The sequence below is a fragment of the Vicia villosa genome, unplaced genomic scaffold, assembly GCF_029867415.1.
Source record: "Vicia villosa cultivar HV-30 ecotype Madison, WI unplaced genomic scaffold, Vvil1.0 ctg.001653F_1_1, whole genome shotgun sequence".
In the NCBI taxonomy this organism is placed as follows: domain Eukaryota; kingdom Viridiplantae; phylum Streptophyta; class Magnoliopsida; order Fabales; family Fabaceae; genus Vicia; species Vicia villosa.
In genome coordinates this window covers 269565-341653 of record NW_026705686.1, presented here as the reverse complement: position 1 = coordinate 341653, position 72089 = coordinate 269565, and the positions used below count along the sequence as shown (strand labels likewise).

General features: G+C 35.8%; 1 protein-coding gene across 4 annotated transcripts; it reads left to right on the top strand.

Annotated features, from left to right (window-relative positions):
• Positions 1–12060: 12060 nt before the first annotated feature.
• On the top strand, positions 12061–19414 carry LOC131636165 (uncharacterized). Of its 4 annotated transcripts, none has more exons than XM_058906824.1 (9): positions 12061–12407; positions 12532–12586; positions 12838–12890; positions 13739–13814; positions 16017–16636; positions 16784–16910; positions 17264–17542; positions 17650–17751; positions 18671–19414. In XM_058906824.1, the coding sequence occupies exons 5-9, from the start codon at positions 16017–16019 to the stop codon at positions 19160–19162; spliced, it is 1620 nt and encodes a 539-aa protein (XP_058762807.1). In that variant the 5' UTR covers positions 12061–12407; positions 12532–12586; positions 12838–12890; positions 13739–13814; the 3' UTR covers positions 19163–19414. The 4 variants fall into 4 exon arrangements, with proteins under 4 accessions (XP_058762807.1, XP_058762808.1, XP_058762805.1 ...); XM_058906825.1 differs by having other exon boundaries at positions 12792–12890; XM_058906822.1 differs by having other exon boundaries at positions 12525–12586.
• The last annotated feature ends 52675 nt before the right edge of the window (positions 19415–72089 follow it).

Genomic DNA, 72089 nt, shown 5'->3' with positions numbered 1-72089 from the left:
TGTAGGTTACTGTCATATTTTGTATGATCTTCTTGATGTTCTTATTGGCAGCTTCCACCGTGCCATTCATCTTTGGTCGATATGGGGATGAGTTATGATGTTTAATCTTGAACTGTGTGCAGAGTTCAGTAATCATTCTGTTGTTTAAATTAGTGCCATTGTCTGTGATGATCCTTTCAGGGATGCCATACCGACAAATGAGATTGTGCTTGATAAATTGGGCCACAACATTCTTGGTGACTGAAGCAAACGAGGCTGCCTCTACCCACTTTGTGAAGTAGTCAATAGCGACTAGGATAAAACGATGTCCGTTGGAGGCAGTAGGCTTGATTTCTCCAATCATATCAATACCCCACATTGCAAAAGACCAAGGAGCCGTCAGAATGTTTAATGGGACTGGAGGTACATGTACTTTGTCGGCATATATCTGGCATTTGTGACAAGTTCTAGAGTGATGATGGCAGTCTGTCTCCATGGTAGACCAGTAATAACCTGCTCTCAGAATCTTTATAGCCATTGTATGTCCACTTGAATGAGTACCAAAGGCACCATCGTGTATGTCTTCCATAATCTGTTCTGCTTCCTTCTTGTTTACACCACGAAGCAAAGTCGAGTCATGGTTACGTTTGTACAGGATTCCATTACTTAGAAAGAATTTGACAGCAAATCTTCTTAGAAACTTTCTATCGTTAATGGATGCCCCTTCAGGGTATTCTTGGACTTCGAGATATCTTTTTACTTCATGGAACCATGGTTTTTCTTCCACTCCTTCGGTATCAATCTCATTGCAATAGGCTGGTTCATTTTGTCTGTAAATGGTGATCATTGGCGCCTCATTGTCCCATCTGACTTTGAACATAGATGACATGGTAGCTAGGGCATCATCTAGTTTATTTTCTTCGCGCGGGATGTGTTCAAAAGTGATTTCTTCAAAATAAGGAATCAAACTCAGCACATATTCTTTGTATGGAATTATATTCGGGTGCTTCGTGTCCCATTCCTCTTTGACTTGATAAATTACAAGGGCCGAGTCTCCGTAGACCTCCAGGAACTTGATTCTTAGATCGATTGCAGCTTTAAGACCCAGAATACATGCTTCATACTCGTCTATACTGTAGGAGAAATGATCACAGCTCCGATGCCATTGCCAAGTGCATTAGAGGCTCCATCAAAAACCATAGTCCATCGGGATCCTGGCCCGGGTCCTTCCTCTTGTCCTGGTTGTTTGTAGTCAGTAACTAGCATAATGTCTTCATCTGGGAAGTCAAAGTTCAACGCTTGATAATCATCCATTGCTTAATGAGCCAGATGATCAGCTACCACATTTCCTTTGATCACTTTTTGTGAAGTGTACTGGATGTCATACTCTGTTAAAATCATTTGCCATCATGCTATTCTTCCAGAGAGAGCAGGTTTTTCGAACACATACTTGATAGGATCCATTTTGGAGATCAGGAAAGTAGTATGGTTTAGCATATACTATCTTAGTCGGCGAGCCGCCCATGCTAAGGCACAACAAGTTTTCTCGAGTAGTGAGTATCTTGTTTCACAATCGGTAAACTTTTTGCTAAGATAGTAGATTGCATGCTCTTTTCGGCCAGACTCGTCATGTTGCCCCAGTACACACCCCATTGAATCTTCTAAGACTGTTAGGTACATTATCAGAGGTCTTACTTCCACTGGAGGTAACAAGATTGGTGGTTTTTGAAGATATTCTTTGATTTTATCAAAGGCTAATTGGCATTTGTCGTTCCATCTTTCCACTTGATCTTTCTTCAACAATTTGAAGATTGGCACACAAGTAGTAGTCATATGGGCAATAAATCTGGCTATGTAGTTCAGACGTCCTAAGAATCCTCTGACTTGTTTCTCGGTACGGGGTATGGGCATTTCTTGAATGGCTTTGACCTTGGCAGGATCAACTTCAATACCCTTGCTGCTGACGATGAAACCTAAGAGTTTACCGGATCTTACTCCAAAGGTACACTTGTTCGGATTCAGTCGCAACCTGTACTTCTTGAGTCTGTCAAACAGCTTCTGCAGATGACCCAGATGTTCTTCTTCGGTGTTGGACTTTGCAATCATATCATCGACATAAACCTCTATTTCCTGGTGAATCATATCATGGAACAGAGCTACCATTGCGCGCTGATATGTTGCTCCTGCATTCTTTAAACCAAAGGGCATTACTTTGTAACAAAAGGTTCCCCAGGGTGTTGTGAAGGTTGTTTTTTCCATGTCTTCGGGCGCCATCTTGATTTGATTGTACCCTGAGAATCCATCCATAAAGGAGAATACCTTGCATTGGGCAGTATTGTCAACTAGTACATCGATGTGAGGTAAAGGGAAATCATCTTTGGGGCTTGCCCGATTCAGATCTCTGTAGTCTACACACATTCTGACTTTCCCGTCTTTTTTAGGCACATGCACGATGTTAGCTATCCATGGAGGATAACTCACAACATTCAGAAAGCCAGCATTGAATTGCTTTCAACCTCGTCTTTGATTTTCTTGGACATATCGGGCCTACTTCTTCGCAGCTTCTGCTTAATTGGAGTGCTACCTTCTTTGATTGGCAGGCGATGAACCACAATATCCGTATCGAGACCAGGCATATCTTCATAGGACCAAGCAAATATCTCAACGTAGTCTTGTAACATTTGAATCAGTCTTTGCTTGACACTGTCTTCTAAATCAGCCCCTATCTTGACTTCTTTCTTTTCTTCGTCACTGCCCAGGTTGATAACCTCAATTGGCTCTTCATGCGGCTGTATAGTCTTTTCCTCTTGTTCTAATAGCCTTGCAAGTTCCCTTGGTACTTCACAATCTTCCTCACTTTCGTCCTCAGTTTGGTAGATCGGATTTTCAAAGTCATGACTGGCAATAGCAGAATCGTTATCAACAGGATCCAGAGTGAATGTGAATCTGCATTTATTATGTGGGTGTGTGTAAGAACACATAGCTATTTGAAAATGAATAAAGCAAAGAAAGAAAAAGGATCACAAAATTTTGAATATGCAAACGTCCCATGATTTTATTGAATGAACATGATCATGGTATGACAAACCCTTATAAAAAGGACCAGCGTGCTTCGGGCAAGGCACCTGGCTTTTAAGTTCATGGTTCGATAGTACAGGAACCATTTTTATCTTTGCACATATAAACAACGAAAACAGGAAATTGCATTTACTCCTGATCAAAGGAGATCACATCTTCAGCTTCCCAGTTGTTCAATCCATTGTTGTGAGTAGGGAATACCCAGCTGCTCCAGTTGCAGTTGTCTTCTTCATCTTCCACAACATTGATTTCTTTAGTGGGGAAATGAGCTGTTGATCCTTCAGGATGAGCAAGATACTCTGCTGGATATGAGAGCCCAGGCTGAGATACTTTTGTAGGCTGAGAGAGATATCCGATAAGATCGTCCCATCCAGTTGGAATGATGTCTTTGAGGGAGACTTGTGCATTCTAGGGAGCAGCGTACTGCGTCAGGAAATCATTCTCGTTATTTGGTGTTTCCCAGGCTTCTTAGGGAGTGTCAGGGCTTGTGAATGTCATATTGTCTTTGAAATGGTTGTCCCATCCAGTTGGGGTGATGTCTTCAATAGCGATCTGCGAGCTCAGGGGAGCGGAATACTTCACCATAAAGTCATACTTACCACTTGGTTCTCCTAGTGTATCCCAGACTTCTTTTGGACTAGGTGGACTTTGGTATTGCTCAATAATGGAACTTGTAAAACTTTTGCAATCTTCGAACTGATCATCCCATCCAGTTGGGACAATGTCTTCAATGGCAATAAAAGAACTCTGAGGTGCAGTGTACTTCACTAGAAAGTCGTACTTGCCGCTTGGTTCTCCCAAAGTATCCCAAACTTCCATGGAAACAGGTGGAACTTCATTTGGATATTGCTGAATAATATGGTTCAAGATCATTCCATCGGCTTCAATAGCATTCACTCCTTGGCTGATGAAATGTGACATTAATCCTCCAGAACAAGGACTTTGATCGTTCTTTTGAGTTCCATCAGCATAGCCCAGACCTAGCTTATCGAACTTGTAAGGCACATCAAGGAGTTGCCCCCACACTGTGCAACCACCTTCTTCGATCACATCTTTGGCATCTTTGAGAGAAGCCATAGTTGGAGTTACTTTTGTTCAGGAGTAGCAGAAATATGTTTGGCAGTAGAGACATCTGGAGGAACCACCTCAAAAGATTGGCAGGGAGTTTCGATGAATTCTCCATCCATCTCAACATACTTGGAGTTACTCAGATGGCTAACCACATATTCTTCTTCGCCATAAACTGTGATGACCTTGCCTTTTACCGGATACTTTAACTTCTGATGCAGGGTAGAAGTTACAGCGTTTGCCCCATGTATCCATGGGCGTCCTAGTAAGCAGGAATATGCTGGATGGATTTCCATTACATAAAAGGTAGAATCAAAGATCTGAGAGCCCACTCTGATTGGGAGCTTCACTTTTTCGTACACTGTTCTTGTTGACCCGTCGAAGGCTCTTACCACAACATCGCTTGGTTGTAACACAACTCCTTCGAAGTCAAGTTTTTCCAGTACTGCTTTTGGTAACACGTTCAAAGAGGAACCGTTGTCTACCAGCACATGAGACAGAGTAGTGTCGTTACATTCAATAGAGATGTGCAGGGCTTTATTGTGATTTTTCCCAGCAGGGGTTAAATCAGCATCAGAGAAACCAAGACCGTTATTCACTGTTAGACTGGCAACACAATTTTCAAATTGATCGACTGAAATCTCCTGTGGTACATGTGCAGCTTTCAGGAACTTCATCAGGGCCTTGGCATGAGCTTCTGAATACTTTAGCAGAGACAACATTGAGATTTTTGAAGCAGTGTGCCCCAGTTGTTCGACAATATTGTAATCACTTTTGCAGATGATTTTCAATATTTCCTCCATTTCTTGCCTCGACGGATCTTCAATAGTGACTTCCACCGGTACTTGAACTGGTTCAACTAGTGGTTCTGTCATACCCCAAAATTTGCCCACACTTTTCAAAAATTCGAAATTATTTTCAAAATTGAATGTTTGTAAAATATTGGGTTCATTTACATTGACATCCTGAATTTTATAAATATTTGATTTAAAGTCTTTTTTAAATATAATAGTTTACTCTTAAATTATTTATATTTTAAATAGCAAAATGCTGACCGATACTTCATACACTTTCAATTGGCTTTTTAGTTCGAACAAATAATATAACACAGTTGGTAAGGAGGTAAGGTTTGCAAAGTACAAAGTCTCGGGTTCAAATCCCACTTCTAACACTTTCTTCTTTTATTTATTTCTAACTAAAGTTTTAATTTTATTTTCATTTATATTAAAAAAAATCACAAAAATAATAAATATAAGTTTTTTTTAATCATTTAATTTTAATTTTCGTTTTTATTATTTATTAAAAAAAAATTCTCACTTTATTTATATTTTATTCACAAAAACGTGTCCATTTTGAGAGGTTTCTAGAAGCCAAATCAAGCTTATTCATTGGCCTTAATCACCATTAAAACTTGGTCTCATAGTTTTGGAAAGTGAGAATTTTTTTTACAAAATACACTTTTTTTTTTTAACTTTTGACTTTTACGAATTTAAACAAAAATGCATGATCTAAACAAACTAAATGATATTAAAATAAAAAACTTTAAGATCAAAATCAAAGTAGTATAGATATAAGTTAGGATATTATAAAACAAACATGAACCACATGCCCATTCTACAAACTCATAATGGCCGTTAATAAAAAAAAAATTAAGAAATAAATAAGAGAAAAAAAAAAGAAGTAAAAAAAAAAACATTTTAGAATTAGATTTTATTTTCTATTATCATTAAAAAAAAACATAAAACATGTTAATAATTAGAGTTTTATATTTTTTTTTAAAAACACAAAAATATGTTATATAATTTCAATTCTCTTTTTTTTAGAATTTACCATGCTCATTTCTAAATTTTGTTAGTTAGTTTTGAAGAATATTTGTGTGTATTCTTTACCATCTCTCATACATCATTTTATATATCTGTACTAATATTTTGGTGTTTTTGCGAGGTACTATCTTGAGCAATCATACTTTCATGTGGACATTCGCAAGTCCCATCTTGTTTCGTACCTATTAATCTTTTACTTCCTGCTTTAATTTTCATTTAGGTTTGTAATAAGTTTTATTCCCCATTTTTGATTATGTAATCCCCTCCCCGAAGCCATGTAATAGCGTAAGATCTTTACATTCCGCACTTTATTTTCTTTATATATTTAACTGCTAGATGTATGCTTAGGATTGTATGGCAAGATAATTAAACAAACGTTAGCTCGCTAATTTCAAGATTAAATATTTGAATCCAATACACTTGCACTCACTCACCTCTAGGGTACGTCCCTCTTGGTTGCCTTCGATTATAAGGTCGTGTCCCTCGAATATAGAGTTACCAATTAGCAAAGTCCCTCGATTAAAAATCATTGTAAAGATCATAAGCCCCTCGATGACCCACGATGTTGCCTACGATAATATGATCTAGTCCCTCGGATGGTTGCCTACGAAACAATGATTGTCCCTTCGAATATTGCTAAAGGTACCTCTATCTGTTGCCTTCAAAACGACCTCGATGACCCTTCGATGACCCGCACGTCCAATATAACAAGGACTACCTACTCCTATATAGTATGGATAGTCCTGGGAACTTTAAAATTTACAGAAAAAGACCAGTTAAATAGGGTAGTGCTCTTAAACTGCCTAGCTCAATAAAAATATCTTTTCAATATCATTTCAAAAAAACTAAGACTACGCATTTACGCTAAAGTCCTTATGCTCCTTTCAAAACAAACAAACAATATGAGCTAAGCAAGTTAAGAGCCCGTAGATAACTACGGATGAAAAGGGTGCTTGCACCTTCCCTTTTCATAACTTACCCACCGAGCCCGTTTTCTTTCAAAAAAGGTCTTTTTCTGTACTTTTTACCTTTCCTAACATTGGACAAAATAAAAGTCGGTGGCGACTCATGCTCACCGCAACATTGTTGCATATTAAAAATAAAAGTCAGTTCACCGAGTTACAGGTTCCTTGCCTCGAGCGTTGATATCTTGATTAGGAATTGGGACCTGAACTGGAATAGTAGCAACATTTGGAGAAATTTCTTGTGAAAAGATCCTTCCACTTCTCGTAATCTTACTAGTACCCACAATATTATCAACAGTTGGAGTAGTAAAATTCATGGCCTCTTCAGTCAAGGTGTCTTGTTTAACTCCATGGACATAAACATTAGTGTCATAACTCCACGGGACAGCTTTGTCTGAGGAGTATGGAAATGGGGCCGGACTGGTGATGATTACAGATGCCACTTTGGGTGTAGCAGAAATTTTGAAAGGAGTTTTGGTAGGGATTTTCAATGGTATGTTAGAAACCACTGAGACGTCCTTTATTCTTATCCCATTTGAAAAAACTTCGCATAAATCATCCATAGAAGGGAGCCTTTCAAACATAATGATACGGCGATCCATCCACTTTTGAATTCCTATTTTCAGATTCTCACAACCATTGTGTAGGTGTGCACAATAAAAGCAATCAGGGTCACAACCTAGAAAGAAACCAGCTCGTATTAGCTTTCTTTTGACTTCAAGGAGCGGAGTTGAAAATTCTCTCACATCATAGATGTAAACAGTGTCTATGATAGCATTAACGGTCTTGTCGTGCTTTGGCATAGGTGCAGTGATGACATTTGGAGTCTCTGGAGGATCGAATTCAATTTCCCCAGCATCTATCATGTCTTGTATTTTATTTTTCAGGGCCCAACAGTGATCTGCGTCATGTCCTGGACAGTTAGAATGGTATGCACATGTTGCATCGGGGCGATAACTCAGAGAGGAAGTGTTGACATTCTTTGGAGGGTCTTTCAATGTGATCAGATTTGCTTTTAACAAGTGCTGCAATGCTTGAGAGATTGGCATATTGATTCTGGTGAAGTTTCTTCTTGGTGCATCTGGTCGACGCGTATACTTTGGCGGTTGATCTTTTTGAGGTGCAGATGCGGAGATCAGAACAACCCCTACAGATTGGTGATGCTCACTCTTGCGACTTTTCTGACTGTGCATTGTATTGACTTCATTTCTCCCACCGATGGGCCTTTTTGTAGTACCAGAGGAGGAACCTATTTTAATTTTTCCACTTTGAATACCGCTTTCGACACGCTCTCTAGTTAATATCAGGTCAGTGAAACCTGACGACGAGCTTCCCAGCAAATGACTATAGAAAGGGCCAGTTAAAGTGCCCATGAACATGTCGACCAGCTCGCGATCAGATAAGGGTGGTTGAACCCTTCCAGCTAGACCTCTCCACTTTTGTGCATACCCTTTGAAACTTTCTTTTTGTGCCATAGACATGCCCCGTAGTTGAGTACGGGTTGGTGCAAGGTCAGTGTTGTATTGATACTGTTTGTAGAAAGCAGCAGCCAAATCTTCCCAGGTGTGAACTTTTGCACTTTCCAGTTGGTAGTACCACTCGAGTTGTGTACCCGACAGACTTTCCTGGAAGAAATGAATCCATAATTTGTTATCTGCTGTATGAGGTAGTATCTTCCTCACATAGGACCTCAGATGTAGTTTTGGGCAAGAAACTCCATCATACTTTGCAAAGACAGGAACTTTGAACTTTGGAGGAATAACAATATCTGAGACGAGTCCAAGATCTTTGAAGTCTAAACTAGGTATTTTTTGTATCTCCATAGCTTTCATGCGTTCTTCCAACTGCTGGTATTTGTCATCACCCTGTTCGTCTTCGGAATGATAATCTTCTTCGTTAGAAGAGAGGGAGGGTTTGGCAGAACCCTGGTTGCTGTGATTGTCTTCTCGATCACCTTCACCGACTATTTCAGGGATCGGCGCCTTTTTGGACCTCTTGACTGGGACTTTGACCTTCCTTGCAAGGTGACTTAAGCCTACAGATCCTTTGGGCTTCTTTTTCTTCTTGATTATCAGGGCTTTCAGTTCTTGTTGCCCCTTTGCTAGCTCCAGAATTGCTATCTGAACTTGGGCGTTCTGTGCTTCGAGATCCTTGACGCTTGTTTCGGAATCCATCTCTTCTAACTGAAATAAACAGCGAGGAGATGAGACACCTGTTATGTGAACCTGTTATGCAATGTTTATGAATGAAATGCATATGCAATGTTTTCAAGGATCTTAGAATTTAGATTTGTTTAAAAGAGAAACAAACATTTATTAGTCAAAACAATTTATTTCTTTTTTTTTCTTTTTTTTTTCTTTTTTCTTTTTTTTTCTTTGCCTCTTTCGGGCTTTACAAAATAAAATAAAGAAAATAAAGGATTCCTCAAGCCTCACATGGACGCTTTCTCTTTGCACCCAGGAATGTGTTGATCTGCTGTTCTTCCTGGAGTTGTCTGGTGAGCTCCAACACTTTCCTCTCATAATCTTGACAGTGTGCTTTGAAGGTGTCTCTTTCTTCTCTTAGTTGAACCCAAGATTTCTGCAGCTCTTCCAGGTCAATCGGCATGTCCGGATGTAGAACAACTCGAGGTTCGTCCCCTTCGACTTCTGGCTCAATAGTCACAGGTAGAATAGCGGGATATGGCATGATGAGCTTCTGAGCACGAGCCCGCACCCATTTGAGGTAAGGCTCCATGGGAATAGAGTTCCATTGTCCTAAAGTCTTGCTTTCTATTTTGTAGACACTGCCCCACGCATGTATAAACCTTCGTCAATATCTTTGGGAATTATCTTCGTAGTCGAACACAATGCCACGGATAATCATATCATGAGGACCGTTTCTTCGTGCATATCCAAATTGGCGCAAAGCTAAAGAGGGGTTGTAAGTGATGCCTCCCCTGATGCCAAGGAGTGGCACATTAGGGTACTCTCCACAATGGTCAATGATAGTGATGTCTCTTTGAAAGAAGTTGTTCCACCGGATATCTGAATGAGACAAAGACATAATCCTGCGAGACCATTGCATTCTTTGTTCGTTTCTCAACACTGATCGGGGAAGGTGTAATGTGAACCATCTAGCCAGCAGTGGTACATAGCACATAAGAGTTCCTTGTTTCTTCATGGTACGAGTGTGTAGAGAATGTAGAATGTCTCCCAGCAAGGTAGGTACCCCGGGTTGCAGGTTAAGAAAATGTTGATAATGTGTACACTTATGAACTGGTCGGGATTAGGGAATAAAACCAACCCATAAATCAAAAGAGCCACAACTTCTTCAAAAGCTAGGTAACTTCTGTTTTTTAGTAGTAATCGAGCCTTTTCCATTAAGAACTTAGCAAGCAAACCCTTGACTCTACTCTTTGTTTCCCAATTGGACTCGATTTCTGACTTTCGCAAATGTAAGGCAGCAGCAATGATTTCAGGTTTTGGAATGTTTTCTAAACCAGTGAAAGGTAATTGATCTCGAACAGGTAACCCAATCAGTTCAGAGAACTCTTCCAAAGTGGGTACTAACGGGTAATCAGGGAATGTAAAACAATGTTCGGGATCAAAGAACTGGAACAGGACCCGTATCATGTCTTCTTCAAATTTTGAGGTAACCAAATGGAGTAGGTGACCGTGCTTTTCAGTGAATTGAGCATTTCTGGGAAATTCTGATATTAAGTCCTTAAGTTCAGATGGTACTGTTGAAATGTTGATCCGGACATAATCTCTGGTAGCGGGAGCCATTACCTGTAACAATAGAATAAAGGTAAACTCTTCGATCCTTGAAATGATTAATGAGAAAATGATATGTTTATGATGCTTATGATGTCATGATGTCAAACATGTGGCACACACAAACAAATCAAACAATAGCCTTAGGTTTAAAGGCTTGCATGAGGTTGATAGGTGATACCCTCCCCACTGAAGTTAAGTTGGTTAAAACCTGTCTTAAAATAGTATTCGGGTTCTATGATCCTTGGAGACAACATCTCAATACGGCACTCGAACGGCCGATCAAAACATTCCTCGAGGATAACTAACTTCGATCAATTTCAAAGCTAGTCACTTAATAGGCCACAAGTCAAGTTCAACTAAAGGTTCTAAGACAAATTAGTGTTTAATGACATTTCGGAAGCCTAACATACTCCTTGATCGTTTTCAAGGGATATCAGTATAAACCAAAGTGTCGCACTAACGGTGACTACCAGATCAACCGTATCGGTACATGCCGTACAGTTTCCTTGGTCTATTGTCACATACTTAAGGTATCTCGAGATTCGGGTTAGAATCTTTCACACAAGCAAATACCCAAACAAACCTTTGAAAAAATAGAAAAATCAAGACAAGCAATTGAAAACATCGAAGTGATCTACACTCTAAGGTAACCCCTTTTGAAAACATTTTGTTTTTTGAATATCCCCAGCAGAGTCGCCAGTTCTGTCGCCCTCGGTTTTTTATATCTCGCGTGAGATACGAACTGACTCTTCTTTTGTTTTTGAGTTTTGAAAATCAGAGAGTCGCCACCGACTTTTATTTTATCCAATTAAGGAAAGGTTTATAGAAGAAACAGAAAAAGACCTTTAAGAGATTTTGGGTTCGGGGGTAGGTTATACAAAGGGAAGGTATTAGCACCCCTTTGTATCCATGGTTATCCATGGGCTCTTAATTGCTTAACTCACTTGTTTGAATCATTCACTACTAGAAAATGCCTTTTTAGCCACCTATTTTAGAGTCGGCCACCGACACCGACGCTAATAGTGTCGGCTTTCCCCACACTAACCGACTCTATGTTGGGATATATTTTTTAACTAATGATTTTTTTACGTAGCGTAGGCCTAGCCGACTCTAAGTAGCAAAAATATTTTTAAATAGTATATAATTTAATTTGTAGTGTGTTCAATTAAATTACTTAGAGTCAGTCCTACCGACTCTAGTATTAAAAAAAAAATTTTTTTTTTAGTGTAAGTTTTTCTGACTCTATTATATAAAATATATAGTTATTTTTAGTTTAGTTATAAATATTATTTAAATAAACAATTTAGAGTCGGCTCACTGACTCTATATATTAACATAGATTTTAATTTTAATAAAATATTCAATAAATAATTTTCATTTCACTTTCCCTCTTAGATATTTTCATTTTCCCTCTCACGTTATTTTCACTTTCCCTCTCTATTTTCTCATATACCCTCATTTCAGAATTTCTCTCAGAAACCCTAATCTTCTTCTCCTCTTCCCCTAATCCGTGAATCTAATAATCAACCAAGAATCTCTAAAATCTGAAATTCCCAAAACCATGTGATTCTCTAAAACCCGTAAACCCTTAATCGTGAAACCCTAATTCATTCATCAAATTTGTGAATCCCTGGTTCCAATTGAAGAATGTTTCGTTTAATGACTTGTTGATTTGAAGATTCCAATCGTTTATTTCGATTCCCAAAATCAGTGAAGCCCTAATCCCTAATTCAAAGGTAACGCTTCTGTTTCGAGTTCTGTGTTGAGTTTTTTTCAAGTCATTTCCATGGAGTTCTAGTTTGTTTTTATGATATAATGATAGGTTTTATGTTTTCTGAATGTCGGTTTTCAAGAACTCAGATTCGTGGATGCATGATGAAGCAGCTGTTCATTGCAAGTTGATTGTTGTTTTGAAGTAAGTTTAAAGTTCTGGTTTTTGTTGAATGAAAAGCATTTTGGTTTTCATTGAATGATACTTTAAGTGGTAGAATGAAAGTCATTAACATTTTAGAGTGAGCATTCTGGTTTTTGTTGATCGATAATGTCACTATGTTTGAAGAGCTTGATATTTGTGAGTTTTTCATGTAATTTAAGAATCTCTCTCTTTCTGTCTCTCATAGATCTGGTTTTATTCTTCTTTCTTTCAACTGATTGTTACCTAATCAGAATTTAGCTCGAGAAGCGGGATTGCAGGAGGCTTTTCCGAATTGGTTACGCAGGTAAAGATCTTTTTTCATTCATCGCCATTGTTATTTATTTATATTATTAAGTATTAGGTTCTTGTATTCTATATTTTTTTGAAGAATTAGGTTCTTGTAGTTTCCTCTATTGTAATCGTTTTTATGTTTTTTGTTTTCTCTCTAACCACTATTGTAATCGTTTTTATGTTTTATGTTCCTACTGTTGATATGATTTGTAATTTGTTTGATTTCAAGTGACTTACTGTTGATTTGGAATTTATCTTGAATGAGTGAGGGTAGCTGTTGTACAAAATAAAAAAGGATGTAGCTACGATGGATAGGTCATGGAATTCAAATAGACGAATCTACTGTTTGCTGATGAATTATTTTAGGGTGCAGCTGGGTAATCAGCTTAATTAAGCGCTTATTAGATAAACGCTTATTATATAATTGAATTTTTTTAAATAAATGCTTATTATATAAGCCTATGTGTATAAACTAATTTCATTAGTCAAAGAGGGAATGCGGTCATACTGTATTATTGTAAGTCTATCATAGAAAACATATTAGAATAAGTTGAGAATAATGTCTCTTGGACATGTCATATGTTCTAGTACTGCTGGTGTTAGTGTATAGTAGTTTTGATTACCATTTCCACCTTTTTCTTCTTTGCAAACCATAAGCTTCACTTGTCATTGCTTTCTTTAATACATACAACAACTATTGATGTGAATATGTTTCACACACAAATCATAAAACATACATACTCGATGTGAATAAATAACATAAGATTGAAAGATTTTACTGATTATAAAACAAGCTTAAACCTTAATTGTCATAAATCTTAATTGTTTACTGTTTTCTCACATATTTCACTTTGCTTTCAGGTTTCTCTCGTAATATTACTTACGTATCTTAATTCTTGGTGTTGTAGACATATATCAAAGACAACTATTTACCAAGGTTAGTCATCCCTACTCTTGACCCTAATAATACTCTGTTGTTGAATCGTTACAATTTATTTAAAGTTAGGCTGAACCGACACCGTAGTTTGGTGAATTGTTTGTTAATTTGTAACCAAACTGAAGCGTCAGTAATTGAATCGAGGGGTTGTATGTCACAGAATTTTATAACTTGACACATAATTTGATGTTATATATAATTGAACCAATGAGAATGAGTGTATTATTATAAATATATGTTAAAATACTATGTTAATATCACATCCTGTATCAGATAAACCCTACACTAGAAAGGTAGATGCATTATACAAATAAAGTGACAAAACTATTTACAAAGTGCTCAAAAAATATTTTGCAATAAAACCTCTCTGTCTATTTGATACAACTCGCAGCCGAATGAAAGAGAGAATACTATAGTAAATCTTTTAGGGTAGTTCTCACTGTAATAATATCTATTTCTTCCTGCACAAACAAAGAAATTGAAGTTAGAAATAAAATATGCAGCAAATATAATGTACAAAACTAACTAGAGGCTGCAAGTTGCAACATTGAAACTGATGACCACCTATAAGTGTGTGATATTATGTGACCCAAAAGTGTTTGATACAACAAAAAAAATAAGGAAACTTGATCTTCCAAATTCTCTAACAGGGGAGCATTTGCATAAAGGTGGCCCTATAGTATGGACAATGTAACTTGGCTATTGTACAAATGTTTTTATTATTTTAAAAGAATTAAATAAGTTAATGTTTTAAGGATTAACAATACTATAATAAACCATCAATATTTTTTTAAATATTACCTTACTGTTCACGAGCCATAAGAATCTCCCTTTTGGAACATAAATAATGGCATTAATTATGCTAGCACATACTGATTTTCAAGCATTTAAAATTAAAATTTGTTTAGTTGAATTAATCTGCCTCCGCCTGATTCAACTTCAACAACACTTAGTTGGACCAAATATAATTAGTCTAAACTTTTTGTTGTCCATGAGTTTTTAGACTTGTTTTGAAAAATAATGCTTATCCACATTGTTTCTATTGTGTTTGCTCATGTAGCATGTGTTGGTCTTCAGATTGAATCCCACACATTACCAAATATATATATCCAGCTGAGAAATGAGAACCCATCTAGTGTCATCATCTGTAAATTACAGAGTGCATGAATTGTGGCTAAGTCTATAACCCTTCAATTTGATTCCTACCTCAACAAAAATATGATTAACAAAAATCAAAAGTTTCCATTGAGTCTTTCAATAAACTAGTGAAAACTGCTGAAATAATCATTGCATGCATCAAGTTTAATAGTGTTACAGAATAACTAAAAAGTTAATTGCATCATGAGTGTGTGAGATCAGTATTCTGTTACCATCCAGAAATGTGTAGAGATATGCGTGGATGGTGTGCAGCAATCACCACAAAACCAAGGGGTCGCGTGGAGATTGAAAACAAAGAGGATGAAGATCCTTATCAATCTGATGGGATGTTACCTGTGCTACCCAATGTAGAAATTGAATCAATATCTTGTTTGCATGACAACTCACAAATAGATGAGTTCGAAGAGATTTTTGATTGTTCTCCTAGTGAAGCGGATAGAGGACATTGATGAAGAGAAGCGTTTTGCAACGTGATTAAGGGTTCAAATAGAAACAAAAAGAAGGGATCATTAATTCTATTGTAGAAATGCAATTGTTACAATCTTGCAATTGTTTTTTGTTGTTACAGTCTTGCATTGTTTTTTGTTGAGGTGTAGTAATTGTTTTTTGGGCTATTTGTTGGTGTTTCCAACTCAGTCAAAATGTAAACATTGTCTACTGTGTAGCAGTGTTCAATCTGGTTCTCTTTTGACTTAAGCTTCCTGTTGGTATTGGATTGCAAACACGACCCACACTTGGATCTTTAGGCTACCACATTGTCTATTTTTAGTTTTTTAGTATGATAAATATCCAATTTATTCAAATTAATTGTACTCTCTAATTTAATCTTTCTAACAAAATTAAGTTGCAAAAAAGAAAAAAAATTATGCACCTAAAAGTAATTAAACAAATCTGATGCAATGTGGGAAGTTGCATGGGCTATTGACTACTACAATGTTGTTGACATTTTTGTTCTTGAAAATCAAACTTCCACTCCCTTTGTGGCACCATTTACTGCTAAGTTCCTTTATTTTTTACTGATAATTTTATTTTTTATGACAACAGATGATTAAAAGAGGTGGAAAATCTAAGGTATTAGCACCAGGAAAACTTCAAGAACAAAGAAATCGCAAAATTAACAAGAAGCATACTGTTACGAAACCTGGTCATACAACAGTAGCACCACAGACAGAAGCTCAAACAACATTGTCGGCGCCCACACAAGCTCATACAACATCGTATGTGCAGACTGCATCGGCGATGCGAACACCGGCTCAAACAGCATCGTTCGTGCAAGCTGCATCGTCGACGCGAACACCAGCTCGAAAAACATCGTCCGTGCAGGTTCCATCGTCGGTGCCAACACCAGTTACCCCAACATCATTCGTGCAGAATGCATCAACTGCTCATACTGCATCAGTACCAACACCTGCACCTGTTCATGCCGCTACCTCTAAGGTATCTAGGTTTATGCCTACTCCCACTTTAAGCCATCAAACAATGGTTGGCCCTCAAAGTGTAAACCTTCAAACAACGGGTAGCCCTTCAAATTTGGTAGAGGAGGAAGATGTGGATGATGATGTGGATGATGATGAGGATGAGGCAGTGGGTCAAGAAAATGTTACCCCTCTTGTGCCAACACTAGATGAAAATGGGAAGGTTATTATAAAACCATATGGTACAGGGTAAGTCATATATATTGTAATTGGTGTTGTGTACCATTTCTTAATAATAACATGTTAATAACATGTTAATATATATTGTAATGTTATGTGCTTCAGCCATACTTATTTCTATTTATTCATGTAGTTGAATCTTTCAATATTTTGCAGGCTGGCTCCTGCCAAAGAAGTTGCTGATGCAATTAAATATGCTATACGCAAACAATTCTTTAAACCTATACATCACTGGACTGAACTCGATCGTGATACGAAAGCTGACTGGTTTAAGTGGTTTGGAGTAAGCATATTTAATTATGAGTTGTCTCTTAGTTATATGGATAAATGTTGAATTTTAAGATATAGTTTGGATCCACTTAATAGTGAAATTAGGGACTACTGGACAAAATATGTCCTTTGTGCCATATGAATAAAAAATTGTACATACTGAATATATTGAATAAAATATGTCATTTGTGCCTTATATTAATGTTCGTTGTGCCGTATGAATAAAATGTGAAGGATCCTTTCTACATTCTCATTGATTGATAGAATATGAAAATTCATAGAACATCTTGATATCATATTTGAAGGATCTATGTCCCTTCTGCCATATGAATAAAATATTAATAATGTGATGTTAATTTTTTTCAGGATAAGGTTTCGTGGGATCCTTGCGATCATGCAATTGTCTATTCCAGATTTGAAAAAAAAGGAAGAAAACGATTAAACGACATGATGGGGAAGGCGAGGGAAAAAGGGATTCAACCCCCATGGATTGGTGATGAAGCTTGGGTTGGTCTTCAAAATCATTGGAAAGAGCCTGAGTTCTTGGCTGTGTCTTCTCAAAACAAGATAAATCGAGCTTCCGCTAGAGGCGGAGCAGTCCACACCTCAGGCCGTAAGGCTCATCTTGATGTTGCACTTGAACTTGTAAGTAATAAAATCCTAAGAAATAATAATTATTGTGAAGATTTTTTATATCATGACAATTTTACTCGTATTCTATATTGATTATTTACTTATTTGATTATTTGTAGTCACATGAACTTCAAAGGGATTTGCGCCCCGATGAGTTATTTTTAAAAACGCATAAGAGGAAAAATGGTGAATGGGTTGACAATCGTGCTGCATCTACTTACGTAAGTTTTTCGTAAATGTTACTGTTTGTGCTGCAAAGTTTATATTGTGCTGCATTTTTCTTTTAAATTTTAGTCTTCCTTTTATAGTTCACTAGTCTTTCTATATGCATATTTTGTGTAATTGTGAATTGCAACCTTTCAAAAGAATTTATAATCAATGTGGTCACTTATCCATTGCAACATTGACCGCACTTTTATGATGACTTTTAACTGGACAATATTTTGTCTAATTGAGTTTGGTGATTAGGGTCATACACCAAAGTTGTATTCTGTCCTAAGTTGTGCAATATAATTTTTCTTTGAACAAATACATGTATGATACTTTCTTTAAGTAGTCATTCACATCATTTATTTTGCCGACCTTGTCTCTAACATATAAGTGATGTAAAGGTGTTTAGTGCTGTGAATTTGGTGGTTTAGTGATTGTTGTGATCTTTGGTTTGGGTTTGAGAAAATGTGAGCTAAGCTTTAGGTTTTTATGATAGAACTTGGTCACTAGAATTGGGAATTATTCATATACCTTAGGCATTGCAGGTTAGGATATGGGGGCTGCATCTTCTCCACTTGGATAAGATAGGACAACAAACAACTAATATTAAAATATCTTATTTGAGTAATCCTTGTAGTTCTGTAAATATCAAGACAGTTGCTAGGAAATTTCTACGCACTTTTTCCACTTGTAGTTCTATAAACCTTGTGGTTAAACTTGTCATGTCTGGTTTTGGACTTTTAAAGCCTGATTTGAGAACTATACTGGACTTTTACCTCGCTTTTATGCTATTTAATATATGCATACTTTGATTTTATGTAATAATATATGTATACTTTATGTAAGTTCTCGTAAATTTTTATGTTTGTAATTACAAGCTTGATGACTCTAGATTAAGCTAACATGTTAGCTACTTTTTCTATTATACAGAAAGCTTTTAGAGAGAAATATGATGCAGAACTTCAGCCAACAGAAGAAGGGAATGGAAATGATGTTCAAGTGGTAGATGGAGAGCGTGTAAATCAGCTATGGACAGAGGCAGCTGGGGGCCGTAGCCGTGGTCGGGTTTATGGCGCGGCAGATTTTGCTATTAATCTAAAACGTGGATCAAAAACTTTTACCCAACAATCTCAAACTCCTCACCACTCTATGTTCGGGGTTTCATTAGAAGCTGAAAGAGCAGCTAGAATTAGAGCTGAACAAATTGCTGAGGCTGCAACTGCCCGATTACAAGAGGCTAACGAACTTATTCGAGCTGCTACCGAGGCTGCAAAAACTGCTACCGAGACTGCACAGAGGATGGAGAGTGAGATGAATGCTTGGAAGGAACTTATGATGAAGAAAATTGACGCTAAAGTTAGCGGATCACATCGTCATCATTATGATGACGATTTGGATGATTTGTCCTTAGATGAAGCTTGATCTTTCACTCTTAGCAGAATGAATTCATCTCGGATTTCAAAACTTTTTTGTATGTTTTTTGGGACTTCATCTTAAATGTAATCTGAGTTATTAGGGGTGACTTTTGTTGTAGCTATGACTACTTTATTTTGCATTTTGAATCAACTTTGCAGTATTAGGATAATATTACATCGAATGTGCTACTTTGTATCTTTGTATCAGGAAGGTTGTATGATATTTTGAAATGACAAATGTTAGTGGTTGTTAATTCTATGAATTTTTGCTACAATTTTACAGGCTCTATCTAAACATATGTATATTATGTTTACTAAAGCAACTTGTATACAATTTTATAGGCTCTATCTAATTTATAGATGGTTAGTCAGTTGGCTATTTGCATTTGTTTTTAACATAATATTTTTACTCAGATGCAAGCAAGGTGTGGTATATAGTCTATGTTACATAAACTCCAAGCAAGGTGTGGGCTACATTATTATAGAATTTACTTTATTTTTGTTGTCTACTTTCTTCTATTTACAAGTTTCAGGTCTAACTGATTTCAGGACATGGGGTACAACTGCTTTTATGGCATTTTGTGTGAACTCTGGAACTTTCAGAATCATTGCCGATATAACAGGTTACTCAAATTTCATTCATAGTGTTCCTTTCTCTTCCAATTTTTTGTGCTTGTGATAATTAATCGATTAAAAATTGCAGAAGGTTACAGAAGGTGAGGGGAAATTGCTTAAACTGGTTGTCTCTTCTCCGGCTGATAGGTGCTAAATTGCACAACTAATTGTTCCACCAGGTAAATGGTTAACATGACGCTTCAACTTCAAAATACATTTCACTCTTTTTCTCCAAAAAGATGTTGTCATTCTTGGAACTCAGGTAATATATCTATGATGGTTTTTTTATCTTATATCATTTGTAAATTTCATAATCAATTAAGGGGTATTTATCTTACACAGGATGAATCAGAATGGCCTCAACTTCCTGTTTTCTCATCTTATGGAAGAAATAAAGATACACCTGTTGGATGGTCTAGCAGTCTCGTATTTGGAACTAATCTTACTAATGTTGTAATTACAGGTAACAACGGAACGATTGACGGACAAGGATCTTATTGGTGGAACAAGTTCCACAAGCATGAATTGAGAATCACTAGACCAAACATGATTGATATCATGTACTCTAATCAAATCCAAATATCTAATCTTATTTCGGTTAATTCCCCAACTTGGTTTGTCTATCCAATTTACAGCAGGTTTGATAATGCAACATTTTCAATTATTTCTCATCCTTAGTGCATTATTTTTCATTCTTCTGATAGTGCTTTGGTTGCATTATGAAGTGAAATGTCTGGTGGAATCTAAGATGTAAGAATTGAAGACGTAACTGCTATAAACACTGATGGCTTGTGATTCCACAGTTTGGTCTTGATGTAATTCAACAAGTATGTTCCTTTATTCAATGCTAGTTCTTGCTTCTCTTCGACAAAATCATGACTACTAGTATGTGTAATGATAACTTGTTAACATTTACTTGGTTGAGTTTTTGACAGCACGGATTTGCAAGGAATATGGATTGGACTGAAGGATGATTCCATGTATACTCTGCTCTCTTCGTGTGCTATATGAGAAAGGATCAGTGCAATCATGAATGGTGTGGCATGGTAATATCATTTTTGTGTTTTCACTTTTTTCTATTGTGATTTTCACTTTTTTCTATTGTGATTTTCATATTTGATTAATTATTTTTATGGTGCCTTATCTGCAAGGAATGTGGATTGGACTGAAGGATGATTCCATGTATATTCTGCTCTCTTCATGTGTTATATGAGAAATGATCAGTGCAATCATGAATATTAGTGTGGTATGGTAATATCATTTGTGTGTCTTCACTTTTATCTGTTGTGAATTTCATATTTGATTAATTATTTTTATGTTGCCTTGAAATTGGAATGACTATGATTTTATACTTATATTTCTGGTTGTTTAGGATGGTGTTGTAAGGTAACTTGCAACTCTAAAATGCATGTACATTTCTCTCATATTAGGTTACTTTGAAAGATGTTGGTCAATGAGAGTATAACATTATGCATTACTTTGGTATAATATTATGCACCACAGCAAGACCAATCCAATGTGTTGACTTTTCTTGATTGGCTTTGACTTTAGTGTCGGCTAGGCTGACGCTAAAAGAATGTATTGACTATCCTCGATTGACTTTAGAGTCGGTCAGGCTGATGCTAAAAGAATGCATTGACTATCCTTGATTGACTTTAGAGTCGGTCTAAACAACGCTAAACGTTTTTGTTGACTTATGTTTGTAGATTATAGTGTCGGTTGTGCCGACGCTAAATGAAAATCTGACTTTTATGAATTTACTATAACGGCGGCCGTCGGACGCTAAATTAAATTGTTGACTTTTATTAGTTGACTTTAGAGTCGGCTTGTGCAACACTAAGGATAATAGTAGACTTTTTATGTTTTTAAAAAACGCAGCGTCAGTGGTTTTAGTGTCCATTTTACCTCGGTTAGGCGGACGCTACTTAGCGTCGGCTTCTCTTAGGCCGACTCTACTGTTTAGCTTCCAATGTTTTATCCAAGGCCCGACACCGACGCTAACCCGACGCTACACACATATTAATGTCCGTTTTTTCACTGTTAGCGTCGGTAAACGGCCGACACTAATTAATGTTTTTCTAGTGGTGATTTGTCTTGCCTTGAAATGCTTGTATGTGGTTTTAAAATACCTTTGTAAATTAACTTTGTAATGATCCTTGTGCGGATGTATACAAAGTGTTTTATCTTTCGAAAAGATGTTTTGAAAAAAAGATCTTTAATTTCGTAATGATCCTTGTTTGGATATATACAAAATGTTGTCTTTTTTTGAAAGTTTTGTTTTGAAAAAACAATGATATACGAGACATTTGTTGTTTTGATTTGATTTGAGCAAGCAATTAGGAGATCTACCCTAAGTTTATAAGGTCCTTTCCTATTTCTTTTAGAAAATTCTCCTTTGACCGGATGCAAACAAAAGTTTGGATTTGCATTTGAAACAGTAGAATTCATTTTGAAAAAAGTAACAGAGGGATTACCCTAAGAGGTGCAAGTGTGATTGTGTTTTGATTCAGATATTTTTGTCGTTGAAGTTAGTGATCTAACGCTTCAGTTTTTATCTTTGACATACACGCAGTTTTATATGTACAGAATTTAAAGTGCGGGAATGTAAAATGCGAAAAGTAAATCTACGCTATTACATCGATTGTGCGGGAAATGTAAACTACGCTATTTACATGATTTTGACAACCTATACACTTTATCTAGGAATTTAAATTGCAATAAGATAAAAGGAAGTATTTTTGGATTTTTTAGATGGTTGATTTTAATTAGAATTAATGCATAATTAATTTAATTAAATAAGAAAAAAGGTAGAAATAAAATTTAAACCTAAAAATTAAGTCTAAAATATGTTCATATTGCTTGTTAATTAATTTTAAAATAAAAACTAATTTTTTTGGATTTTTTTGAAGTTGTTTTGGAAATTTATTAAGCTAATTAACATATAATTATATAAACAATTATACAAATAATTAAAACTTAAAGAGAAAAATATTCTAAATATGTACAAAGTTAGTCTATAATATATAAACTAAGTTTAATAAAAAGAACAAATTTTTTCTGATTTTTTGATAGGTTGAAATAATTAAAAAGCAATTATATAAATATATACTAATTAATTAAACAATATATTATAATTATTAAGAAAAATAAAATATTTTTGTGTCAAAAATTAATAGATTATTTTATAAACCTAAAAATATTTTTATTATATTTTTTTGATTTTTAAAACTATTTTTAAATAATTTTAGAAGTTAAATCAAATAAAAATAGAAAATATTTAAATCTGTGATCCTGTGTGGTAAAGGACTGAGTGTCCATGGTGAACCTGCATGTTTGAGAGCGTTGGATGAAGCAATAGTGTGATCTGATGGCTGTAATAAAGAGGGAGCATGATATGATGGTGGATGGTGTGCACCGAATTCAAGGAGAATTCATTATTCTGGCTGGGTCCCACGCGCGCAAGGTGGACCAATGGAAAAGCAAAGACTGGCCACGCAGGCAGTCAACTTTTCAAACTTACTGTTCATCTTCTTCTTCATATTACCTGCGGATTTTGCTGCAGATTTACCTGCGGATTTTCCTGCAGATTTTTCCTTCAAATTTTCAATCTTTTGAACGACCTACAAAATGAAAATAAAAAAGAACAAGGGCCACCCAGATCACCTAATTTGACCCTTCTAAACATGATAACGGTGTTAGTTTTATCATTTGGAGCTTGCATCATGGAGAACGAAAGCTTCACATGTTTGAAGCTCAAAAATGGTGGAGCTTCAAAACCACGTTAGAGCTTGCATGTAATCACTCAAATCTACTCTATATCATGCCATGAGTCCATTCAAATGATTAGTTTGTATTATAGTTAAGTACACATAGGAAAACGAAAGCTACATGGTTATAAGTAGGAAGATGATTATGCATGTGTTTGAGGTTGTTTCTATCACATGCTATAGCTCAAACCTTACCTATGATGTTATACAAGAGTGATAGAATGATTATTTTGTATTGATAGTGGCTGGAAATATGAAAACGAAAATTACATATATTTGATATTTTTTTGACAATTTTATGGATTTCTTTGCTATTCTCTTGGTATAATTTTGTGTGTCTTGTGTTGATGAAGTATCCTACTTCATTTATAAGCAAAGAAGTGCTGAAAATTGAAGCTAAGAAGCATTGATTGCTTGTTTGAACTTTTGATTTTTTTATATTAAAAATCTTTGTATTTTTGACCATGGCTTGATCTTCTTGGTCTCTCTTGCTCTAGGCCTGCTTTGTACCTTCATGCTGCAGAGTATTGATCAACTTTGGTGGCTTTAGCTTAAGAATGAAGCACGGTATCATTATCCTTCACCATTTCTTCTTTAATTTAACTTTAAATGTAATAAAATTAAACCAAAAAAGAAATAAAAATGTCATGGGCCTTAGGTTGGTCGTGGGAGGCCCTTAACATTGTTAGAATCATGTTTGGATCATGAAAAGTTGGCCCCTTTTGGAAAAAAAACATTTTTGATCAATGTTGGTTTCATGCATTTTCCCAAAATATAGCCAACTTCAACAAGGCATAAATCCCTCAATTTTTATCATATGAAGGAGTTCTTGTACCTTTTAGAAACCTCAAGATGTCCTCTACAAGTTACTTTGGAAACTTTTTTTCATTTGGAGAAGTTATCTTGATGTTATGGCCTTTGACAAAAAACCACTTTTTGTTGACTTTGAAAATGACCTGTAATGTCTGAGCTCATATTTTTCAAATGGTAAATCCAATGACCATGGAATCAATTGAATTTGAAAGATAATTGAATTTCCTTCAAAACAAGCTTTGGTTGGAATTTTTTGAATGAACGAGGAGAGAGTTATGGCCGGTTAAAGTTCAGTTGACTTTTTAGGAGAAAACCCTAATTTTGAAACTTAGGGTTTTGTTGATTTTTGATCTTTCCTTGATGAATTATGATCAACCAATGATCAAATGATGAATCTTTTGACAAAATATTGATGTTGACAAAAAATTTCGTTTTTTACTGTCTGTTGACTTTTCGGTCAAACTGGTCGTCTGTTGACTGTTTGAGTTGCTGACTGTGCGTCTGAGCGAATTGAAGTTTGAAAATTTGTATGGTGGTACTTTGAGATATACGGAGGTCCATGAAATCCATTTGAGGTTTCAAAAAACTTGTTCTCCTAAAAAAAACAAAAACCCTAGTTAGGGACTGTTTGTGTAGGAGACAGTTAAGCGTACCTGATTTTTGTGCAGTGCTGAGTCTCTGCTGATCATGTGATTATCAGAAGACTTATAGAACAAAAATATTGGAATTTTGAAATGTAAAAGATTGATTTGATTGATGGTACAAAACACGGAGAATCGTGCTATCAGCGGGTTTGACTGTCAACTGGCTGTTCAGGCATTAACGTAACAGTTAAAGTGAAAATTCAACAGTTAAAGTTAATTTTTTCTTTTTTTTTTGTTGAGTTAATGGTGAAAATTTATTTACATGAGTTTTTAGAAAAACACAAAACATAATAAATAAATAAAATACACTGCACGCGAACGAAATTACCGACAATAACCTTGAAAAATATTTAATGCGCAGAAAAATAAATATTTAATTAGCAGAAAACACACATAATATTATCTGGATAATTAAACTACAGTACGACAGATAGTACGACATTTAATACTGACAGTACAAATATTACATAATATAATGAACAATACGACAAATAAACGGTACATTATTTGAAAACAAAAGATACGACAAACTTTAAAAATGACGATTAAAAACCCATGCTATAAATAACAACATATAGATGATTGGGAGTGTAAACAACCCAGGTCCGCATTTTTCAGGACTATGCAGACAGAAAAAGGACATGATCACCACCAAGACGGTGATGACCATAAGAAAACACGTATCCATCCCCTTCGCCATTTTTGCCGGGGAAGAAGAGAAAATAAGTATGAGGTAGAAATTTGAGAGATGAGTTGAAATTTGATGTGAGAATTTATGGAAAAAATGAGAGGTATTTATAGAGTGAAAAGAAGGATAGAGACGTTGGGGAATGAAGTGATTCCGTACAAAAAAGGAAAATTTGAGTGGAAGTAGGATTTGAAAGAAAGTGTATGGTAGGGTTTGAAAAGAGAGATGTATAGAATAAAGTTAGGATTTGATTTTGAAAGAAAGAGATTTGAAAAGAAAGGAAAAGATTTTGAAAATAATAGAATATAGTACAAAAAATTAGTGGGAAACAAAAACTAATAATTATTTACTCGTTACCAGTACAGTCTGAATCCCCGGACTCTGCGCCTGCAAAATTTAATTTTGTACCAATTGTGTCAGTACTATTTATCTGCAAATAAATCTCAAATAAACAGCGTGTGTGAAGTGATAAACAGTAATTGGCGTTTGCGTAAGAACAAATTCAACAGCGAACCAAAGTACTGTATAAGAAAAATTCTAAAAACCGAGTATTCATAAAAATCAGGATATTTGTGAAATAAAATCCAAGATTATATGACACTCCCAATTTTTAGACAAAAATCTGTTACCTTCTTTCTAAAAAAGATGCGGGCAAATTTTGGGGTATAACAGCTGTGAAGGAGTCAATGGATGCTATATCTATGGATAAAATCACTAAACAGTTCATTGCAGTTAGTCACGAGCAGTTGGCTTGTGCAGGGTTACTAGATTGATGAACGTTATATCTCGCTGAGATCACTGAACAGTTTAGTCATCAAGGGGTTAGTCACTCGCGGGTAGCTTTTGCCGGGTTAGTCACAACAGTTAGCTGTGCAGGAAGTTAGTCACAGCAGTTGGCTGTGCAGGAAGTTAGTCACAACAGTTGGCTGTCCAGATTGTTAGTCACGACAGTTGATCGTGCATATGTAATCAAGTTTGGTTATAGTGGATTAAGCCCTATGTTGAGAGGCAAATCAACTGAGGAAGGTGGACTGAAGATAGCATTATTTAGAAGGTGAATAAGGATAAAAATGACTGTGTATTTTAATTTCTGTACATTTCATTTTTAACTCAGAACATCCACGTAGAAGTCTTTAGAATTGTACTGAACCAAGTCAGAAGTTCTGATAATATACAGAAGTTAAAATGAATGTCTCATTGGTTATGCAACGCTACTTCAAATATGCTTTCGGAACATAAATCATAGCATATAAAAATAATGAAACACTAAAAGAAATAAAAGATTTTAAAGAAAGGGAAATATGTTTTTGGAAGAACACAATTCAACCCCCCTTTCTTGTGTTTTTCTCCACCTTCAATTGGTATCAGAGCTTGGCTCTATTATTGATCTCATGATCAAACACTTAACCGTGTAGAGAGATTCAGAAGGAGAAAAAACACACTAAGTAGAAAATAAAAGTCATATTCCAACACTCAGTATAATCAGACGATGCCAAGACAAAGATCTCAATACTCTGAGAACATTATCTACATATCTAAAGGAGTTTTGTGGATCAACATCAAAATTTCATAAGAATCTCAAGATATCAGAAAGAAGAATATGCGCTTAATGGAAATATTCAAATTCAAAACAAGTGTTGCTGACTCAATCCAGAATGGTTAAAACCAAGTAGTCAAATTAATCAAGAATGAAGACATGACATAACAAGACCTGAAGCAGGAACATGCAGAACTTAAACTCAAGAAGAAACTTCTCTCAAAAAGGTTGGAAGAATGGTTTATCATCTAGAACGGTCAGATCTTTCTAAAACTTTCTCTTTTATAATTCTGCTGACTTAAAAATCTCTTTTGCATGTCTAGTATTAGTTGTCACCTACTCCACTACCTGTCATATTCTCCATGCATGTGCTGTATCTCTGAGTTAACTTTAATTATTGCATTCATTTCGTAATTATTAGCTAAACAACCATTTCTTGAATAAATGAAAGTCAAACTAAAATCTGACTCTAACACTAATGTATGTCAGTATATCTTGTCTGCTCCTGCATGCTCACCAAAGTTAATGAGAAAAGACTAGTCTCTTAAGTGTGTATTAGTATCCTGTCATAGCTTAACTGACATCTCTTCATTTTCTTCAACATATACAAACATTAGATCTAAAACAGATCTCAACACCTTCATCTAATAAAAAACATCAAATATCTTTCCATCCCTCTTCCAAATCTTCCCCATCCTCTTCAGAATATGTCATCTATGACCTACCATGGAGATGAAAACTACCAGAAGGTCATCTCTAAGAAGTACCCAAATCTTGATTTTCTCTTGGATGATGCAAGAGAATTAATATGGAGCTCTCAAATCCAGTACTGGGCAAACTACTTCCCATGCTCCGAGGTCCTGTTTATCCTGTTTTGGTAAAAGAGTTTTGGAAGTTTGCCAGAATCAGTGATGATAAAAACAATATCTTTTCTGAAATTTCCAAACTCCCCATTTCTGTTACCATCCCTTCCATTGTCAAAGCCACCGGCTGTGTCTCATCTGGAGTCACCACTGAAGAGTTCCAATCTGACCTAAGGTCGGTAAACTTGTTCAAAACCCTTTTTGATGATTCTATTCCTTATGAACCATACAATCCTGAACATCTCCCCCACTATCCTAAAATCTGGTTCAAATTCTCCCTAACTAACCTTCTTCCTATAATGCAAGTAAGGGATGTCATGTCGCATGATGACAGGGTGTGGGTGTTCCTTCTAACACACCACTATAGGATTGACCTTCCTAAAACCATATTCAACCATCTTAAGGACACCATGAGGATATCCAAAAATCAGACACACTTCCACATTCCTTATGGGAGAGTTCTATCTGCCTTGTTTGAATCAGTTGAAATTACTCAGATAATTCGCAATGTAGAATCTCCAAACCTTAATGACCCACTAACTGAAGAAAACTGCGAATCATTTTATGTTTAATTTTCATTTTCTTCGATGTAATCCTTATCTACTGTCATTATAATGTTTCTTTCATATGAATGAAATTTGGTTATGTTCTATTATGTTCCTGAATATCTTAGCTTACTTACATTTTTCCATTATTATGACAAAAAGGGGGATTAAAAAACCATTTTATGATTCTAAGAACTTTAAAGCATTCAGAATTATAGGTCATATATACTGAAGAAGAAAGTTCTAACAAAAGTCAGAAAGGGTTCCCATAAACTATTCATCTAAGGGGGAGCTGTGATAAGTTCATCTAGTTATTTAACCAGGGAGAGTTAACATGAGAATTAGGAAGAGTTAATTGAGTAATAGAAAATTTTGAACTACTCATTAAAAGATATACATCTCAAAAGAAGGAGAAAATTTGAAAATTGATATTCTAGAATTATAACATGTTCTGACATAAAATATTCTGACTTGATACAAATGAAACTAAAATCTCAAATACATTCCTAACTTGTGTACCAGAAGTATTTGCTTTGAATACAGGAACATCTGAAACTTAAGGAATACTCTATTCGAATTTCTAGAAGATGCACGTACTTGCATAGCTACATCTATCAATCTTCTGAAGAGCCAAAGAAAAATTTCTCTCAGGGGGAGCTATAAATCATAAAGAAGTTTATATGATTATATATTTCAAGGGGAGATTACACATCTCAGGGGGAGAAATTATCTTAGTACAACTAGTCCGATTAATCTCATTTGACCCTCCTAAAAGCTTTTTGATTATGACAAAAATGGGGAGAAAGAATAGACTTTGATGAATAAGTTATTGAAAAATAAGTTGCTTGATTGAACATATAAAAGGGGAGGAAATATACTTGCTTAATTATTATCACCTCATATAATTGTTCCATCAAAATACATGGTTTTTTACATCATCAAAAAGGGGGAGATTGTTACAACAAGATTGAGAATCTATGTTCAGAATCTGGTTTTGATGATAACAAACGTATATTTTGTGAGTAACAATTTTATTACTAATAATTTCATTGAGTGTGTAGATATTATGCTATAAGCCTTATACGATGGCATCAAACTCAGACAAGCACAATATCAAAAAGAGTATCAAACAAGCTTCAAGAAATCAAACAGAAATATCAGATATATGAAGTCTCATTACAACTAGAAGATCACATGAATAGAAGATCAGAAGTTCTGATAAAGTAATGCAGTGACATACAAAAAGCTACAACAACAATGTCTCACTCGAACAAGAAAAGAAAATACAACCTCAGCCTACAAAGTGCAAAAGTTCAGAATCAAAAGAAAAATTGTTACAAACATCATCATTAGGAAAACGGTTGCAACAAATTAATGGAACAACTCCCAAGGTTGATTGAAGAAGCAACCCACATGAAGCGTGTTGGAAAGACATGCTTAACCAAGGAAACACGCTACCAACTATCATCATCAAGCTAGAGATAAGATTCTGCCATGAACAACACTTGTCAATTACTGATTCAATCGAGACAAAACATTCAAAGCAATCTTCAAACAAATCTCAACATCTAGATTCCAACGGTAACACATCAAGCTATATATATATATCAAACTTCAAACTTGAATGTGTACATCCATGGTGTGTATCCATAGTGCATCTATAGAGTGCAACAAGAGATAGATCTTGAGAGAAATCTGTAGAAGAGCAGCTGAGCATGAAAGCGTAAAAGAAAAATGTGAAACCATGCTTTAGAAGTTACACAAGAGGCAACACATACTTAGTATGTGACGAATCAATCCATAGTGTTGTTATACACTAATTATAAGCCTATGTGAAGAAAACATAAAAGAGTGAAAAAGAAATTTTTGCTGTTAAGCAGTATCCTCCAATGGAGTTTTAAGAAATGCACTAATACTGGATCAGTTCACATATTGCTCACATTGAACGACTAGGGAAACTGAATACACTGAGTTGCTGCTCGAGAGTGTTTCATGTTTGCTTATGATTATTAAATGTGTTACTGGCTGTAGCAAGCTTCATGATATGTATTCAAGAAGAAGATGAATATCTACGCACAAGAAGCAATCAACATGAGAGCTATTGCTCCATATCTGCTTATGAAGAAGAAAAGAAGATGGTCTTGCAAGAAGGAATTACTTTCAAAGAGATGAAGCTCTAATCTCCTTAATCAGACAAGAAAAGACCAAAACTGAAAGAAGCAACCAATACATGAGCTGCTGCTCTTAATCTGCTTTTAGAAGTAGAAGAAGATATCATCCAAAAGTTGAAGAAAAGAAGACTGCAAGATATTTTATTTCTTGTAATAATATGAAAAACCACATAGAGTTATTGCTCATAGTGTGTTATATATTAGAAACTTCTGGTAGATTGTTTAGGCACCAGAAGTGACTTATAGTCAGTGTGTCGTAAACATATGCACTTAGAATAAGAGAAAATCTGCTTAACTAAAAAGCACACTTGTAATCTCCAGAAGATCGATGAATGTTATATCCTGATGGGATCACTGAACGGTTCATGATCCATGGTTAGTCACGAGCAGTTGGCATGTGCAGGGTTAGGCACAACAGTTTGGTTGTGCAGGGTTAGTCATAGTAGTGGGCTGTGTAGGAGTCATTGGATGTTATATCCGTGGATCAGATGACTGAACACTTCATTGCAGTTAGTCACGGGAATTTGGCTTGTGAAGGGTTACTAGATTGATGAACATTATATCTCGCTGAGATCACTGAACGGTTCAGACATCTAGGGGTTAGTCACTCGCGGGTAGCTTGTGCAGGGTTAGTCACAGCAGTTGGCTGTGCAGGAAGTTAGTCACAACAGTTGGTTGTGCAGGTTGTTAGTCACGACAGTTGATCGTGCATATGTAATCAAGTTTAGTTATAGTGGATTAAGTCCTCTGTTGAGAGGAAAATCACCTGAGGAAGGTGGACTGGAGGTAGCCTTATTTAGAAGGTGAACCAGGATAAAAATGAATGTGTCTTTTACTTTCTGTACATTTCATTTTTAACTCAGAACATCCACACAGAAATCTTCAGAACTGTACTGAGCCATGTCAGAAGTTCTAATAATATACAAAAGTTAAAATGAATGTCTCATTGGTTATGCAATGCTACTTCAAATATGCTTCCGTAACATAAATCATAGCATATCCAAATAATGAGACACTAAAAGAAAGAAAAGATTTTAAAGAAAGGGAAATATGTTTTTGGTAGAACACAATTCAATCCCCCCCTTTCTTGTGTTTTTCTCCACCTTCATTACCAACAAAAAATTTAAGTGCACGATCTTCTTCTTATATAGCCAAAGAAAATAGAGTCGCTGAGGAAAATCTGGCTATTTGAAAAGAGTCATTAAACAATGATTTGAAATGGCAATGCCACGTATTTTCTTTTCCATACCATGTACTTATCATTGCTATTGATATCATTTGGCTTCTAGTCTTCAGAGGCTTCTGATGGTAGATGTTTGAAGCGTGAGTATAGTTGTGATACTTTAATCTCTGAATAGTTAAGTCTTCAGTTTTTCAGAACTTGTTCGCTCAGAACCTTGTCTTCAAAACTTCAGCACTTATCTTTGAAACCTTATTTATTATAACTTCAAGTCTTCAGAGTCTTTAGAACCTTGTCCATTCAGAACATTGTCTTAAGAGTCTTTTAGAACTTGGTCTTCAGAACCCTTTGTCTTCAGAAACATACATCTTCAAAACTTCAATCTTCAGAACCTTCAGTCTTCAGAATCTTCAGAACCGCGTCTTCAGAGTCTTTGGCACTTGGTTCTTCAGAAGATTATTCGTTCAGAATATTATCTAGCTTCAGAATCAGAACCACTTTCAAAACAGAATCCATATGAAAATTGCAACAACAATATCATACGTCCTTGAGTATGCTTGAGACTTGTGTTACACTTAGTAACTTGCATATGATTTTCATCGCACATCTTGATAATGTTTGTTTGATCTGATAACTTCAATAGTCATGGTCTTGCACAGAAACAAACATTAGAACATAAAATAGTTCTTTCACAAATACTCCATTGTTATCATATAAACTCAGAGATATATTGCATAACGAAATCTTGTTCTAACTATCTCCCCCTTTTTGATGATGACAAAACCATGTATTTGATAGAACCATTAAAATAGGGTAATCACACAACGTAACATAATCAGAGTTTTTAGCAACAACTCCCCCTGACTGTGTTAACCCCGAAATCTTATTTATGCTTGTTTATAGTCTTTCTATGATCTCAAGACTTACAAAAATAGAAATTTTGAGTTATCAAAACATAGGATAGAGAAGGAATACTTCCCTATGGTCTAAAAGAAGATAAGTCTTTAGCATCTTGACTTGTTCAGCTGAACTTCTGTTTTCAGATCTTCAGAACTTGATTTCTTTAACATCGTATCTGAGTCCCACATCAGAGCCTTATGATATTGATCTACTACTATTCATCAGAACATATGTAGTGTAAAAACGAAGTTTGCGCTCTTATAATAACTTGGCTACACCATTTATCAGAGGTAGAACTTGTCTTTCAAATGTGAGACTCCCCCCTGAGTTTGAGACTTGGTAAAGATCAAATATTAAGATTTGAATTGACATAACTTCTGATTCTGAATTTTCTATCCAATATTTGCATATAGTCTTCGACTTCTGATTAGCTCAGTTCTTCTAAAAACTTCCTTTCTGAATATCCTATTCTTGTATCTTCTGATCTTTATCTGAGTATGAAGGTTCTCATCTTCGGCAGATTTATTTCATTTTAACCTGTCTTAGAATGCCTAGTGAACTTGTTTAGAGTTCCCCGGTTAAGTATCAAACAAACAACCATCAGTGGTAAATGTATATTTTATTTTGTCATTCAAGTTTTGCATTCTATCCAAGATCTATCAAAATCATTTTATATTTCTCCCCCTTTTTGACATCATATAAAGGTTAGAGAATCTCTACATATAGTAATGAATTATTATTCAGAATGTAAAATAACAGAATGGGTCCAAACAAGTATTTCATTAAACCCTTAAGGAAGTACATTAGATGAATAAGCAAAAATTAATACTAAGACTAAAGAAGATTTAGTTTATAGAGCAAGACAATGACTCTTTATGAACCAAATGACTAGTATTTCAATCATAAAAATCTCCAACTATATCCACCCTAGTGCATCTTGTCTCAACCATTGCATGTTCTAGTCCGATCCTTTTTGCCATTTCCCAGATTCCTTATCGGAATACTGTCTCAGACAGTATCCTTCCATAAGGAATGTAGGATTGTAACTTTGTTCTTGATATTTCAATGGAGTATGTCTGGTGGTTGAAGATGGTTCTAGGGAGATTTATCCTGAAGTGATAAGTCAAGAGGTAGATGAAGATCCCGTCGTCATGAGACAGAGTGCTCCTTGCCGTTGCTCGAGGACGGAGGTTGGTAAGAGACAATCTAAACCAAGTTCGAGCAGAAGGAAGAAGAGTTTTAGGGTTAGTTGGTTCGTATGTAGCTGAACTATCATGAAGTATTTTGAATTTCTCTACCACAATTAGTTCTCATTGATAGTCATCAATAGTGGCTCCAGAAGTGACACACCCTGTGAGCTTCGCTATTGAGGAGACAGAGATGGAAATGGGTAGTCTGAAGATCTCAGACTAGATAATGTTGCCATCATCACTTATTCTGGCAAACTTTCAGAATTCTTTTACTAGAATAGTAAAGATGGGACTGCTTAACAGGGCGTAGTAACCAAACCAAGACTAAATTTGTGTAACACCCGTATTATCATTTATTAATTATTTTCTTAGTTATTTATTTATTTATTTAACTATTATATGATATATTAATTAATTAAATTGTATGATTTTGTGAATATATGAATTATTTGAATTATTTTGTGATATATGTGTTTTGGGTTAGTAAGTGTGAAAATGAGAAAAATAATTAATTGGGCCTATGTTGTGTTAGCATGAGAAATAGGGAGGTGTTACTGTTAATCCCATTAGAGAACTAAAAGATAGTAAGGGTTTTCACAAAATAAGAAAAAGAGAACGATAGTAAGAAAAAAGGAAAAAGAGGAGAAGAGAAGAGAAGAGAAAGAGAGAATAGGAGAAGAGAAGAGAAAGAGGAAGAGGAGGCAACCTTAGAAGCTCAAATCCTGAGGTAAGGGTGAGATTTCTCTATTATTATGGGGTTGTATAATGATATGTAATGGGTACCTATATGATTTAGAGATTTTGTTCTTCAATTTTAGGTTTTTGACATGTTAGGTTTTGTTGATAATCAATGAAATTGATGTTATAAACATGTTTTGATGTTAGTAATTGGTACAATGGTGAAATTGGGAGATGATTCATAATCACAAATTAATATATAGGTATACTGTAAGTGAGGAGCATATATGTTTAGAAACTTATACTGCAGCATCACCCTCATTATATGTTACTGTAGACGCGACACTCATGAGAATAAATGACACTTACTTGTATATAACAATACTGGCTCCTACTGTAGACTTAGAAATTAAATAGTAAGGAATAGCACTGTCTTGCACCCCAAAATTTTCCCTCTTCTTTGAGCTATAAGTTATCAAAGACGTTTATTTCGTCGCTCAAAATCAAAAGAAAAATAATAAAGAGTTTCTTATATGTGGTGTACACAATTGTTAATTCAACTGAGATTCATTGTGTAGCAACCTGTTCTAAAAAATTAAAATCTTAGAGTCGCCACCTATTCTACCAGGGCGAATAGGAAACCCTATGCAGTTAAGAGATCTGGATATGTTATTATATTCGGGTCAAAGGAAGGTGTTAGGCACCCTTAACCCTTTCCTAAGGTTTTAAGTTTAAGGTTTGTGAGGGTATTATGGCAAGGTTTAAGGTTTATAGCTAAGAAAATGAATAGGGTGAAAAGTGAGATTTAAAACCTAATTGAGGTTTTGGGGAAGGGGACTCTCCTTGGTTATCCAAGTGCCTACGTACCTCCTTATGGAGGATCAGAGTCTACGTAGTTCGGGGCAGGGTCGTACGCCTTAGAATTAGTATGAGGTTGTTTTAAGGTATTTTGAGTTACCTTATCGTAGTTTTGAAAATTCGTAGTTTGAAGATGAAGATGTGTTTTGAACGTGGCGTACAACCCTGATTTTAATATGTTCTATTAATCACGATGATTAATAAATTTAATGACCATAATTAACAGATTTAATAAAGAATTGCTAATTATTCTAATCGATAGATTCGATTATCACCATTAGAAAATAAATGTATTTTAAATTAGATTATTAATTAATCGTTACTCCTCGTAATCAATAGATTTGATTAAAATAAATAACGAATTGATAAAAAATATGCTAATCATTGTAACCAATAGAATTAGTTAAAACCCTTTAGCCAAATAAATGTATTTTAAATAAATGATTTGAATTGTTTCGTATAAGCCATTCTTGATGTTTAAATAAAATAATTTTTATCATTAACCATCACAATCGGTTGGTTCGATTAAAACGGTTAACAAATAAGCCTAAAAAATAATTAAATAAAACAAGTATTAATCTTATTATTATTTTTATAAAATATAGTTTTTTTTCACCAACGCGATAATTAAATATAATCGGATCAAAGAAAAAATTACATTAAAACCAATTGAACAAAACTAATTAATATTTGTCAAATAAATTCAATTTAGCGCAGGGGGTGTATCGTTGCAAAAAGTTAGTAAAACTGGGTTGCAGGTAGCGTTGGGCTAGGCCCAAAGACGTTGAAGTCCATTGAGATCAGGTGTGGTAAAGGCGCATGGCTTGATGTACGCTCTCAGGTTAGGGTGAGGCCAGGATCCGATCTTGCCTACATCAAAGGTCTGCATGCGTTTGGACAAGGGGTGCATGGAACGGATGGCGCACTGAATCATGTTCAGTGGCGCAGACAAGTGGCCATGGGAGGGCCACTTGTCATCATCCTATGATACGTAGGCGATGATAAAACATGCCTTCTCTCCGATCCCCTCTCTTTTTCCTTTCTCGTTTCTCTCTCTAACTTCTCTCTTCTTCCCACGCTCTCAATTCCCTCTTCCTTCACCTTTAAACGAAACCCAGGAACCACCGTACCCCGCCATGAAACGCCACCCTCTCCAAATCTACGATGAAGATTTCGATGAATCTCTATCGTTACCCACCCCACACCTTCATATATAATACCCAGAACCCAATCACAATGAACCCTAACCTACGAACAAATCCATGAAGGATGGGTTCTCTGATTTGATTTACATTACTTTGTGTAAATTGATTTTGTAATATATTATTTTGATTCAATAAAATATATGATTCGTTTTTATTCATGTTTTGATTCAATAAACATTGCTCGTTTCTGATTGATTTTGGCCTGGATTGTTAGATTGTTAGATCAGGGTTGCGTTGAAGATCTGCAAACGGCTGCGATAGGGTTTGCGTGGAGGAGAAAGATGGTGAACAGTGGTCGGGTCGGTTCTGACCCGGTTCACTCCCTTGATCCAACACTTTGGCCCCTATCCATTGATCCATTAACTGGGCCATCAACCCATTCCTTTGGCCCAATTGACTTGTTTAATATTAATAAAATAAATAAAAAATAATAATCCTATAATACTAAAATTAATATTAATAATAATCAACAATGATATTTAAAAAGATAATACTACTCCTAGTAATAATAATAATACCCTAATACCAATAATGTTAATTAATCCTACTAATATTAATCCTAATAACCCTAATATTAAAAATAATAGTCCTAATGATATTAAAACGACTAGTAATAATAGGCTAATTATAATATATTACCTAATGTAAATAATAATCATAATATTAAAAAAAAGTAAGAATTGAATTATAATAGAATATCCATAGCAAATGATAAAAAAACCCTTAGAAAAAGGTAAATGAACCAGATGATTGGGCCTAAGTACCTGCTAATTGCACATCCAAGTTTGATTAAAAGGTTTTATAAGAGATTGAGTTTAACAATAGAGATGTTAAACCCCGTGACTCCTATTTTTTTTATAAATCCTTAAGGAATTAATTTTAACCAGACGTAAATTGATCGGGTAAATTTTGGGGTATGACACATTGGGTTTCATGTCGAGGTGTTCTTATGTGCTTCAATTACTATATTATTCAAGGATTCCTTAAGCTGTTATTGTTATGTTGGATTGGAGTTCGAATGCGAATCATGGCATAAAGAAGTGAAACGCCGATCAAGGCTATTTGTTTGTCGCTTTTAGTGCAAATAATTTGGTTCATTGATTGAGTTAGGATTTCTTTGAGTTGAAGTTCATTCAATTAAGATTTTGGGTTCGTTACAATTCAAATATTGGATCGAGATTCTTTAAGGTATGCTGAGATGGAAGATTAATTCATTTTGGTTTGTTTGGAATGCAATCTACAAGATCAAAATTCATCATAAAATTCAAATCAAATGTCCATTACAATCTTACAGAGGTCATTACAAATATCCCGTACAAGAAAATTCAATACAAAAAAAATATTACAAAAACTTCCAAGTCAAATCCATTAGAATCCACGACATGCTTCATAGTCTGCAGCCTTTCCCATTCCGTAAATTCCGCATCTCCAAACATTTAGCCAGGATAAAAACTCAACTTGCAACCGAACCGGTTCATAATTAGTTGCACATAAATTAACAAAAAAAAGGATAACCAGAAAAAAAGTTTCCAAAACGAAAAATCAGAGAAAAAAGAGTCGTAAAAACTCTCACTCACTTGTAACAAACTTCTAACCGAAAACTTAACAAACTTTTCTCCGATCTTCATCTTCATGGATCCACCAACATAACCTTCAAGCTTCATCCCCTTCGATTCCATCTTCATCACGAACAACAACCAAAAAAGACTCTAACAGAAAAATCAAAATCTCCGAACCTTCAACAATTCGCAATTCAGAGCAAAACTCCACAATCTTGATCATCTTCAAGAACCTTCAACAATTCAATCTCTACAACTCTGAACCAGCTTCAATCCCCTCCACCTTCATACATCACACTCTTAAAAATCCTCACTCGTCTCCCTCTGTGAATTCCTCGTCTTCAAACTTCTCTCACAACAATAATTATCACCGCTGCAATCTCCATGGATTGATTCATCATTCTTAATGTAACACCCCAATTCTACCCCGGTAATTATTAAGAAAATCAGAGATATAAAGTTCTTTTTCGACAAACAATTGGAGTATTACGATATGACTCAACAATAATATCATGCTATCATAGATACTTAACACAAATACTCGGATGAACCAAAACCACATGAATTCACTTTTTTAACATTATGCAGTGGAACTACATTAAATAACTTTGATGACATAACATCTTTTCAACTAAAACCATAATAACATCAACAATTACTCTGCATGTATCAACATAGTTATTCCACAATAAAACCAAACAACTAAACAACTAGCATTCATCCCCCGAGTGTTACGTATCAGAGCAAAACCCTCTTGACTTAATATAGTGCAACATGAAGACTTCATAAACTAACTTCAAACTTCCACAGCTATACTTGAGTACCTGCCCATTTCCCATGGTAGGGGAAATATCAGCAAAAGGGTGAGAATTCAAATCATAATAAGTAAACATAATATAGGAAATGATATACACAACAACAATACATTCCAAGAACTTGTCATCCTTCACATAAACATACATCATATACAACATATCAAGATTCACATGTTCAACTCTTCCGACAAAGGTCCACAATTCCAAGTAATCAAACATAATTACCAAACAATGTACATAATCATATTTCACCAACATATAGATTCTAAGTACATAATCCTTCTAACACATCCACAGAGTAACAATTGTATATAAGTGTAATCATATTTCAAGTATACAAGTAATCATATTCCTTACCACATGTATTCATTATCAATCGACATGGTTCACATATTCCACATATACACATATATCATTAATACATATATATTCACATTCTCATCATTTATGTTTTCAATCACATATATCACATTCATAACACTTCAACAATTCATATCAAATAAATTAAACTTCGCAATATACATTCACACATCATAGCAACCAATTCACCTTCACAATGACTCAAATGCAACTCAATATGCGACTCAATACTATGCATATGCATGTGGTACCATTTGGAGAAAAACTACCGTCTCAAATATTGCCACTTGGGCCATTGTCGTTGCCATTTTCAGGCTAATAGTCGTTGCCATCTTTCAGGCTAATAGTCTTTGCCATCTTTCGGGCTAATAGTTGTTGCCATCTTCCAGGCTAATAGTCGTTGCCATCTTTCAGGCTAATAGTCGTTGCCATTTTCAGGCTAAAAGACACTTATGCAATGGATGCGACTTAATGATGCAACTTCCACAAACACAACATTCACAACATTCCACAACATCGACTTAACATCATTACTTTTATAGTAATTCATCACTTCACAATCACGTCGGTATGTTGTATCATTATACAACAATATTTCACTTCACAATCACATCACTATGTTGTAACATCATACAACAATATATCAATTCGTAACAACAATCACGATATAACTTATCAACATTGACCATAGGGTCTACGAAAATAACCAGTGTTTTAAAAACCAGACCGGACATCAAACCGGTGAGGGTACTGGGTCACTGGTTTATTGGTCGAACCATTGGGTCACTAGTCAAACCGCATGGCTAAACCGGGTTAAACCGGATAACTCGGTTGTATAGACCGATCGTTATAACAAAATTATATAGGTATAAAATTTGTCGAACCGAATGATTCAGACTCTACAAAATATAACTAACACTTAAATTTTTAAAAACATCATATTATAAAAAAATTCACAAGTTCATAATTTAAATTCAAATTTTACGCATAGGTATCACGCAAAATAATAGTACATAATTATAAAATATAATAGCAAACAAAAGTTTAATTGCAACATAAGCTAATTAAATAATTTATAACAAAATAATTTCATTGTCTACTAAATTTAATTTTAATAAAAGAAAAATTATTTCAATATTGGGATCTCCTTCTTCAATATCAAAATTATCGGTAACAAAATCAATTGCATCTGCAACAATTTTTTTATTTTTTTTTATTTTATTTTTTTTATTTTAATTTTTAATTAAAATAGTCAAAACGAAGTTATTTTAATTTTTTAAAATTAAAAAAAATAAAAAATACATTTAAACCGCCGGTTCACAAAAACCGCCGGTTTTCCCGGTTTTAGCGGTTTACACCAGTTTTGACCGGTTCACACCGGTTCAATGACATTCCCGATCCAACTATTGAACCAGACCGGTTACCTGGCCGGTTCCCGGTTTGACCGGTCCGACCGGCCGGTCCGGTCCGGTTTTTAAAACACTGAAAATAACAACGTTTTCCACATACTAGCAACAACGACAACAAATCCATCATATTAACAACAACAACAACAAATCCATCATATTAACGACAACAACAACAAATTCATCATGTTAACAACAAACATCAACAAATTCATGATGTTAACAATAAACATCAACAAATTCATCATGTTAACAACAAACATCAACAAATTCATCATATTAACCACAAACATCACGTTACAAAATTCAAGTAACGACATAACATGATTAGTTCAATTTCTTAATTAGAAGCATATTTATTTATTATGTCATCACAATAATTCATTATATCATCATAAGGAAAGTACATATCATCATTTCAATAGCCTTGTATCGTCATAAGAACAACATACATCAAGTTATACCGCAACACGGTTATGTCAATTCATAGCAAAGAGCATACTTCATATGTTAATACTACATAGTTCATCACTAAGTACTAATAAAAATAATAGGATACTATATCCTCTGAATCATTTTATTGCATCATGGTATGGTTCATTGCTCAGGTCGACGCAAACATTTCTCAGGTCGACGCTTATATGAGTTTACCCCCTTCAGGTTTGCTCAAGTCGACCCATGAGTCGACTCATACTGATCTTCAGGTTGATGCAAACTTTCTTCAGGTCGACGCATGCTGAAGAAAACCAGATTTCTGCCTTTTCGGGTTTGCTCAGGTCGACCCTGCCTATTCTATAGGTCGACTTATGCTGCGTAAAAACCCAAAAATGACCATTTTACTTCCCCAATCTCCTCATACAACAACCACTAACCCTCATACAATTTATACATCAATTAACATCAATTTAGCACATATATAAGGTTCCTAAACATGTTTCTAACCATGGGTCATTCTTACAACACACTGAACATGAACAAATCACAAAATCTCATGAAATCTACAAAACCCTAACATTTTCCAATTCATGAACTTGAGAAGTTAAGAGATCATACACCAAGCCTACACACAACATAACCCAATTATATAAACCTATAATAATTTGGATTCTAACCCTTACCTTGAATCTCTAGTCCACCTTCTTCAAGAATCTACTTCCCTCTTCTCTTTCTCTTCTTTCTCTTCTTCCTTCTATTCCTCTCTCTTTTCTCCTCTTTTCCAAAATGAAAGTTATGTCTCTAAAACCCTAACTTTCTTACTATCCTTCTTTTCTTAATTGGGCTTAACCCACAATCCAATCTCATAATCTATATAGGCCCAATTCATTAAATCTCTCTAATAACTCAATTAACCCATATAACACAATTACATACATAATCAAATATTCCAATAATTATTATATCACATAATAACTAAATAAATAAATAATTAAATAGTCACATAACATAAACGAATATTATTCCCAATAATATTCCACAACTACAATTGATCCATAACTTAATTAATACCAACTCGCAATTTGTCTTTCTCCGACTAATCCGACTAATAAATCCGACCATAAACTTAACTGCTCAAATCAACATATTAATCCAATCACGCCTTAAGAATAATACCGATAAATCTCGACTTCGACTAATTCCAACGAATAGATCCTTGATTATTTTAATTAAATAATTAATTAAATTCGGGGCGTTACAACTCTCCCCCACTTAGGATATTTTCGTCCTCGAAAATCTATCCGACAAAACCATCCTCAACTTTGCTTCTAACTCTCCGATCCTCAGTTGCGTTTGGCAACACTCCGACTACTACCGTTTGGCAACACTCCGACTACAACAATAATTTAACATGATGTAAATCAACTACACACATGCTTATCATCCAACACCTTCACGACATAATCAATACTAACTCATCAATCACTTTAACAATATTGCGGCACATCAACATTTAAAGTGGTAAAAACCATCACAAACTTATACTTGGACATACATCATCACATTATCCTCTTAGTAACACCAGGATGAATACTCTAACCACTTCGATGCCCTTCATCTAAAATCCTTTTTTTTTTCAAATTCGTAACATCAGAAATACAAACTCGATCACGACATCTCATGACACCTCGTCTTCATCTCTACAACCCACTAAATCAAACATGTAGGTCAAGACATATTATCCTCCTAGGCTTCTGATACTTAGTTTTTCACCGATAACAATCATACACGTATAGTAACTGCGCCACACACGCTTCAGCTGCGTAACTCTGATAATCCATCTTAAGTCACCGTCCACATTACATTTTTCGTCAACTACATGGTTTCCAAGTCTTAATCTAGTTCGGACATCCTTTAACATCCACCATAGAATCGTTGTTCACTCGACATTCTCAATCCTTCACTTTGCGATGTTATCTCGCCTATAAACCAGCTTCTCTGACTTGTTCATTACTTCTCAACTTCTCATGGATACTTTTCTATTAATTCACACCAACCAAAGAGCAACTATCTTCACAGCATAACATTCATTACTTTACACACTATTAAGCTAGCAAGATACGTCTATACCATCCAATCACAATTTCGTCTATTATCAACAAGAGATTAAGGGTGATCAAGTCCTCAATTTGTCAATAGATAACTGACAATCATAATGGATTATAAACCATCATTACTAAGCTACAATAGCTTTCCTTTAGCACTTGCACTCACGTAACCAAAAGCACTAGAGTTCAATAACTCTCAAAATCATCCAAGAATACTAACACCGACGTTTTGCAACTACCTACTAAAACACCTCTGACGATACATTAGAACTAAATTCATGTACACCATTATCAAGACTTTTTATTATTGAAATCATACTCCTCTCATCGCATTTCCAGTTCTTACTCACACTTATGAAAAATTCAACAACTTCAACAGCTTCTACTACTGCCTCAATCACTTACAAATAATCCTACGACAAGGTCTACAACAATATTGTACTTAATCACTGATCCAACATCGACATCTTACGGAAGGCTTCTCAAACAATAACTTCACAATCCATCAGCAGCGCTGAAACGTCGCAACTTTCTAAATTCCATCTTCTAGAAATAACCATCAACTACGTCTAATTATCCTCCTTGAAGATGCTCCAACTTAATTAACAACCAAAGTCTTAAGTACAAAGTAGGGGTGGAAATAGGATAGGCTAGGCTAGGCTAGGCTTTAGAAGGCCTGAGCCTGGCCTACGATAAATTAAAAAGGCCTAAGCCTGGCCTAAGGCTTATCATAGGCTTAGTTTTTTGGCCTGGCCTGGCCTTTTTAAAAGCCTGGCCTGGCCTGAAAGCCTATTTAAAAAGCTTGTATCTCATTAAAGTTTTCAATTAATCTATATAACTTAAGAAGTCTTGTAGGTCAGCCTATATATACATATATAAGTGAACTTATTTAACATTTATTAGATATATATATATATATATATATATATATATATATATATATATATATATATATATATAGGGTAGCCTATTTAGCTTTTTTTTTCTAATATATATGCATACATGAACCAACTTATTTAATATATCTCTAATATATATGAAAATATAGGTCGGCCTATAAGGCTTCATAGGCTTTTTTAATATCATAAGCCTGGCCTATTTAATAAAATAGGCTTTTAAAAAAGCCTAAGCCTGACCTCTTTATTAAATAGATCTGGCCTGGCCTAGGCCTATGTAGGCTGGGCCATAGGCCCCTGTAGGCCGGCATGGCCTATTCTCACCCCTAAGTACAAGTCACCTTCAATTTGGCAAACAAAAAACTCCAACAACACTTGCACTTTTGCCCTCAGTAGCATACTACATCCTACAACCGAGCATATCCAAGAAGCATAGCTTCTCCCCCACTTAGTTTCAAACTAACTCCTGCCGAAAAACAATCAGAAAGTACCAAGTACCGACAGTGTTTCACACACTTGTCGTGTACCGAGGAATAAACAACATTAGACAACATTGGCCGGACAGGCCGACCTGCTCCGATACCAACTTCTAACACCCTAATTCTACCCTGGTAATTATTAAGAAAATAAGAGTTATAAAGTTCTTTTTCGACAAACAATTGGAGTGTTACGATACGACTCAACAACAATATCATGCTATCATAGATACATAACACAAATACTCGGATGAACCAAAACCACATGAATTCACTTTATTAACATTAAGCATTGGAACTACATTAATTAACTTTGACGACATAACATCTTTTCAACTCAAACCATAATAACATCAACAATTGCTCTTCATGTATCAGCATAGTTATTCCATAATAAAACCAAACAAATAAACAACTAGCGTTCATCCCACGAGTGTTACGTATTAGAGCAAAACCCTCTTGACTTAATATAGCGCAACATGAAGACTTCATAAATTAACTTCAAACTTCCATAGCTATACTTGAGTACCTGCTCATTTCCCATGGTAGGGGAAATATCAGTAGAAGAGTGAGAATTCAAATCATAATAAGTAAACATAATATAGGAAATGTAATACACAACAACAATACATTTCAAGAATTAATCATCCTTCACATAAACATACATCATATACAACATATCAAGATTCACATGTTCAACTCTTCCGACAAAGGTCCACATTTCCAAGTAATCAAACATAATTACCAAACAATGTACATAATCATATTTCACCAACATATAGATTCTAAGTACATACTCCTTCTAACACATTCACCAAGTAACAATTGTATATAAGTGTAGTCATATTTCAAGTATACAAGTAATCACATTCCTTACCACATGTATTCATCATCAATCGACATGGCTCACATATTCCACATATACACATATATCATGAATACATATATATTCACATTCTCATCATTTATGTTTTTAATCACACATATCACACTCATAACACTTCAACAATTCATATCAAATGAATTAAACTTCGCAATATACATTCACACATCATAGCAACCACTTCACCTTCACAATGACTCGAATGCAACTCAATATGCGACTCAATACTATGCAGATGCATGTGGTGCCATTTGGAGTAAAACTCCCGTCTCAAACACTGCCACTTGGGCCATCGTCGTTGCCATTTTCAGGCTAATAGTTGTTGCCATCTTTCAGGCTAATAGTCGTTGCCATCTTTCAGGTTAATAGTCGTTTCCATTTTCAGGGTAAAAGACACTTATGCAATGGATGCGACTCAATGATGTAACATCCAAAAACACAACATTCACAACATTCCACAACATTGGTTTAACATCATTACTTTTATAGTAATTCATCACTTTACAATCACGTCACTATGTTGTATCATTATACAACAATATTTCACTTCACAATCACGTTGCTATGTTGTAACATCATACAACAATATATCACTTCACAAAAACAATCATGATACAACTTATCAACATTTACCATACGGTCTACGATAACAACAACAATTTCCACATACTAGCAACAACGACAACAAATTCATCATATTACCAACAACAACAACAACAACAAATCCATCATATTAACGACAACAACAACAAATTCATCATGTTAACAACAAGCATCAACAAATTCATCATGTTAATAACAAACATCAACAAATTCATCATGTTAACAACAAACATCAACAAATTCATCATATTAACCACAAACACCACGTTACACAATTCAAGTAACGACATAACATGATTAGTTCAACTTCTTAATTAAAAGCATATTTATTTATTATGTCATCACAATAAATCATTATATCATCATAAGGAAAGTACATATCATCATATCAATAGCATTGTATCGTCATAAGAACAACATACATCAAGTTATACCGCAACACAGTTATGTCAATTCATAGCAAAGAACATACTTCATATGTTAATACTACATAGTTCATAACTTAATCCTAATAAAAATAATAGGATACTATATCCTATGAATCATTTTATTGCATCATGGTATAGTTCATTGCGTTAGCTTTCCAACGCTGCGAACGGTGCATCCATCGGTGATATTCTGGTAAGACATAACTCATATGTCATATATGGATGTCATGACATCTGATCTGACATTATAAAAACAGACAAGATAGGAATACAAAAAACAGTGTAGAAAATAAATAACACACAGAATTGTTCACCCAGTTCGGTTTAACTACCTACTCTTGAGGCTACCAAGCCAGGGATGAAGTCTACTATTAGCAATTTCAATTTAAAGTTAAACTCCCCCGTTTACAACTTCTCACTTAGGTCCTCCCTAGATATGGAATATCTCCATTCCACTCCCAATCATAGCAATGATGTCTAGCATTCAACCCCTCAGCCACTGCGTCGACGGCCTAATTTCCAACATTCTAAGCACACAAATAAATAAAACTTGAAGTTGCTTCAAAGCTTCCTCCAAGAACAAAACCGCACTCATTGCTTCACAACTTCTGTTTGAGTAAAATAAACCTCTTGCCTACAGGCTTCGAGGCACAAATCAGTGACCATCTCACAATCAGGGTGGTTCACTTACATGGCTAACCCTAATAGTTACATCTTTGAATAGAATCGGCTAGCTTCTCCAAACATGGTGGCTTTCCCACAATCCGGGAGGTTCACTCTACAGACTCAGCCCTTAGAAACTACATTATTAAAATTATGGCTGGTGCAAAACTTAGGTTACAAAGCTTCTATTTAAAACCTATTCCCAACTGGACTCGGGCTTATAATCACAGCTATATTTGATATTACAAATCAGCAGAAATCTTCTGCTAAAGTAAAGGTCTTTAATCATAAGTTTCCTAAATTTTCTCCATAATTAGAAACTACACAATCTTCAATATTCTGACTTGATTCTTTTGACCTTTAAATCGTAACAAACTTACATAACAAACTGTTGCTAAAATTACTCCACAATATAAGCTCCAAGATATTCTCCACAAATATCTCCATAAAATATGCTCCAAGATATTCTACACAAATATCTCCATAAAATATGCTCCAAGTAACAACAATAAGTTATTACACTTTTGCAACATATTCTCCTATAAAATCTTTCCATATTTAGTTTCCTAAATGTTCTCCTTAGATATAGCTCCTCATAGGATCCAATGTTTTAGGAATATTCTGTTTATGTTATAACAGAATCCAAACTGTCAGCTCAAACACGATGTAATCTACGATGTCACGACATCTTCTTCGACATGTTGTTCCAGACGTTGAAACACTTCAACACAACATGTTTCTCCATTAAATAGAACTTTAACCTGCTTTCTATTACAAGTTATAATACTATTTAACCTATTGCTGCTAAATTAGTTTTACCAAACATAAAGCCAATCCTCAAAAGCACTAACAATCTCCCCTTTTGGCTTATTTTGGCTAAAACTAATTTACATGACCTTTGTATTACAGAAGCATAAAAAATACAAGGGTTTAAACATTAAAATTCAGTAGCAGCAATTTAGAAAACAACTGCAAAGAATGACCTTAAACTTAACAATGTCTGAACATTACCCTTATACCCTATGTTTGTCACAAGTTGACAAACATAACCTATATAGACTCTAAACTTACCTCATATCCGAAAGAAGGACATGAGAGACTCAAACAAGACTCAAAATTATGAAACAAAAAAAGATTCTAGAAACCTGAGCAATTTAAACAACATACCTGGACTTTAACAAATGTCTTAATCAAGAGATGTTATTTGAAAAAGAACTGCATCAGGTGGACTTGTGCATAGGTTGGAACATGCACTAATGTCAGAACAAGTGATGCTCACCATCAATACATGTTTTTAGATGATAATACAAAGAATAATCCTTGCTGGTCTTTAAGAACAAACATGTCTTGAGTTATGTTCTGACATCTTGTATGACATTGTTCTTCTGGCTTAAAGATTAGTCTATGAAAGAATTTACATTTGGATAGAATCAGAATAACATTGTCTTTGCTGATCTTCATACTCTCTTACTCCCCATGAGATATACAAATTTAGGACATCTTTGATGTTCATCCTTGAAGCACCCTTCATTTGGAATTTGCCACAATTTCCAAGTTTAGAATCTTCAGTTTGCTTGCTACACAAGATTCAAATTGCCACACTCTACAACTTGAAGTAGAAGAAACTATAATTGTATAACCATAAATTAATCTTCAGCAGATAAGTCTGAACCTTATCTCTCTGGTGTCTTCAACAATAGTGATGATGTATTTTCAAGTAGAGCTTTTTCTTCATCACATACTTTTTCTCTTCATACAATTATTGCAAATATCTAGCTCCCATCAAGATATTCAAAGTAACAGTATGCTTCACCAAATACCATTGCCACACTTCCTAAACTTATGAAGATAACAGTGAACATTAACATTTAGTTCACACTAATCCATGAATTCTTCATACAAATACTCAGCTCCCGACAGAGTATAAGAATCTTGCATTCAGGCAGCACATCTAATAAGTACTAAGTCTCCCGTCAAAGTACTTGCTAGTTATTCAGTTAGAATTTGCTACTCACACTAGGTCATTCTGACTGATTACCTCTTCACATTTGTATATTTTCCTCTTAGCAAAAACAACAAAAAGAAAAAAAACTGAAGACCTTGAGATGATGCTGTAACATCTGATATGACATCATCCTTCATGGTTCTTGGTTAACATCTCTAACATCTAATTCCTAACACTTTGGGTGGAAACAATAGAGTGTAAATATCAGCAACATCCAGACATATCAAGGAATAGAATAGCCAACATCTCAATAAGCTTTTCTTCAAACTTTCATTCTGATTTTGAGATGATGGATACCATAGTCTATACCTATAGAGGAGATTCCCTTATTTAGGTTTTTGGGACAGACTCAGTTGTGGTATAACACTGAATTAGTCAGATTCTTCTGACCATCTGACTTCCTTGATTCTACATAACACTACCCTTTCTGGATAATAACAAGGGCAGTCAACATTCGTGACCATATTTCACTGTGGTTGAGACACAGTATTTAGCTCCAACAACTGCTCTATGGTTATGAATGACAATCCACATATCTGGTTCCTTTGATCAGAAGAAGATACCAGATAAAAGCTCATCTTGATTTAAACATAAAGGATTAGAAAGGAATACCTTCATGAGTCTTCTTTAGCACTAAGCTTTTACTTCTAAACTCCCATAAATTAAGATTTATAGTAGAAGTACATGTTGATCGTGTCCTGATCAACTTATAATGAGATGTCTGCTCTTCCATACTAGGAGTAGGTTCCAAACCAATGTACTCACACTGCATTAGTTTAGCACCAGAACATCTGTTCTTCAACTAGTAGCTGCATATTGTAGCAACCTGCCCTAAAAAATTTAGATTTAGATTCGCCACCTATTCTACTAGGGCGAATAGGAAACCCTACTCAGTTAAGAGAATTCCGGGTAAGTTATTATATTCAGGTCAAGGAAAGTTGTTAGGCACCCTTAACCCTTTCCTAAGGTTTTGAGTTTAAGGCAAAGGTTTATGGCTAAAAGTGTTAAGGTTTATAGCTAAGGAAATGAATAGGGCGAAAAGTGAGATTTGAATGAATTGAGGATTTGGGGAAAGGGACTCGCCTTGGTTATCCAAGTGCCTACGTACCTCCTTAGGGAGGATCAGAGTCTACGTAGTTCAGGGCAAGGTTGTACCCCTTAGAATTGATATGAATGTATTTGAAGGTATTCAGAATTACCTTATCGTAGTTTTGAAAATCCGTAGTTTTATGAAAGAGATGTGTTTTATATGTGGCGTACAACCCTGGTTTTAATATGTTCTATTAATCGCAATGATTAATAGGTTTAATCATCGTAATTAACAGATTTAATAAAAGATTGCTAATTATTCTAATCGATAGATTCGATTATCACCATTAGCAAATAAATGTATTTTAAAGTATATTATTAATTTTTTAAAATAAAATAATTTTATTGTTAACCATCGTAATCGATTAATTCGATTAAAACAGTTAACAATTCGAACCTTAATTCGCTTGACAAAATAAATTTTTTCGCTAATCATCGCAATCGATTGATTCGATTAAAACGATTAACGAATAACCCTTAAAACAATTAGTAAAAATAAGCATTAATCTTATTATAATTTTTTTTCAAATATGATTTCCCACCAACACGACCATTAGATATAATTGAATCGAAGAGAAAATGTAAAAATAAATTAAACAATTAAACAAAGGTTGACAAATAAAAATTATTTAATTTTCACAAAGGGTGTATTTTATATTCAATTAGTAATTTCTGGGGGTGTGAATAGTCGCAGGCTTGGCCCAATATGACTCAAAGGTCCGTTTGGACTAGATGTGGGTGGACGTAAGCTGTTATGGTGGGGGAGAGTAATTTGAACCGTTCTCCTCAGATCCACTGGCTCTCAGAATAGAAATCTGGAACGTAGATCTAAGGTATGATGAATTGAAGGCTGTGATTTAATAGTTGACTAAAGTGCTGCGTGGGTGGACGTGTGGAAAATCCATCAGAGGCTTCTCATCGTGTGGCCATCAAGAGGCCACACGTCACACATCTAGGGTAGGATTGGTTTGGCTATTTAAAGAGAAATCCGAGCCTTTGGCTCATTTTTCTTTTTTCTTTCTCTCTCCGCTCCAACACTCAAACCCTTCTCTAAGTCCTAGAGAGAGAGGCTCTGCCTTCTCTCTAGAATATGACCCTCCGGCCAACACACCACCCACCGTAACCACCCCTCGAACCCAGGTTTTTGGTTGAAATTCAACCGGAACCTTCATATCTTCATCCTCTCCACTAACCCAGAACCCTTCTGAACCCGGATGAAGATGAATCTTCATCTCTAACCTTCAAACCCTAACCTAACCCTAGCAAGAACCCTAACCTTATTTTGAAGAACCCTAACCCTAAAGATCGACCCAAAAGCAACTTCAAGCACAAATCACAATACAATTTTAAGAGCTAAGTGTGATACCAACCTTCCTTTGCCTTGAAATCCTCTTCTATTTATATTTCTCCCTCGATCTAATCCCCTCTCGTTTCTTCTGTTTGAAGGTATGGATTGTAAGGAGGCTTAGCTCTGAAGGAATTAGGGTTTCAGTTGTGAAACCCTAATCTTCTAAGGTAAAAAGCTTTGGTGAGGGTATGGATTTGCAATAACAAGCAAGGATTTACTTTCAGAATTTCTGTCTCCAAATTTCGTCCCCCTCTTCTGATTTCTTTTAGGTTTTTATATTTGTTGTAGGTTAGATTAAATTAGGAATAGTTAGATTGGATTGATTTAGGTTTAGATGATTAGATTCTGTTATTGTAATATTTAGATTGACTTGTAATATATTGATTGAGTAAAATTATATTTGATTTCGTTTTATGATTTGCTTTTGTTAAGATTTGATTTTGTGATTCGTATGAAGATTGAGATTGATTGAAGATTGGATCTTTGGATTAGGGTTTCAGGGCTGCGCAGCTGAGTTTGGAAGAGGATGAACAGGAACGGGTAGGGTCCTGGGTTTGACCCGGTCCACCTGGTCCACTTACTTGTTTCACTTCGCCCAACACCTATTACCATCCCATTATTAGATCAACTAAATCCACCCCTAATTATAATAATAATCTGATAATCATAATACTAAAATTAAAAAGGTTAATAGTTAGTAATTAATATAATACTATAATAATAACCCCAATAATAATAATATTACAAATAAATTTTAATAATAAAATTACCTATTATTAATACTAATATTGATAATAAAAATTAATAATATTAAATACTAATAGTTAGTCAAAAAAATTAATAATAATACTCCAATAATAAAAAACAAATGTTAATAGAAAAAACCCAATAGTAACAACTAATAAAAATAGAATATCCAAAAATGATAAGACTCTTATAATGCAATAATTGGGCTGAATGTTTGGATCCCAAAACACCTGCTAATTACACCTCATTTTAACTCAATGCAGTTTATAAGAGAATGAGTTTAACAATAGAAATGTTAAACCCCATGACCCTTATTTTAATACCCCTAATGAGTTAATAGACGTAGATTTGATCGGGCAAATTTTGGGGTACAACAGCTGCCCTTGTTCAATCTTCTTAAACCTAAAGAGTTAGATAGGCATGTCTACCTATCGTGATCTAAAGGTAGAAGATGATTGAACATTGAAGTTCCCTAAAATTTGTATTTGCTGGTGCCAGCCAGGGTATTATAAGGAATAGGCTTAGAGATGCCATTTGCAGGAAATCACAACCAACGGGATGAGATTGTGATAATAATTTTTTTGATAGCATGAACCCCATCCTGAATTGTAAAATTAGCTTGATGCAATATTATGATGCATGTAATGTATGATGCAGTGAGCTTCTCAAAATAAATGAGAGCAACGTATGTATATGCACTATGAATGAGGTATGTAGTTGAATGATGCATGACTATTAGCTATGTTAGTTGAAGTATGTTAGTGACTTTGGAAAAGAAAAATAAAACCCTTGTTTGTTACCGGTGAAGTTTTGAGGGAGATCACTGCCGAGGGACTAACGTGATGAATAAACCCGATTGAGAAACCCTTTGAAAAACCCTGTTGTAAACCCTTTGTAGATCCTTATCATAAAACCCTTTTGTAAAACCCTTTGTAGTTTTGAAGGAGATCACTGCCGAGGAACTAACGTGATGAATAATCCCAATTGAGGAACGCTTTGTAAAACCCTGTTGTAAAACCCTTTGTAGATCCTTATCGTAAAACCCTTTTGTAACACCCTTTATAAAACCCTTTGTAGAACCTTGTCGTAAAACCCTTTTGTAAAACCCTTTGTAAAAACATTTTGTAAAACCCTTTGTAAAATAGTTCACTTGCTACGCTAGCTTACCTACACCAAAGTTCTTGGAAAGGTCGAGAGATGTATGGACACCACTACATGGTTGAAGCGCATTAGTGACTCCGTATAACAATTTCTGATCGCAGGATATAAATCCCTATTCGTTGCCGGGGATGATATTGATTAGCGTGAAGATTTGAAGGAGATCACTGCCGAGGGACTAACATGATGAATAAACATAGCTATCAATAGCAAAGGCTCACAGTTTGTTATGTAGAAGATAATCAACTTGCTATAATGCTAGCAAGCTTTCACAGTTTTGTAAATAACCCACTTACTATAGTTCTAGTAAGTCTTCGCAGTTTGTGTAACCCACTTACTATAGTTCTAGTAAGTCTTCGTAGTTATCTTGGATGAGAGAGGAATCACTTGTTATGGTTCTAACAAGTTTACCTGCGTAAAGGAGTCACTTGCTATGATTCTAGCAAAGCTTACCTGCACCAAAGGGATCACTTGCCATAGTTCTGACAAGCTTACCTGCACCAATAGGGATCACTTGCCATAGTTCTAGCAAACTTACCTGCACCAAAGGGATCACTTGCCATGGTTCTGACAAGCTTACCTGCACCAATAGGAATCATTTGCTATAGTTCTAGCAAAATTACCTGCACCAAAAGGAACACTTGTCATGGTTTTGACAAGCTTACCTACACCCAAGGAACTACCTTCCATGGTTCTGACAAGTGTACCTGTATAAAAGATTTACTTGCTATAGTGCTAGCAAGATCACCTGTGTAAAAGATTGTTTTGTAAATGCATATGAACTATGTGTATGCATGTGATCCTGTTGTTTATACAATGCGATGTTTGAACCGTCTGTATGTGTAATGTAAATGTCATATGTATAGATAAATGCATATATGTGCAGGCTAGTTAGTATGTATATGCTAATGCAAATGCTAATATGATGATCCCCAAATTTTATCTCCTTATAACCTATTGAATTTGTTTAAACCATGCAGTGACTATGCTTATGCTGACTAGTAATGCTTATACGTGGAAGCGGAACTTCAGGTTTCAGTCTCCTTCTAGACCATTAGGTCCTGAACCAATCCCTTGGTATCCTTTGTCCTTTTGAATTCTCTAGGCGTTTCGATGTATGAGATGTGATGTATTAACCAATGTGTGACTTATGTATCATGCTCCAATGATAGGTCGTTGATAACCGAAGCGTATACAGCTCGCTAATGTTGTAAGGTTGTTGGATGCTAGCGCGACTTCCCAATACCTGCTTTTGAACTTGAAGATCGTAGTTAGGAGAAATATTTGTCGGATGTTGTAAAGTGTGAGAACGCCTTTTCCTTTTGCTGTGCGTCTTGCCCCGGTTTGACCCTTTGAATTACTCCAAGCCTTTGACTTTTCGAAATTATCCACACCTTTAACCTTTTGCAATTCTTCACACCTTTAACCTCTTGAAATTCTCCACATCTTTAATCTTTTGGAATTCTCCAGCTTTAACCTCCACCCCTTTAACCTTTTTGAAATTCTTCACCTTTAACCTTTTGAGGTTCTTCACACCTTTAACCTTTTGAGATTCTCCACACCTTTAACCTTTTGAGGTTCTCCACACCTTTAACCTTTTGAGGTTCTCCACGCCTTTAACCTTTTGCAATTCTTCGCACCTTTAACCTCTTGAATTTCTTCACACCTTTAACCTTTTGAGTTTCTCCACTCCTTTAACCTTTTGCATTGTTCGCCCTATGGATTTGATATCCACTTCCCTAATATTTTTCGTGGAAAAAGATGCCTCTGATCTCCAAGCCATGAAGGAAGTGCTTCAAGAAACAACCTTGTCATGCAAATGTGATACATATGCTTCAACGTTTAGGTTGAATGGTATGCCCTCGATCTCCAGGATATGGAGGGCTATCCATAGTGTTCTATTCATTTAAATTTCTCCCATGTTAGACATGCTCTTGATTGTTATTGCTTCGAGATTTAACCCAAGTCGAGTGAACCTTAGGAAGAATGCCCCTAGTTAATAGGATATTTGATTGCATGCCCCTGTACTCCTTGAAATTTTTCCCATGTTTAAGAGAACACTCGGGACGTGGTTCCCCCATTCAAGAGTCTTTATTAGAAATGATCGCCTTTGATTAAACCAATTTTGAGATTTCCTAGATGCTAAGTGTATATTCGTAGATGACACCATGCCCTTTGAGAAGTAAACCCAATGCGATGCGCATGCAAGTTTTGAAATCGAATTCCATTATGAATTAGAACTGGATGATTAGAAATGAATATTTGAAGAAGCGTAGTGGTTAGGAACAATTTTAACAACCCTAGGAGTCAGAATAACAAAATCCTGCTTAATATGCTTTCGCAGTTAACCTTGCCTCAATTAGGACTTTTGAATGTTGTAACTTGGCCTAGTTCATGGTTTAAGAAACAAAGGATATATGGCTCAAGATTTATTTAACCCACCCCTTTCTCCTTGATGTTCTCCAATCCTAAAGTTCGTTTAATCCAATGAATGTGCTTTGTGTGTAAGAGAATCGTTCCAGTCCTGATGTTGAGCAGAAGCCTTAGTAGAGATCCAAGCACCAATGAAGAGTGTTGTAGAGATCCAAGCATTGATGGGAAGCTTCGATGATTTAGCAGTCACAAGATTATCCTTTGTATTTTGCTTTTGTTTTTCTATCCCTTATTCTTGCGTGAGCCAATTCCTTTGAATTTGTTCCATCGGGATGCCCTAATTTTTGCCTAAGTATTTTTTGTTTTCTTTTATGGAATTTTCCATTCTGACTTAGCGGGCGCTTTCCTCCTATTTTTTTTTAATGCTCCTTTTGAAATATTGATCCTTGGATTTTGAATATTGTGACTGCAATGTTGACCTTGATTTGTAAGCTTCAATTTTGAGACGTTCTCGATGATGTATTGAGGAAGAAGATGCTGTGAATATTGTCTCATTTGCTTCCTCATTTTTTTTAATGCGAGGATGAAGATGTGCTTGCGCCGTTTGCTTGATCCTTATGATTGAACATTTGCTTAACCCTTGCTTAGATTGACTGGTTCTCTTGACAGCCAAATACACCATTGAATTAATCGGAATCTACCCTGCCCCTGGTTGAAATTAAGGTTTATTTGAAAAAATAGAAACAAACTCCAACTCCTGGCTCGAGGGGTTGACGAGGGATTAACATCCATATATCTCCATTGTTTAGGAATTGAGACAATGTCTGTACATCGTCGACTCGGTCTTACCTTGAAAGCATACGTTTAGCGAGATTTAGTTAGTTGTATTCGTCATTCTCCTTTATGTTTGTTAATAATCCAAAATTTGAAATTGAAAATAGAATAGAAGTGTGCGAGTGGAAAGTCGTAGTAGTGAGCGAATGAATTGACTCCAAAACCTGCATGGTTATCCCATTAGAATTTGTTAATCCGAAGGTACAACTTTTATCCTGAGTAACACTTAGCAATCGTAGGGGTTGAAATTCTAAGCATGAAAAAACCTATTGATCCTAGGGACAATCTCCTTTGTAAATCCGTTGACCTTGTTTTACTCCTTAGTTCCTAGACTTGTAGAAGTAAAGGGTAACCTCGAATTCTCCTTGAGCATGTCAAACCTGTCGGGAATAAATTGTTAGCGGTGGGTTTTCGTCGTTTCGGAACTTCATGAGTTTCCTTTGACTGAACCTCTTTTTCTTTTTCTAAGGGTAGTATTACACCGTTCGCAACCTTCAGAGTTTGTAAATTGATAAAGAAAACCTATGACCCTTTTGCCCCTTGGTGGAGAGTCAACGTATGTCGCCTTCCTTCCATCATAATTATGTGTCCTTGTTCAGGATATTTCCCCAGTTGGGCTGACCCCTGCCACCCAAGTTATCGTAGAGCGTCCTTGCAAGTTTTTCTATATTCTAAGATGAACCCTTTTATGACCAGATACCTCTTGAGTGAACCTATGGGGGAACTTCTTTATTGAACTCATCCTTGCTCGATGATAACCTTTTTTGTTACTTTTTTACAATCCTGTTACGAAGAGGCCTGGGCATGCGGCGGGCATGGTGAAAGGCATCTTCTTTTTCTTTTATAAGACACAGCTCATTCCCAATAATTTATCCTCCTTTCTCCATAGTTTATGATCCTTTTTGATTTTTTTTCATGAGTCTCGGGAAATCGGCTAGCACGGCAAGTAAGGATGCGGGCGAAGATAGAAATGCAAATGTAAATGTATGAATGAAAATGCAAATGCATGCGTATGCAAAAGACTCCTCTTTTCGTGTGTTATAACTCCTTGTATGTAATGCAATGCAGACGTGCGACAGATATAACCTTAAGGATAGCCTATGCGGATTTAGGGGTGACATTATACCCTAGTGGAATCCTTGCCAGTTAGATGTTATGACATGCAAATGGAAATCCCTTAGATTAAGGAGTACGCAGAAGGTAGCAGCTGGTGACCGTTCAAGACAGTCACCAAATCTCATGTCCATCGAGAGGCCGTTCGACGTGTACCAATGAATTTGTCCCTCGTGGGAAGGTTCTCTGTGCGGAACACAACCTATCTAAGGAGGATATCGAACGAAGTGGAATCCCTACAGGCTAGGGATGAAAGATGTATAAATGGAAATCCAAAACCATACAAGTTAGGGGGTGCGCAGGAGAAAGCACGGGGTGACCGTTCAAGACAGTCACTAAATCTCATGGCCATTGAGAGGCCAATTGACGTATGCTAACGAAGTTGTCCCTCGTGCGAAGAATGTGATCTTAGAAGTAGAATCCCTACCAGCTAGGGAGTGCGTAGATATAGGCAGAAGGTGAATGTTCAAGGCAGCCACTAGGTCTCATGACCATCGAGAGGCCAATTGACGTTCATAGATGGAGATGTCCTTCGTGGGAGGGACATGATCTTGGAAATAGAATCCCTACAGGCTAGGGAACGCGTAGGAAGATCTGCAAAATTAAAATGCAAATATTCGCAGTATATAAATCGCAAACATATATATTAAGCACCTAACCCTAAGTTCATAGGTTCGGCATGACGGCTTAGGGAGTCTACTCTTCCCATGGGTATGTTCTAACAAGGGTCTCATGGGGCCGTTCGTAGCCTCCGAGACTTTTTGTCTCTTTGGATTTTAGAACAACTCATTTGTCCACGAGGTTCGAGTTTTAGGGGGGTAGGTTCTCAGAGAGATCAGCCAAATACCAAGTCCTGCCCTCAACAAAGTCAAGCCTCGTTTTGGACATTTCCGGATATTCAACCCACTCTGAGTGGAATTATCAATAAGACTCGTAGGCAATGTAAGTCCCTCCTGGTCTTAAGGATAATTCCCACACTTATGTTTTAACCACAATTTATAATTATCCCATAGTGCTATATTAATATAAACAATTAAACATTTATGAAAATAATTGTAAATAAATAAAAATATAAATAAATAAATAAAAAGCGAAATTAAATATTTATTGAAAAAAGAAGCCCTAAACCCTAATCAAAAATCCTAACCCTAAAAAATTAGCCAAACCCTTAAAAATTAACCAATGCTTAAACCCTAGACCAAAACGCAGGAGCATAATAATTCACCATTAAGTGTATCCCCAGCAGAGTCGCCAGCTGTAGCAACCTGCCCTAAAAAATTTAGATTTAGAGTCGCTACCTATTCTACCAGGGCGAATAGGAAACCTACGCAGTTAAGAGAATTCCGGGTAAGTTATTCTGAATTACCTTATAGTAGTTTTGAAAATCCGTAGTTTTGTGAAAGAGATGTGTTTTATATGTGGCGTACAACCCTGGTTTTAATTTGTTCTATTAATCGCGATGATTAATAGGTTTAATCACCATAATTAACAGATTTAATAAAAGATTGCTAATTATTCTAATCGATAGATTCGATTATCACCATTAGCAAATAAATGTATTTTAAAGTATATTATTAATTGTTTAAAATAAAATAATTTTATTATTAACCATCGCAATCGATTAATTCGATTAAAATAGTTAACAATTTGAACCTTAATTCGCTTGACAAAATAAATTTTGTCGCTAATCATCGCAATCGATTGATTCGATTAAAACGATTAACGAATAACCCTTAAAACAATTAGTAAAAAAAAGCATTAATCTTATTATAATTTTTTTTCAAATATGATTTCCCACCAACACGACCATTAGATATAATCAAATCGAAGAGAAAATGTAAAAAAAATTAAACAATTAAACAAAGGTTGACAAATAAATTAATTATTTAATTTTCACAAAGGGTGTATTTTATATTCAATTAGTAATTTGCGGGGGTGTGAATAGTCGCAGGCTTGTCCCAATATGATTCAAAGGTCCGTTTGGACTAGATGTGGGTGGATGTATGCTGTTATGGTGGGGGAGACTGATCTGAACCGTTCTCCTCAGACCTACTGGCTTTTGTCATACCCCAAAATTTGCCCGATCAGATCTACATCTCTTAATCCATCAGGAGTCAAAATTAAGGGCCATAGGGTTTGACATTTCTATTGTCAAACTCGCTCTCTCATAAACCAGGTTGAGTTAAGACGAAGGCGTAATTAACAGGTGCTTAGGACCCAAACGTTGGGTCCAATTATTACGAGAGTTTTATCATTTTTGGGGGTATTGTGGGCTTTACTAACATTTGTCTTGATTATTATTATTATTATTTTTTATCATGACTAACTATTAGTATTTAGCCTTGTCAGTTTTTACCATCAATATTAATATTAATATTAGGATTAGTATTAGATAGTATTAGGATTAGTATTTGATTTTAATTAATTAGGTTTATTATTTCTAATTAGGCTTTATTAATATATCATTAGGATTTACTTGCAATTAGTAGTATTCTTAATATTGTTTTGATCGTTATTATTATCAACAATTATTACTAGTTTGGTTAGTAAGTAAGTAATTAGTTAAGGGGTTAATTATATATTAGTTACAGGTTTGTTAAACAAGATTATTATTGTTATGTTATCATTATTAAAATTATTATTATTATTAGGTTGTTAAAATAAAATAAAATAAAAAACCAAAAGAGTCAATTTTGAGGAGGCGTGAGAATGGGAAGGAGAATATTGGCTTGAGTAAAATAAGAAAAACAAGATTGGAAAGTTTAAATTTGATTTGCAATCAAGTGACGAGGTCCAAAATCAACAAGATTTGATCCCAATTTTGTTGATCTAGAGTTTTCTCTATATATGTTGAGAGGATTCATGCGCAGAGGGGGGTTTTTGGCTGCCTCTAAGAACAAAACCGAGTTCATGAAAACTCAAGGAAAAAACTAATTCGTTTTCCAAGTTGTATCCTAATTCGGTTCAAATAAATACTTCCAATCGCGTTTGTTGCACCCCAAAATTTGCCCATTTATTTATACCCAATTGGCTTTCATATCACATTCATGTGTATACCTCATGTAGGTCATTCGCTCAACACATCCATTCATATCATTGTTACTGCTCAAAGAAATTGATAAAGAAAGAAGGCTGAGTTTGAGGAAATCTTGGTTAAAAAGAATCAGATCTGAGGTCTCATTGAAAAGGATCATTTCCATTAATGTACTCCTAAAATCAGGGTTTCATCCTCTCCAAGGCAAAGCTCTGATTAAGAGATACAAGCTTCAAGTTCATCAAGATTGCCCAAATTAGGGTTTTGATCAAAGTCAACCCTGTTGACTTTTTGGTTAAAATTTAATCAGGAGATGACTTTTGGATATAAAATATAGCTGCCTTAAGGAAATGTTCATCGGAGCTTCTTTGTTTGAAAATTGAGTAAGAATCGGATCGGAAACAGATTGATCGGGAAATTCACCTGGAATCGGAAAAATCAGAAAAAGTTGACTTTTTAGTCAAAAACAGAGTCAACTGTCAAGTATTGAATTTTGGTGAAAAAACGGTCAAGGAAAGTCAATGGAAATAAATAAAATCAAGAAAATGCAAAAGTTACCAAAATTGGAAAGGTGGTTAAAATGGGAAATTTCTAAAAGTGGCAAGTTCTAACACTTAGAGAAATATTTGAGGGTTCTAAATTGATTGGGAAGCTGATTTCAGGGATGATTTACACGTGAATCCGAGCATAATTTCAAAAAGATTTCAACATCAAAAGTATTCCTCTCATGGCCCTCTACAACTTTGCAGTTGGAGTTTTATTCGTGTGAGGCCTAGAATTTGAGTTATAAAAGCTGGAAGATGGAAGATTCAAACTGATTCATGTTATGCTGCTAGGCAAAATTTCCTGCCGAACGCAAGCATTCCAACGAACAGGTGGTGTGCTGTATTTGAATCCAATTCTAGGGAGTCACACGCATCTCCAGGATTCAACTCCAACGTAAAACTCCTCTCCTATATGCCTTCTATCCAACAAGACCAAGATTATGAAGTTTGGTTATGTATGGAGCCGGATGCAAGTCACCAAAGTCATGCCCTAGCAAAGATACAGTGTGGCAAGGATATGGGCATGAACTTAAGTCACGCGCAAGGAATTTCCTCAAGCACATGGTGTGCTATTTTTGGAGCCAGTTCTTGAAGAATACAAAAGTTCATTTGAATCATATATGACACATGTTCACTCTGCTCCATGCCTTCTTTCCAACAAGCTTAGATTCGTAAATTTTGGATATATGTTGAGCAAATTATGAAGCCTTAAAGTCAACCCTCTGCCAAGCTATGTGTTGGCTAAGACATGGGCCAGGTTAGCGTCACGCGCGCATAGAACGGTGGCACACCAAGAGTTCACAACTATTTTTCTCATCCTTCCAGGCTTCATTTTGAAAACTTGTAAATACCAAAATTGCTCTCCTCCGTTTCCTCTTTCCATAGAGCACGAAATGGACACAAATAGTGACTCACGGCTAGAGATACAAACTCATAAAGTTGGCACCATGGATAACTTGTGTTGAAAGTGCATCAGGCCAAGAAGCATTTCTCCTGCAGCATGCACGCGTGGTGTATATATTTCACCATCAGCAATTACCAAGAATAGCCGTGCATGGAATTGAACGTAGAAAGCTCACCCAAACTTACCTCATATACAATACTTGTTTCCTAAGTTTATGAGAAGAAAAGATTCACTACGTGCTCCACATCACAATACCACACACACACACACACACACACACTCTATATAAATTCCTCACACTTCACTCTCACGGACACGTTTTCATTTTCACACTTTTTCGGTTCACACGTCATTCTCACAATCCTCTCTCATTCTCATCTTCATCTTCATCACCAACAAACCCAAACCGTGACAACTCCATAACCACCGTAACAACCTCCTTCAACAAACTTCTCCGAGCAACAACCACCACCTACATCCACCATCGATCATCATCTACAACCAACTCCTTCACCTTCAGACTTCATCAATCGTCACTACCACCTACTTCAGATCATTCTTCTTTGCGTTTTCCTCAAGCAAACATTCATCATCCTCAATGTGCAAGATTCAAGCAAGTTTCAACCTGAGTTTATTTCTCAGGGGAGAGGAATAGATCTCGAGGCTTAGATCATAACCAACTAGCTTCAAGATCAGGTAGAATTTTCTGAAGATCGTTTCGTTATCAAGTAAGTTTCTTGAAACTTCATCTCAGCATGTTTAGAACTGTATGACTAGGTTCATATGCATCTGGAATGTGCTCCTCACACCAAGGAGGCTGGGTGATTAGCATCAAATGTTTTCGATGTTGTATGCTGCATTGTAATCTTGCGAATTTGATTCATGTGTGAATGAGTTTAGCGCTAGTTTTGTTGACGATTAATGCCGTAATATTGCTCAGTAGGTGAGGACGAGTTGATTGATATGCGTGGTTATGATTTTCGTGAGGTTCTTGAACGTTAGGGTTTTAGAAATGTGGTTCGGTTTGTGTATTAGAAGGAAAATCAAAGAAAGCCGAGATCAGATTCATGATCTACGTCGAATTCTGAGTTGAAAGGTGGCCCCTTTTCTATTTTTTTGTGCGTTTTGGTCGCAACTCCGGCGATAGTAGATCAGAGAAGACGACCGGAGGTGGCTCTCCGGCGTCTGTGCTTTTTGCATGTTTACTACTCCGATAGTGTACGTGGCCGTTCCTGATTGGTCGTTATTCACAGTTTTATTCCATGTTGTCCTATTCTCAATCACTAGGAGATGCGTTGTAAGCTTCTGATTAGCCCAGGCATAGTTTTGTCACGTAGTAACTTAAAGGATAGTTGACCAGTTGATTTTTTTTTGTTCTACCATAGCTCATGTCACGTTGCTACATGGAAATAAATAATTGCAACAAAATGAATAAAATGGGAAATAAAAAAAGGGAGAATGGATTGAATGAGAATTGGGCCTGGCGCGTTGCTTCTCGCACCCCTATATTTTTGAGCCCATACGCCTTGTAGTTAGAACTTAGTTCAATCAATATTTCTTTTACACCCCTTGATTTCTAGGCAGATTTCCTTTATTTCAATTTTGTTTTCTCTCCAACTTTTAATTCATAAACCTATTTTGATTCAAATAAAAAAATACTAAAAATATGTTTTGGATGCTTTAGGGTGTTGAGATGATTGTGATATTTTTTGTAGAATTTTAGATGTTGTTTTAGTATTTTAATTAGGTATTTTTCTCAAGTATATTCACATTTTTTTCGGTTTAGGTACTTTGTGCGTTTAATTTTGATCGAGGGACTTGTTAACTGATTTTTGTCAATCCTTTTTGTGTGTGTTCAGTAGAGATACATATATTGCTACATATTGAAAACCAAGTTCTGATTTTACTTTTTGATAAGGTTTTGAAATAGTTTCTTTAGTACCCGATGTTTTTACGTTCTTAGACGTTGCTTGTTGGTTTTCTTTCATAAGAGAGGTTATTTTGGGCGATATTTTTGGATCCTTTTGTATGCGTAATATAGTATATTCAAGGAACACATAGGGCCTGACTTTTAATTTTTTTTAATCATCTCCGCTATCCTCATTTTCAATTTTCTTTTAAATGTAATAAAAAGTTGTTTTTGGTTGTAACCTTGTTTCTCACACTTTTACTTTACCTTGTTATGTATTGATTTCTTTGATACTTGTTAGTATTCAAAGTGGGATGATGATCCCTTTGCTTATGCTTCTTGATAAGTTTGTTGTTAAATTCTTATTTTGTGTTCTCTTTCTTATCTTGTTGGAGTTGTAACTCCATTCCATGTTGTTTCACTTACCATGTTCCCTTAGACTCTTCCTTCTTTGTTAAGAGGAATTGAGATAGGTTAGGATAGTTATCCTCGACCTTAGGGCCACTCTTATTTGTTAGCATTAGGTTAGAAATGTATGTTCCCCTTTTGCATAAAGAAAAAATACAAAGAAAATACATAATAAAACATTAATAAATAGTGAAAAATAATAAAAAGGAATGGAAACTCTCGTCCCTCTTGGTTAAGAGGATCACTTGAGTGGAGATTCCTAAACCTAAAAAACACAAACCCGGAGTTGATTGAGTCTTCCTTGTTTAAGGTTCACTCGCGACGCTCGACATACTTTTGTTTTGCTTTTAAGAGCATGTTACTTCCACTTCATTCCCAGCGTGAGTCTCCAAAGGTCGAGCGGCGGAGTGTGATGTAACTGTTCACTAAAAAACACCAACAAATCCTAAAACAACATAGAAAATCTTGAGCTGAACTACGGCGCTCCGATTCTTCTTAAGAGCATACGTAGGCATAGAGGCAACTCTAGCGAGCACAATAATTATTAAAAAACTTCAGGTTTAATCATGCATTGCATTAGCGATAGATACACCCTTTAGATAGAAACAAACATAGGTGGATACCATCAAGTACGATGGGCGTGAGGGGTGCTAGCACCTTCCCCTTGCGTAACCGACTCCCGTACCATGTTTCTCGGGTCGAAAGACCTTGTTCTTGTTCAAGTTAGGTTTGCTGGTGTTCCTTTCCTTATAGGATAGATATATTAGTGGCGACTCTGATCCATTTTTCGCGGTAGCGACAGCTGGCGACTCTGCTGGAATTGTTATAATCCTCTGCTGGTCCATTCCTAGCGAGTCGATCCTAGCCTTTGTTTGTTTCGTTTATTGGGTGTTTATTTGTTTATATGTTTACATCTTGTACATATGTTTGCATATCATGTCTATTTCCTGCTTGCATATCATATTTACTTTCCGCATGCATCTGGACTATATTATGGGTCCCCGTGGGGGCCACATATTTTTCCTGATTTGTTTTGCAGGTGGGGGGTTTGTGTGAGGTAAAAGGCCCACTACCCAGGCCAGTGATACTTAGGATTAGTGTGGATGCCCATGTCAACTCCCGTAGCATTTGATACGATCGAGCTTGACATGGGGTACCACGACCAGGCGAGGTTCTTTCATGGAACATTGTGTCTGGCAGGTTTGTGCCTCAAACACATTGTACCCCATGGGAATCGTTAACCCTGGTGACCATTAGGAACCACCTGTCCGTGTCTAGACTTCATACATGTGAGATTGGGGTGGGACAGGATACTAGCCTTCATCATACCCGGATTTCTATATTGCAATCTGAAGCCGGAATTCTGAACCTACATCAGTCAGAAAAATCAGTATAATTCAGATATCCAGATTGCAAGACGTTCAGTCTCACCACTTTGCATTGCATAACATCATTCCTTCATCCACTTCATTTGTGGGGGATCCTAAAGTCTGTTTAAAAAAAAATAGAAAAACAGAAAAGAAAAAAAGAATATATACTCTATGGAAAACAAAGCCTTGATTTCAAAAGAAAAAGAAAAAAAGGTGTGTGAAAAGACTTTAGGATCCCTTGGAAATGAAACATCGCATTCATACTATCATGCATTTCATAGTTCTCCCAGAAGATTTTGGGGGCCCTTTCTATTCAGACTTCAGCAATAAAATTGACTTCGCACCGCTATGTGCCTGAAAGTTAGCCATGAAAAAACTCCGTGGGGTTTTGACTGAGATAAGAACAAAAAATGGGGACTGACATGAATCAGTGTATGGAGGTTATTCAAGCCTTTTCTCTTTGACAAGAAGACTTGAGACAAGTTCCTTAGAGGCCAAATGACAATGTTAATCTCACCCATGAGAAGGTCTTACGAATCAGAATGTATGAAATAATGTTGAGATTCCTATTCTTGGTAAGGAGGAAACACGTCATGAGAACAATTTGGAAATTGAAGTCTTCAAGTTTCCGAGTGTTAAAGTTGACAAAAGGTTCCACCTCTTGGAGAAAAGATTGAAAGCCATAAAAAGGTCGTGACTTCATTGAGTTAGAAATTGTGTGTTTGTGCCTAGCACCTGATGTCAAAAAAAAACACAAGGGTCATTTGCTCTCACTCTGAATAGTTTGGATATTGAAGCTAAAATGGTAGTCATCTCTTGTACACATGTGGAAGTTTTTTGGGGCTCCCGACCGAGGGATAAGCAAGACCAATTCTTATCTTGAGTATTGCACCATTTGCATTGCTCGAATCCCTAAAGCACTACAAAATTTTTGTGCAACTTTGTCAGAATCTTTTGCCATGTGATAATCAATAGTGTTTTGCAGAGGCATTTCTCATTCTCAGGCTGTTGCTTCATATCATGTGTCATCTCTTCCCGAAATTTTCTTCTGGGAAGCCTTTGCTTGTCAACAAAGACAGAAATAATATGGGAAATGAACCGATGTAATTTCAGTGCCTTGTGTCAAAGTTGCTTCCCTGCTTGTTGGAATCTCTGTTGGTTAAGATTTATGTTGTGGGTCTTCCTTACCACATATAGCTCTCCTGAGTTTGATGATCATACTAGCTTCTTCCATTTATGATAGTGATTACTGTTCTAGCATCTATATTTGGGGCTCCCGACCGAGGGTTAAGCAAGATGTATTCCTATCTTGAGTATTGCATCATTTCCATTGCTCGAATCCCAAAAGTAAGGCAAAAATGCACCACTCTTGTACGCCTTTGTTGGAATATTTTTCTGGGAAGTAATCTAAAGTGTGTGGAAGGAACATATGATAATGCTAAGTGGCTACCATGTTGGGGCACCTAGCCATTCAACTGAAGGTGGTAGGACATTCAAAGGCAGAATTCAAGTCCTCGACAATTCTAGAGCAGTCTCGTTCACTCCAAGAGATTTATGCACAAATTAAAGTCTCAATGGGGGTATCAAAATTGCAAAAAGCATTCAAGAGAAATAAGTCCATACGGAGTCAAGTCTCCTCAACAAGGGCATTCATTTAGTTCTTTATTGCATTCTCATTGGTAACATTTCATTGTTTGTTTAAGCATTGCTAGCATGTAAAAACTTATTAATTTTCGAATGAAAATCATAATACATTGTTTATGTTTATCTTGAAGTAATCCATTCATTTTCACTCATAAAATGTTTTGGCATTATGATACCAACTTTACTAATTACTTGATTAGGCAAAGAGCTGAGGGAGAATGATGACAATAAAAAAATTCAAAATCCCTAATTGTGTGTTTTTGAATAAAATCCTGCTGATGATGTACAGGCATTGTTTTAAATCCCCAAACACCGGAGATATAAGGGAGATAGACTCTCGTTAACCCCTTTGAGCCTCGAAGTAGGAGTTTCTTTTCTGATTATAAAAATCCTTAATCTTAACCCTGGGGCAGGGTAGTGTTCAGTTAATTCGACCAAGTGTTCAAAACTCATAAAGGGTATGTATCTAAGGATATAACAATGGTTATCCTTCAAAAGGTTGAGGAAATTCAAAATCGATATAGTCATCCTTCACCTACCAAGAGGACAAAATATGACGATACCACGATGGTAATCCCTCATCAATCATGGAATGAGGAAGTCGCAATCACTTCCAACGAATCAAAGACAATGCGAGGTCACACGACTTGTTAAAAAAAAAAAGAGCAAAAAACAATGGCAAAAAAAAAATGAAAAGAAAAATGATTAAAGAAAAAATATATAGCAATAAAAAGAAAAATGATGGTGAAAGTAAATCAAGAACAAAGTCGTGTGATAACGAATCAGAAGAATAAAAAGTCAGCGACTGCCATGTCCAAAAAACCGCATTGATTCCTCAACCATTTCAAAGTTCCTTGTGAGGGATGAGCACTCGTATCAAGTTAACTGAATATAGGAGTGGAGAACATCATGAAGGGGGTGGGTACCAATTAATTTTAAGCCTAAAAATCCTTTGTTTCTGAAAACCTTGAACCATGCCAAGTTACAACCCTTAAGAGTCCTAATTGAAGTAGGGTTTATTTCGAAAATGCACTCCGATGAGATGGCGTTTAGCTGACTCCCAATGAAGCGTAGCACATAGCTATGTTGGTATCGTATGCCCGCTTTATCTTTCATTCACAAGAGGTGGCCACCTCATTTTAATAAAAAAGTTTATTTAAACTTCAAGACTAGCATAGGATTTGCATTAGAATTATCATTCTCAAAATTAACATTCCTTGGCATTAAAAACATTTGCTTAAACATCAAGGAAGTTTCCATGATGAGAATCCATGAAGAGCTTGATCATGTCAGAGTAAAAGAGACTTGAGAACTCCGTAGAGTAAAAAGCAATCATTTCAGAGACTGATTATCAAAGCAAGTTTTTTGAAGACTTAATTGAGCATATGCAGTTTGTGCACCTCGTTGATTGATTATCAAGGGACACGTTGCCTGAAGTGTCCGTTGAGCCTGATCAGTTTGATATTGTTCTTGATTGGTTACCCTGAAAGGAGAGGTTTGAATGCTCTGTTGAGAAAATCAATTGATACCTTCTTTGATTGATTACCTTGAGGGGAGAAGTCTTAATACTCTTTTGAGTAGATGCATTTTGATTAAGTACCCTGAGGGGAAGAATTTGAAAACTCCATTAAGCGTGATAAAGTTGTTTCCATAGTTTGGTTAGCTTCAAGGGAAGTAAACTTGAGGATTCTGATTAGAGGTTCATAATCAGGGGCAGTCACGACGAGGAATCTCTCTCATGAGTTCAATCAATCTGGGTCGATCAAGTCGAGGAATCTCTCTTGATTTCGACCAATCTGAAGTAGTGATGGCGAGACATCTCTCTCAAAGTTCAATTAATCTAGGTCAATCAAGTTGAGGAATCTCTCTCTCTCTCTTGATCTCATCCAATCTGAGGCAGTGATGTCGAGACATCTCTCTCAAAATTCAGTCGATCTGGGGAAGTTACGTCGAGATTCGACAAATCTCTTCAAAGACCCGCTGATCATGGGAGGGACTATTTCAAATGTATGAATATGTTGGGGCAGATTATCTCAAGTAATTTGGGCATAAGGATCCTTTTGAGGCAAATATCTTTGTAAGTCAGGCAGTCTGGGGCATGACTTTTTTGGTTTGTATTGAAGGAACCGTCACTTACTTGTAAACTGCAGTTGGCCATCACATAATTGATAAGTATCATAATGCTTTTCCCCAACAAGTTACCCTCTCCCCAAGCATATGAGTTTATTTTTCCTGAGATTTGATTCCATTCCTCAAGTATAGGAGTTTATTTCTCCTAGATAAGTCTCTTCTCAAGCATAGGAGTTTATTTCTCCTGAGAATTCATTCTCTCCCCGAGTATAGGAGTTTATTTTTCCTGAGAGTTCGTTCCATTCCACGAGCATAGGAGTTTATTTCTCCTAGGAGTGTTCCAATCCTCCCAACAAGGGTTCCTCATCAATATTTCTTATCCCCAACAAGGTAAGTTGAAGGAATCTCCTCAAGCTGAGAATTCTCCAAGCAATGGCACATGGTGAGAAGTCAGAAGAATTCTTCAAGTCAACGAAGAAGCATATCTTGCAAATTAAAGTCCAATGTCTATTGGCACCCCCACAGGGTTCTTAACACTGAGGGGATTCTCCCTGGTGTTTACCTCTCCCGAGGTCAGATACGAAGTTCAATCGATAAGTCAGTGGAATATTCTCTAAAGGGCCCTCGTTATCTCTGCATATAGTAATCATTGCATTCACATTGCATCTACAAAAACGCGTAGCATTACCATGAATATGGAGCATTACGCCAGTGAAAAATTCAAACATGCATCAATGCATAAGCCAGGTTTGGTGTGCTTCAAAAGCACAAAGTAATATGTCCCCAGAAGAAGTCTCACCTTCTCCCTCAAGTGCGGATTGGATACAATGTCATTCTCCATAAGGATCATTGTCTCTGTGGTTATTTCCCATTTGTGGAGTTCAATCGTTTGGATAACCATACTTGGTGTGTGGCAATTCGAATGATTGCCACTCTTGAAGAGTTACACCCCGCCTTTTGGCCTGTGGGATTCATGTAGTTCCTGCACTGCACAAGCATCAATGCCTTTTTGAAAGCCAAGTGTTTACTGGCATCCCCTGATTGATTCTAGTTTTTCTTTCAGTCAAGTCCAATGGTTATTGGCATCACCCTCAAATCTAGTGTTCATCAACATCCCCAATAGCATCTAGTCATTGCTAGTCTTCTTCAGTCAAGTCCAATGATTATTGGCATCTCTTTCTTTAAAGTCCCATGGTTATGGGCACCCTTCAAAGTCTGGTTGTTACCAGCAAAATTCCTGTTGTAACAGGCATCCTTTGGTTAGGTATGATTGTTATTAGTCCTTTCCTTCAAAGTCTGGTTGTTACCAGCAAAAGTCCTGTTGTTACAGGCATCCTTTGGTCAGTTCTAGTTGTTACTAGTCTGTTCCTTTAAAGTCCTGTGGTTACAGGCATCCTTTGCTCGGGTCTGATTGTTATTGGTCCTTTCCTTTAAAGTCTGGTTGTTACCAGCTAAAGTCCTGTTGTTACAGGCATCCTTTGGTCAGTTCTAGTTGTTACTAGTCTGTTCCTTTAAAGTCCTGTTGTTACAGGCATCCTTTGGTTAGGTCTGATTGTTATTAGTCATTCCTTTAAAGTTTGGTTGTTACCAGCTAAAGTCTTGTTGTTACAGGCATCCATTGGTCAGTACTAGTTGTTACTAGTGTGTTCCTTTAAAGTCCTGCAGTTACAAGCATCCTTTGGTTAGGTCTGATTGTTATTAGTCCTTTCTTTTGAAGTCTGGTTGTTACCAGCTAAAGTCCTGTTGTTACAGGCATCCTTTGGTCAGTTCTAGTTGTTACTAGTCTGTTCCTTTAAAGTCCTGTTGTTACAGGCATCCGTTTGTTAGGTCTGATTGTTATTAGTCCTTTCCTTAAAAGTCTGGTTGTTACCAGCAAAAGTCGTGTTGTTATAGGCATCCTTTCGTCAGTTCTAGTTGTTACTAGTTTGTTCCTTTAAAGTCCTGTTATTACAGGTATCCTTTGGTTAGATCTGATTGTTATTAGTCCTTTCCTTCAAAGTCTGGTTGTCACCAGCAAAAGTCCTGTGGTTACAGGCATCCTTTGGTCGAGTCTTGTGGTTACTAGCCTTTTCCTTAAAGTCTTGTGGTTACAGGCAT

Bases quoted from the DNA above. Each gene is read 5' to 3' on its own strand.
- LOC131636165 (XM_058906824.1), top strand. From the start codon at position 16,017: ATGATTAAAAGAGGTGGAAAATCTAAGGTATTAGCACCAGGAAAACTT. The intron at 16,911-17,263 runs GTAAGCATATTT...AATTTTTTTCAG, and splicing joins ACTGGTTTAAGTGGTTTGGA to GATAAGGTTTCGTGGGATCC. The intron at 17,543-17,649 runs GTAAGTAATAAA...GATTATTTGTAG, and splicing joins TTGATGTTGCACTTGAACTT to TCACATGAACTTCAAAGGGA.